The sequence below is a fragment of the Zingiber officinale genome, chromosome 11B (genome assembly GCF_018446385.1).
Source record: "Zingiber officinale cultivar Zhangliang chromosome 11B, Zo_v1.1, whole genome shotgun sequence".
In the NCBI taxonomy this organism is placed as follows: Eukaryota; Viridiplantae; Streptophyta; class Magnoliopsida; order Zingiberales; family Zingiberaceae; genus Zingiber; species Zingiber officinale.
In genome coordinates, this window is record NC_056007.1 from 3,079,597 (window position 1) to 3,151,685 (window position 72,089).

A 72,089-nucleotide genomic window follows, 5' to 3' on the forward strand; every position below is an offset into this window, starting at 1 on the left:
CTGAGCCCCATGATGAAGGGTACAGAGTCTGTAGCAATAAAAGGATGTAGAGCCTGTAACAGTAAGAGGATGCATAACCTCATGGTGAAGGGTGTAGAGCCTATAACACACCTGATCGGGGGACTGGAACCCTAGTCCCTGATCGGAGAGTAAGGCCCCTAGCTTGTAATCAAAGAGCGAGACCCCTAGATCCTGATCGGGAAGTGGTACTGCGAGTCAATGATCGAGGAGTTGTGTCCCTAGTGTATGAGCGGGGAGCTGTGTCCCAAGTGTATGTGCGGGGAGCTGGGCCCCTAGTGTCCGATCAAAAATCGAAGGGCCTAGTCTTTGATCAAGGAACTAGATTTTACTCTTTTATCAGGGAGCTGTATCAGTTCCTATAATCGTAAAAAGGGAGCAGAGCTTGTAGCGTACATGATCGGGAAGTCATGCCAACCGGCTAAGGATTTGTCTCGGTCCCTTAACTCCCAAATACCCGTGGAGTCAGGGAAAAAACACAACGGAAAAACTAACCTGTCAACCAGCTGAAGCTCCACTCGATCCCTCGACTCCCGAATACCGGTGGAGTGAGGATAGAATATAATATATGCGTTGAGATCCTCCGGGATTGTGATAATAGCAGAGAACCTCCCGACGTCGTCCATCTTCACGTTCCAGAACAGGTGAAGGATGTTCCCACAGACGGCGCCAAATTGATCCCGTCCGGAAGCTGAGTCAGACGGACCGTCGGGTGAGGTGGCGAGAATGTTGACCGAGTCGCGGTGTCCGGGAGGGGAGTGTGCTGAGATGCTTCTATGTTGACCAAGTCTTCAAAAGTCCTCTGGTCAACGCTACCTGCAGCCAGTGATCGGGTCCCCCCGGTCCTTCGTACATCGAGGCTCGAGGCAGATCCAACGAACATATAAGTAACCGACTAATATTAAAATAATGAAACGAATAAGGAATGAGTATGAAGAACGTACCCTGACCCAGGGGGGTGCCCTCGAATGGGACGCAACTCGAGTTATCGGAACCCGGAAGAGTAGACGATTCCTGATCAGGATGGAGAGCTAGATTTGACGACACGGAGTTGGACGCGGCACGGAACCGGGAGACGAGCTGCAGGTCGGGATAAAATACCGGCGCACAGGCCGGGAGGTACTAGCGGCACACAGGCCGGGACACGAAATCAACACACAGGCCAGGAAACGAGATCGGCACGTAGGTCGGGAAACGAGATCGACACATAGGCCAGGAAAAAATATCGACACTCAGGCTGGGAAACGAGATCGGCACGCGGGCCGAGAAATGAGATCGGCACGCAGGCCGGGACAAAAATATCAACACGTGGGTCGGGATACAATGGCGGCACGAAGTTTGGAACATAAAAGCATCACACCAATCCGATCAGAACATAATGACGAGGGCTCAAGGCCCGATCGACATCGGAGGCGTACGACACTGCGGGTCAAGCGCAGGAAAACTAGATCGACCGATCTGAGGTGTCGGCAACGGCACCGACGGCCAGTGAAGAGGCGGCCAGTGACGAGGCAGCAGCGAGATGGCGTCAAGCAGTGGTCGATGCGAGGAGGAGGTGGTTGTCGTTCGCGAGGCTATTCGGTAGCTGCGTCACGAGGAGAGGAAAAGAGGTGGTTGCCGACGGTGAGGGAGAAGGCAGCAGCAGTGCCTATCTTGTCCAGCGACGGCGTCACGAGCAGGACGAGGGGAGCAGCGGGCGATCTGTCCTGCGGCAGCATTGAGAGGAGGAGAAGGAGTCCAGCGGCGATGTCGCGGGGAGGACGAGGGAGAGGTACGATGGTCGATGGCGAAAGATGCTCGGAGGCGGCGAGCTCAGTCCGGTGGTGGCAGTGGAGAGGGTATCTGGCAAGGAGGCGCGTGTAAGCAGAGAGAGAGAGAGGAGAAGGTGGTGGCCGGAGGAAAAGGAAGGGCAGAGATTCGCTGGCGACAAAGGAGAAGGCAATAACGATGGCAGCGTCTTCCTCCCGCCGGCGTCAACGATGTGAAAAACGCAGAGGAGAGACTTAGAGAGAGAGATAGAGGAGAGGGAAGAGGGGAGGCGGTGGCCGGCGTCGGCGTCGGTACCGGCGAGGAGCAATAGCAGGAGGAAGAAAAAACCCCCTTCGTTTTTGTTGGAGGCGGCAAACCCAAACCACGAACCAAGTCCTCCCCTGCATGCTAGAGTGTTCTCCTCTTAAAACCCTATCTCCTCCTTTTCCCAAATTGCCCCTCCCTTTGCTCCTATTTCCTCCCCTGCCATACACCATATCCACATCAACCTAGTTTAATATTTTACTATATTACCCTTAGTTACAAAATCAACCATATATTATTATTATTATTATTATTATTATTAAACTCTACATTTTTTTATTTTTTATTTTTCATATTTTTCATATTTTTCTTTATTTTTATGTTTTTTTATTTTTTTTATTTCTTTTCATTTTTTATTTTTTATTTTTTTATTTTTAAAATTTTGTTAAAGTTTCTTTTAATTTTTTTACCTTTTTTATTATTTATTATTTATTATTTATTTATTTTTATGTTTGTTTAATTTTTATTTTTATATGTTTTTTATTTTTTACTTTTTTCCTATTTTTATTATATATATATTTTTTAATTTTTTAATGTTTTTTTTATTTTTTATATATTTTTTAAGTTTTTTACGTTTTTTTCTATAGTTCTATTTTTTATGTTTTTTTTTATTTTTCCCTATTTTTTTTATTATTTTAAACATTTTTTTAATGTTTTTTCTATTTTTTAAATTTTTTAATGTTTTTTTACATTTTTAATTTTTTTTTAAAAAAAATTAATTTATTTTATATATTTTTAGGGTTTTCTTTACATTTTTCTTTTTTTTATTACATTTTTCTCTTATTCGAGGGTATTTTCGGTAAAAAAATTTCGCTAACCCCAGAATCAAGAAAAACCTCGGTTTTCTGATTCTGGGTTGCATGCCCTTTTTGCTGACGTGTCAGACATGACACATTACTCGGGAATCATCGATTACCTAAACCAAACAAGGTTTTCGTTGATAACTTTGGATGGATAACCAAGGTTATCAAGGATAACCCCGAACCAAGCGCGTCCTAAGGGTATTGGTATGGTGATAAATGTAGATCTCTAAAAAGTAGGTCAAAATAGAAAAGATTGGCTAATATAATGGTCAAAGTCAAAAAGAGGTCAAAAATAGTAGCAATAATAGGGGCGGGCCCGAGTTGATTACATGATCAGTCGGACGTGAATGTCTGACCAGGCCTCCAATTTGATCGAATTTAACGTCTCAACTTGGAACCCATAGGTCATCCTCATTGTTTAGCAGTAGTACCCCGACCCACAACCTTAGCCGATCGGGGCCTAGGGCCAATCGAGCACAATGCTCCTTCACTCGGCCAATGGATAGGCCAAGTGAGCGTCAGGCTGAGGGCGACCCATCATAAGGCCGAGTTGAAGATCCCCTGGCTGTGTGGCGACCGACTGACCCACAGCAGAACCCGTACACCTGTTATATCATACTTTTGTTGAAGTTTATACTATAAAAGACAAAGAGCATCCTCATTGCTAAGCATAAGTACCCCGACCCACAACCTCAGCTAATCAGGGCTTAGGGCCGATCGGGCACAATGCTCCTTCACTCGACCAACAAATAGGCCAAGTGAGTGTCAGGTCGAGTGCACCCCATCATAAGGCCGAGCAAACGATCCCTTGGTTGTGTGGCGATCGACTAACCCACAACAAAACCCGTACACTTGTTATATCGTACTATTTTTGAAGTTTGTACTATAAAGGACAAAGAACATCGTCATTGCTAAGCATAAGTACCCCGACCCACATCCTTAGTCGATCGGGGCCTAGGGCCGATCGGGCACAATGCTCCTTCACTTGGCCAACGAATAGGTCGAGGGTGACCCATCATATGCCCGAGTTGACGATCCCTTAGCAGTGTGGCCAACGACTTGCCCACAGTAGAATCCGTACACTTGCTATATCGTTCTTTTTTATAAGTTTGTACTATAAAGGACAAAGAACATCCTGCAAGCAAATCGTATTTATGAAGCTTCCAGCTCGTCAAATTTCAGAGATTTGTTTGCTTGTTTAAGAAAATACGTTAGAAGCACTTTATGACTTGTCTTTTCTTAGGGATACTTTGGAAAACATGTCAATACTTTGAGATATGTGCATAACACAACACTTACACTAGAAAAGAGATTTTCATCTACAGACAAAAGTATGTGATGCTCTATATTTCGATACACAGATTGCTACAATGTTCTTCCTCCATTTTCTTTCCTTCAAACCGTGTGATGACTTGAACGTCGGAGAACCAACGTCAGGGACCCCCTTCCCTAGTCCAACACTAACGCTCCTTGTGTTGCAAGACAACATGAAATCTTCGTCGAGTCAACAGTGGAGCCTCATTTTCAACTCACCGCCTTCACCTCTTTCAGACATGATCAAATTTGAATATTGAATTATCAAATAATAATAATATAAACTAATTTTATCGAATTAAACACAAAATTCATTTATAATCCTAAAAAATAAAAAAATAGTGTAAATAATTCTAACATTTGTTTTTTTAAATGGAACTTTATTAAAAATCTCAAATTTTGTACATAAAGGCTTTCATCAACTCAATCAAAGCCCAATAACAAAGTAATTATCTTCTGTCTCGCCGTGTATTATATAATTCATTCAATGAAGTTCAGGACATCCCTCGGGGATGTAGGCGTCGGGCTCGGTGGGGCATTTAGCGAGGGGACAATAGTCTTCGGTGACGCCTCCCCACCAGTTGACGGAGTAGATGTTATAGTTCCCGAGAGCGAAGAAGGCGACGACGCCCATGAAGCTTGTGCCGGCGTCGAGGGCGGCAGACATGACATAGGTGTAGCGCCCCCACCACTGCTTGTGGTGCTTGAACACCCAGTAGTTGACGACGAAGCCGATGATGAACCAGCAGTTGATAATTTAGATTGGGTGAGATGACTAAGGATCAAAATTAAATTTTTGAATTCAAAATTTAAATTTAAGATTAAAATTAAAATTAAATCTCAAAATTTAAAAACTTTGTTTTTAACTTAAAAATTATTCTAAAAATTATTTGAACTGAAAAATTATTTTAACTTAAAAATTATATTAAAAATTATTTTAACATAAAAAATTATTCTAAAAATTATTTTAACATAAAAATCATTTTAACCTAAAAATTATTTTAACATAAAAATCATTTTAACTTAAAAATTATTTTACAAATTATTTTAATTTAAAAATTATTTTAACAAAAAAATTATTTTGAATTTAAAATTATTTTGATTTTTAAATAATTTTAAAAATTATATTAACTTCAAAATTATTTTAAAAATAATTTTAAAATCTTTTAAAAATCATTTTAAAAAAATTATTTTAAAATTTTAAAAAATCATTTTAAAAACTATTTTTTAAAAAACTTTTAAAACTCTTTTTAAAAATTATTTTAAAAATTATATTAAAAACTTTTGAAACTATTTTTAAAAATTCTTTTAAAATTATTTTAAAAACCTTTAAAATTCAGTTTAAAAATTCTTTTAAAAATTATTTTAAAACCTTTTAAAAACTCTTTTAAAAATTATCTTAAAAATCCTTTTAAAAACTACTTTTTTTAAAAAAAAATTATTTTAAATAATATTTTAAAAATCCTTTTAAAAACTATTTTAAAAATATTTTCAAAAACTATTTTAAAAATTATTTTTAAAAGGAAAATCCTTTTAAAAACTATTTTAAAAATCCTTTTAAAAACCATTTTAAAAATTATTTTAAAAATCCTTTTAGGAACTCTTTTAAAATTTCTTTTACAAATTATTTAAAAATTACTTTTAAAAACTATTTTAAAAAAAATCCTCTTAAAAATTCTTTTAAAAACTATTTTAAAACTCCTTTTAAAAACTATTTTAAAACTCCTTTTAAAAATTATTTTTAAAATCCTTTTAAAAACTATTTTAAAAATTCTTTTGAAAACTATTTTAAAAATCCTTCAAAAAATTATTTTAAAAATTCTTTTAAAAACTATTTTAAAAATTATTTAAAAATTAGTTTACAAATTCTTTAAAAATTATTTTTAAAATCCTTTTAAAATTATTTATAAAAAACCTCAAAAAAATATACATTTTAAAAATTCTTTAAAGTTTTCATTTTTTACTTTAAAAAATTCATTTAAAAAAAATATTTTAAAAATATTTTAAATTATTTAAAAAACTCTATTTTAAAAAAATATAAAAAATAAAAGACATTAAGAGTTATTCTAAAACTAAGACACTTTAGTTAATTAAAACTTTAGAAACTTAAATTATAACTAAAAATTAAAACTTAAATTAACTTAAAATAAAATTTAAAGCTTAAATTAAAAATGAAATTTAAAACTGAAATTTTAACAAGTAAATAATTAGAGTAAAAACATTAACTGTAGTCAATTGTACTTTAAATTAGATATGATCTTATATAAAAAAAAGAAACTAATTAAACCTTAATTTAACTCAATCAATCTTAATGTTGATGTTAGTCAAAATAAACCTAACTTAAGTAATCCTAATTAAACGTAACTTAGGTTTCTTAATCAAAACTTAAAGACTAAGTAAATGAAAAACAAAAGATAAACTATAACTATTATCCATTGATATTAAGATAATTAATATGAAATTTAATCAGATAAGTCAAGTAAAATAAAAGTTAATCAATAAACTATTGATAATGATTAACTATTATTAAGTTTGCAGTAAATTACTTATTACTTATTATTAAAAATAATTGATTATTCATTAATTTCAATAATCTTATTCTTATAAAAAAAAAACTATACCAAGTATATAAAAATACTTATATAAATAATATGCTCGATAAACATAAGTGTTACTAACACTTAGGTACAAAAATGTATTGAGGCTGTAAAATTTAATATAGCCAAACCTTAGTATTAACTTAATGGGGAGATATTAAATTAAGGGGAGTAAGAAATTCAGGGGGAGGCTCAATTTTTTCTTTTTATCAAATTTCTATTTCTCTTTAGAAAATCCTACCTCAATTTAAAAAAAAAATCATACATTAAAAATCTTACTTTGAAAATTTTAACGTCAAGTTCAGGGGGAGAAATTAATTTACTTATTTTTCAATTATTAAAAATATTTTTTTTGAAAAATGCTTTCTTAAACCTATTTTTGAAAACTAACTCATATAAAATTAAGTTTTTTTACTTTTTATTGAAAAGTGATTTTGAAAATTGAATCTAGCTTAAAAGTTGACCTCACTTGTGATGTTGAGACTTTACTTAATTCTGAAATTATAATTTTTCAAACTTAATGTTGAAAATTAAGTTAAGCAAATACAAACTTAGTCTTAATTAGTTTTGAAAAGTAGATTTTTTTTAAACTTAATTTTAAATTCTGGTTTTGAAAACTCAGGTTTGAAAAACGTTTCAAAGTTGAAACTGTTGGTGCAACATCCCTCAGGTCAAGGTTGACCTGGTTGACCAAGCTGAGTCTTGGTTTGGGTTTAGATGTTTGACAATAAGATATTGATTGAAGAAGAGTCAAGTAGGTCAAGGATGACCGGATACTTGACTGGGAAGTCCTAACTGGGATGTTAGGCAGGAGGAAAATCCTGGTGAGTGAAGCCAGGTGAAAGACCTAGTGAGTGAAGCTAGGCAATTGGGAAGTCCTAGTGAGTGAAGCTAGGCAGGAGAAAAATCCTGGTGAGTGAAGCCAGGTGAAAGACCTAGTGAGTGAATCTAGGCAATTGGGAAAGTCCTGGTGAGTGAAGCCAGGCAAGAGAAATCCAGATGGGTCAAGGTTGACCAGACATCTGGTGAGAGTCCAAGTAGGTCAAAGGGATTGACCGGATACTTGGCACGAGGAAGAAAAGTCCAAGTAGGTCTTAGGGAGTGACCGGATACTTGGCAAGAAGAGAAAAGTCCAAGTGGGTCAAAGGGATTGACCAGACACTTGGTGAGAGAGTCCTAGCTGGCCAAGGGTGACCGGATGCTAGGTCTTATGTACCAACAAGTCATGGTTGACTAGATGTTGGTTTAGGGGGCTTTGGGCTTGGTTTTGGGCAAAAACCAAGGTTTGGATTGATCCGTGGATTGATCCAGCAGGTTTGGATTGATCCGTGGATTGATCCAGCAGGTTTGGATTGATCCGTGGATTGATCCAGCAGGTTTGGATCGATCAGTGGATCGATCCAGAAGATCTGGATCGATCCACCGATCGATCCGGTGAGTCCCCACGAACAGAACCTCTCTGGATCGATCCGTGGATCGATCCAGAGGTCCCAATCGATCAGTGGATCGATTGGGACGAGCACAGAGGCGCTCTGGATCGATCCGTGGATCGATCCAGATTCTAGAGCACAGAGGCGCTCTGGATCGATCCGTGGATCGATCCAAAGCCTCCCCGATCGATTGGGAGCAATCCAATCGATTGGGATTCGACCGTTGGCGTCGTTTATAGCTGTTGGCGTGCGATTCCTTCGGCAGAACTTCACCGATTCATTCCAGATTCAACACAGCTCCTCCCCAGCACTCTCTAAGCTCCTCACCGCCAGTTCTTGAAGGTTCTTGGAGGTTCATCCAAGTCAAGAGGCGAGTTGCAATGAGAAGAAGAAGAAGCTAGGGTTTTTACTGCATTTCTTGTAAGCTTTTGCTTATTCTTTACTACCCTTTCTTCTTCTTGTACTGAGAGTCTTGTAGGGCTTCTCCGCCCTCGGTAGTTACCGAAAAGGAGTGTTTTCATAGTGGAGGGTGCGTGCGTGGTGTGGATCCTTGGATTAGTCATCTCCGTTGGAGGTGGATACCAAGTAAACTCCTAGTGTTAGCGTGTTTGTGTTTGTTTATGTATTTTCCGCTGCGCATTCTTGAAGAAACAAGCAACACCGAGCAACGAGCACGCGACGAGCTATTCACCCCCCCTCTAGCTACTTTTGGTCCTAACAAGTGGTATCAGAGCAAGGCCGCTCTTCACCGGAATCATCGCCGGAAGGGTCAAGCATATCAAGAAAAGCTAGAGGGTGAAGAAGTTGGAGCAAATTCTTCAAGTTCAAGACTTTATCAAGCTCAACTTCAAGATGCAATTCCAAGATGGGCTTGGATTTGACACAAGGGTGGCTCCACCATACACTTCTACGAGTTTCGATTCTTGGAAATCAAGAATCGAAAATTTTCTTATGATGGAGATAGAGCAATGGTTTGCTCTAATGGAAGGCTTCAAGGCTCCAAGAAATTCAAAGGGCAAAGTTCTAAAGAAAAGCAAATGGAGCCCGGAGCAAGTCCAAAGGTGCGAGGCAAATGACAAAGTGACCAAGCTTTTGGTCAATTTATTGCCAAGCACCATCCTTTGCAAAATTGGAGAGTTTGAAGATGCAAAGGAGCTATGGAGCAAATTGGCCAAGCTTCATGAAGAGATCCCCTCCACTGTACAAGATCATGAAGAATCCAGAGAGGGTGACTCTTTGGAGCAAGACCAAGAGGAGGACTCCGAGGTTGAGAGATGCTCAACCTCTGAAGAAGAGGAAATCCAAGAAGCTTCATCCTCAAGGGAATGCAACGAAGGGAACAAGGAGGGAGCATACTCCTTGTTTCATGTTCAAGATGATGAAGCCTCCACCTCTAGGATTGAGGGGGAGCAATCCTTGGTGACGCCGGATCAAGAAGAAGGAGAAGCTTCTACATCCGGGTCAAGTGAAGAAGAAGAAGATGGTGCCACCTCCGAAATTCAAGAAATAGCAAATGGAGGAGCAAGTGCCATCCCTACACAAGAAGGTATAAATGTTTCAATTAAAAATAAAAATCATATAATATGTTTTGAGTGTAGGAAAAGTGGGCACTACAAGAGCAAGTGTCCCAACTTGGCCAAGAAGAAGGGTCAAGTGACGCAAAAGGGCAAGGAGAAGCCCGAGGAGACCATTCCCGGAACAAAGAAGAGCAAGGAGCATATCATATGCTTCTCTTGCAATCAAAAGGGGCATTACCGGAGTCAATGCCTCAAGGGGAAGAAGATGGTCAAGGCTCAAGGAGGCATTAGTCAAGGGGGAGCCTCCAAGGTAAAGAAGAAGGTAACATTTATTGAGCCTACTCCTTTACATTATGGTAAAAAGCATGATAATTCTAATTTTTATCATTTTAATGCGATTTACCATAAGAATAGGAAGCATGAGGGCTTTAAGGAAAAGCATGTGGCCCTACATGCCAAAACTACTACACCTAAGGCTAGGAATGTAGGTAAAAGTCTAGGCAAGAACTCTAAGGATTGTAGCTACAAGCCTAGAAATAAAAATGCTCATGGACTTAATGGAAAACCAAAAACTAAGGACTTAGTGATGGAAAATCAAGTCTTGAGGTCAAGACTTGATAAAATGGAAAAGACCCTAAGAAGGATGGAAAATATCTTATTAGGCCAAAATGAGCATAGCCTAGATCTAGGAGCACAAAGGTCATCCAATGGTCATAGAGGTTTGGGATACAAACCCAAAGCTAAAAAGGATGTGCCTAGTTATCATAGGGTTCCATATAACTATGGAACAAACCCTAAGTCTAGAGGTCAAGTCCAAGATACAAGGGAAGATATCCCTAGAAGTATCTTTGCAACCAAAGTGACTAAGACTTCTAAGAAGTCTAAGAAAGTCACTAACAAGGTCACAAGAGAGGCTATCCCTAGAGTTGACCTAGAAAATGTGACCAAGGCTTCTAAGAAGCTCAACAAGGTTACTAGGAAGGTATCTAGGGAAGTTATCCCTAGTGAGTACCTAGAGCATCCAAGGAGTACCAATAGGTGTTGGGTTCCTAGGAGCATCTTCTCTACCCCATAGATGGGTTAGAGAGTGTCAACTCTGATTAGAAGGGTAGTTAACCCAACTTTGAGGAAATTGACACTCAAGGAGCATTTTCAAGGTTTTTGTTAACCTTTGAAAATGAAATGGAATTATTATTTACTCCTTGAAAGAGTAAAATGTGCCTAATGGTGGAAAATTGATTTTATCTTAAAAAGGCATAAATTGGGAAAACCTAGAGAAATCCCAAGTTGGGATTTTGGTATTCTCTTATAAATTTTAAGGCACTCCGGGCCTTGATTTATGTGATTACTCTTGAGGAAAAATGGAATATGCCAACATTTGAGGATAAGCTTAATTTCAATTGGCATAAATTAATCAAGAGAATTAGAAATGCTCATTTAGGTTTTGGCACTCTCTTGAAGCACTTTGGGCAATCTAGGGTTTAAGTTTTAGGATTAGCTAAGATTAACGATACTTAGATAGGTAATCTAGGTATATTTTATTTATGCTAAACCTTGCCATGATTGTTTGCTCATAATATGCCATGACATCATATTTTATCTTATTTGTATTTTGCATTCATGACTTATCATGAAAATACAAAAATACCATGTCATGCCATACATACATCATGTAGTTATAGGAATCTTTCTTTTGAAAGCTATTTTATTTTGATGTATGCCATAACATTATCATGCATTATGTTTATTTCCTTAAAAATTAAGGACATATGGCATTAGTTAAACAAGTGGCATTTGTTTACAACAAGTGGCATTTATAACAAGTAAATCAACAAGTAACATCCTTGTGGATGTCTACCTCTCAAAATGCCTAGATAGATATGCATGATCCCTAGAATAGGGCAAAACCAAAATCTTACATCTCACAAAGACCTATAAGATGACTTGTATGTGTTTCAGTACACATTAGATACAAGTGAGATGTTAGGATGATGAACAAAACTCAAGATGTTGATTTAGTGCATTCTTTTGAGTTTTAAGTTCATCAAAACACATAGTTATGTGTTTTCCCATCATTGGGAAAGCTAATGTACAAGTCATGTGCATTATGCCCAAGGAACATGATGGGATATTGGTTTTGAAAATGTTTTTAAAATGTTTTTGGAAAACCTTGGTGAAGGCTATCTTTTGATAGTAATCACCATTGAATAGTTAGACACAAACTTGAAGAAAACACTAAAGTTTTTGCAAGTTTTCAAGTTTGTATCAATCTTTGAAAATATAAAGTATTTTCATAGAAAACTATTTTTCCATGATTAAGTATGCCCTAAATAATGTCTACACGAAATTTCATGATTTTTGGATTTTTGTAGAATTTTCTAGGGGTTTCTGAAGTTGGCTGAATTTGAAATTCAGCAACTATCAGAACTCCGATCGATCCATGGATCGATTGGAGTTCTGAATCGATCCGTGGATCGATTCGGAAGGTAAATCTCGCGAGCAGAAGCTCGCTGGATCGATCAGTGGATCGATCCACACATACTGAATCGATCAGTGGATCGATTCGGTTGGTTCAATCGATTGGATCCCAACTCCAATCGATCCAAGTTGCTGATTTTGGCTGGGAAGGCCTGACTTCAGCATCTTTGAACCATGGTTAGTCTATGTAACCATTCCAAACCCTTAAAATACATTTGTATACATAAAAAGGGTGTTTTCGTGTTGAAAACAAGGATGGAATGGTTAAGGAAGACTTTATTGAAGTTTAGGTTGAGGTTTGTTTCAAATTTTGAACATTTGAACCTCAAAACTTCTAAATCTGGGTTTCCTAAAGGTTTAGGGATTCCAAGTCATTGTTGGTGCAATGACAGAAGTTACCACCATGTCTTTAGGGGGAGGGACTCTTTAAAGGCATGAAAATTATTTTTCATGAACCTTGGAAGGTGGTTAACCTTCTTTAAAGAAAATGCTCATGGACGAGCTTTTAAACTTGAAATGGGGAGTGGATATCCTCATTATTTCAAGTGGGAACTCAAGATGTTAGAAAATGCTCAAGGTTGGGTATTTGTCTACATTGAGGAAGAAGTTAAGAATAAATGAAGGGTATGGGACCTTCATTATCATGTTGGTTCAACGAGTGAAGTTGTAACCAATGATGAGCAACTCTTCAGGGGGAGAGTTTTCAACAAATGGATTTGTTGAAGTGTGCCCAAAGAGGGGGCATAGGTTGATGTGTGCCAATAGGGGGAGAATGAAAGGACGTGTGAAAGGGAGTAAGTTAGGCTTTCATTATCTAAGAGGGAGTTTTCCCTCTTGGGGGAGAATGAAAAGCTTAACTTATGCTTTCATTACCTAGTGGCATGAAGAATGAGGCTATGAGATTAGCCTAACTTACATGTGGCATTGTAAGTGTTATTGTGGTATTGTCAAACATCAAAAAGGGGGAGATTGTTGGTGCAACATCCCTCAGGTCAAGGTTGACCTGGTTGACCAAGCTGAGTCTTGGTTTGGGTTTAGATGTTTGACAATAAGATATTGATTGAAGAAGAGTCAAGTAGGTCAAGGATGACCGGATACTTGACTGGGAAGTCCTAACTGGGATGTTAGGCAGGAGGAAAATCCTGGTGAGTGAAGCCAGGTGAAAGACCTAGTGAGTAAAGCTAGGCAATTGGGAAGTCCTAGTGAGTGAAGCTAGGCAGGAGAAAAATCCTGGTGAGTGAAGCCAGGTGAAAGACCTAGTGAGTGAATCTAGGCAATTGGGAAAGTCCTGGTGAGTGAAGCCAGGCAAGAGAAATCCAGATGGGTCAAGGTTGACCAGACATCTGGTGAGAGTCCAAGTAGGTCAAAGGGATTGACCGGATACTTGGCACGAGGAAGAAAAGTCCAAGTAGGTCTTAGGGAGTGACCGGATACTTGGCAAGAAGAGAAAAGTCCAAGTGGGTCAAAGGGATTGACCAGACACTTGGTGAGAGAGTCCTAGCTGGCCAAGGGTGACCGGATGCTAGGTCTTATGTACCAACAAGTCATGGTTGACTAGATGTTGGTTTAGGGGGCTTTGGGCAAAAACCAAGGTTTGGATTGATCCGTGGATTGATCCAGCAGGTTTGGATTGATCCGTGGATTGATCCAGCAGGTTTGGATTGATCCGTGGATTGATCCAGCAGGTTTGGATCGATCAGTGGATCGATCCAGAAGATCTGGATCGATCCGTGGATCGATCCGGTGAGTCCCCACGAACAGAACCTCTCTGGATCGATCCGTGGATCGATCCAGAGGTCCCAATCGATCAGTGGATCGATTGGGACGCTGCTAAGCGCTGGATCGATCCGTGGATCGATCCAGAAGTTTTTCCAGAGCACAGAGGCGCTCTGGATCGATCCGTGGATCGATCCAAAGCCTCCCCAATCGATTGGGAGCAATCCAATCGATTGGGATTCGACCGTTGGCGTCGTTTATAGCTGTTGGCGTGCGATTTCTTCAGCAGAACTTCACCGATTCATTCCAGATTCAACACAGCTCCTCCCCAGCACTCTCTAAGCTCCTCACCGCCAGTTCTTGAAGGTTCTTGGAGGTTCATCCAAGTCAAGAGGCGAGTTGCAACGAGAAGAAGAAGAAGCTAGGGTTTTTACTGCATTTCTTGTAAGCTTTTGCTTATTCTTTACTACCCTTTCTTCTTCTTGTACTGAGAGTCTTGTAGGGCTTCTCCGCCCTCAGTAGTTACCGAAAAGGAGTGTTTTCATAGTGGAGGGTGCGTGCGTGGTGTGGATCCTTGGATTAGTCATCTCCGTTGGAGGTGGATACCAAGTAAACTCCTAGTGTTAGCGTGTTTGTGTTTGTTTATGTATTTTCCGCTGCGCATTCTTGAAGAAACAAGCAACACCGAGCAACGAGCACGCGACGAGCTATTCACCCCCCCCTCTAGCTACTTTTGGTCCTAACAGAAACTTATTTTGAAAAATCTACACCTTGATCTTGAAACTTTGATTTTGAAAACTTATGTTTGAAAAATATTTCAAAATTTAACCGTATTTTGAAAATTTAAAACTTAATCTTAAAATTTGAAACTTATACTCAAAATCTACACCTTGGTCTGGTTTTCAAATTTCTGATTAGAAAAATCTCTTTGAGTTTGGAAATTCATTTATGAAAATTATATTAATTTTGCAAAAATTATCTTTAAAAGTTACTCAAAATATACTCATCACTAAGTTATCTTGCTACTTTTTCAAAACTTAGCTATTTTCTAAAAGCTAAAGCTAATGCATTAAACAAATCTTCAAAAGTTTAAACTCCCCCAAGTTAACTTGACATCATTCCTTACATTTTAACTTTGTCTGTATTCTGTATTTTTGAGTGTTTGACTTATGTCCTTGTTTGATGAATGCCAAAGGAGGAGAGATAGTTGGTTAAGTTAGCTAAACCAAAATTGAAAATACAAACTAACTTAAAAACCCTTTAAATACTTATTTTTATTTTTACTTGCATATTTTTCACTAACTTAACCAGGTTGTCATTCCATCAAAAAGGGGGAGATTGTTGGTGTGGTTAGTACTAACGGTCTAACTCAGGTTTTGATGAATGACAAATCAGGTTAAGTTAGGTTTGTCGTGATCTAACACTCTGACCGAGTGTGCAGGCGAAGTCCAGACAGGTCGACGGGCTGACCGGATGTCTGGCACGAAGTCCAAGCGAGTCGACGGGCTGACCGGACGCTTGGCGAGAAGTCCAGCTAGGTCGATGGGCTGACCGGCTAGTTGGCGAGAAGTCCAAGCGGGTCGACGAGCTGACAGGACGCTTGGCGAGAAGTCCAGACGGGCAGGGGCGGATCTAGAATTTTAAATTTAGGGGGGTCGCATGCTAAGTGACAAAAATAATTATCGTCAAAAAATTGTACATCCTTGAACAACCTCCGAATTCTCAATTTATCACTGAAATCGAGGTCAAAATTTATCTAGAAATCATCGTCCTAGGTTACCATGGTTGACAAGACAACAATAACGAACAAGTTCAAATGTAGCTCTGACACGAAACAAGGGCCAACGACCCTTCTCAAGTTGCAATATTACTTCAAGATTTTGGTATCAAACTACCAATAGAAAATTTAGGTTGCGGACTTTCTAAATATGTAATCAATTTTGAATTCTGGCGATCGACGATGCTAGATGTCTAGCCATAGGAGAGAAAATGCCTATATCATAAATTAGAAAAGATTTCTATATAGTAATAAACTAATAATATTATTACTAATAATATTTGTATATAATTAATGATCAGTAGTTTCCTTTTGTTAAATTTTTTTTTTCCAACATAATTCCTATCAGGTAAATTAAAAAACACCCAAGAGAAATATTTTTCTCTAAAATTATATAGCATATTTAATAAGTATATCATGATTATATTAAAATATATTAAAAAGGAAGATTAATTTTATCATCTTGTACTCCTTCACCATTCTAATTATATATGTATACTATATATATATATATATATATAGGGAAGATTTACATGGAGACTTGGGGGGGGGGGGGGCCACTGCAGACGGGTCGAAGGGTTGACAGGACGTCTGGCAGGTGAGTGAAGGTAAGTCTCTGGAAGGGAGTGACTGTGAGGTCGCGTTCCCGGGAAGGGAACATTAGGCGTCGATCCGGCTTAGATCCATTTCAGATATCTAAGTCGAGATCGTGACTAGATTCTGGTCTCGGAAAGACGGAATCTAAGTCATACCTTTTATATTGAACTTATAAACTGTGCTAACACTTTGTTTTGCAGGATATACATTATCTATTTGCCTCGGACTAACCTTGTTTTGCAGGAAAGATGTTCCCTGGAAAAAGGTGGTCCGAGCGCCTAGGAGGCAAGTTTTATCCCATCGCGTCGTCGCCACGTGGAGCTCACTGGTTGGATCTGCCACGTCCCACCAGGGTGCCCGGAAGGGATCCGGGGTGCCCCGAGCCTCATATAAAAGGAGGGTCAGGGGTGGAGCTCAAGACAACAACCGAAAAGAAGATCTTCTACTGCTTGCTCTACTGCTCTGCGGTCCTGCGACGCTAACGAAGTTCCGACAACACAATTCTCCTTTTCTATTTATTCCTTTGTCGGTATTTCTTTTAGTTTCATTAGCATTTCCTGTACATAGTTTGTAATAAATTTCGAATTGCTAGTGATTGCCCACCGAAAGCACTCAAAGAGTGCGGACTTTGGAGTAGGAGTCGACACAGGCTCCGAACCAAGTAAAATTGGTCTGTGTTAGCATTGCTTAATTTTTCCGCTGCGTTTAACTCTTATCGAAGAATTTTTCGTAATCGATATTCATCCCCCCTTATCGAAACATCGCGATCCAACAGAAGCTGCATACAAGACTTCATCAGGCTAGTTAAAGGCTCACTCTTTAACTTTTCAAAATTCAATAAAAACTCAAAAATCTCTTGATATTATTTAAATTGTTCAAATCGAACTTGAAGAGAAGATCGAGCTTGATCAATTATAAACAGAAAATATTCAACTCTAAAAGACTCTTCACCTGATCGTGCCACATCATCATTGTCACTTTCATCAAATTGTTTCTTTCTTCGAATGATACGTTTTCTCGAAATTTAGGTTCAATCCCCATTTCACTTGCGATTTGCACAGCTTCATTCATGGAACTAGCAAACCCCTCTTCTCTAAACTTATCAAGAAATTGATCAAGTCCTTGTAAAAGGTTGATCGCAATATCAATATCCATATCTTCAGATTGAATAAACTTACTCACAGTATTTATTGCTCGTACAAATTATACCAGATTACCATTCCAAGCAAGAACTCAAAACTCTCAAGATCATATAGTGCTAAGGTCTCCGCATCACTCTTTGTTTTAGAATCTTCAGCAACTTCTGCCAAGTCAAGTAAAGCATCTCTTATATTTACAATTTGCTCTTTTATGGCTTTAACACTTTCAACATGACTTTCCCAATGGGTATGTGACAATGGCTTAACAGTCAAACCAGACACCTTATCTTTAAAAATTTTCCATCTCTTTGTAGAGGAAGAAAACAATGTGTAGATGCATTGCACCACTCCAAAGAAGGATTTGGCTTTAGGACAACATTCCACCGTATCAACTAAGGCCAAATTGAGACTATGACAACCACATGGTGTGTAAAAGGCTCTCTGATTTATTTCAAGCAATCTTTTTTGTACACCTTTGTGTCTTCCACTCATGTTAGACCTATTGTCGTACCCCTGTCCTCTTATGTCATCAATGTCAAGCCCAACTCTAGTTAACACATTTAGAAGTTCACTTAATAACCCAAGACCTGATGTGTCATCCACCTTCAAAAAGTCAACCCAATATTCTTCTACTTTTGGTGTGTCCGTTGAATCATCCAAATATCGTAGCACTAGAGACATTTGTTCTTGATGACTTGCATCTGAAGTACAATCAAGTATTATTGAAAAATATTTTGCATGTTTAACTTTTGCAATGATTGCCCTTTTCACTTCATTTGCCAAAGTCTCTATTAGTTTATTTTGAATTTTTGGACTAAAATATGTATATTGAGATTCCTTTGCTTCACAACATCGAACATGCTCCTCCATCACTGGATCAAACTCAGCAACCATTTCTATCATTTGCAAAAATAGCCCATTGTTCCCGACATAAAGTTTCTCATCATCCCCTTGAAATGCCAAAGTATTTTTGGCAAGTGTTTTCACAATGGAAATTATTCTTGTTAACACTTGCTTCCAATGTTGTCTTTCTTTGTTGATTTGAAGTTGCATACTATAATCAATTGTTTGATTGTTTTCCAGCCACTTTTCTAATTCAACCCAAGCAATCATACAATCCATATGGTCTCTACTAGCTTCATGTTGTTTAAGACTTCTATGCATATTACGCCAGTCTTTGTATCCATCATTATCCAAATTCCCCATTCTACTCATCATTTGTTCAGTCTTGAACAACTTGCAACAGAAGCAAAATATTTTATCCAATAAAATAGAATATACAAGCCATCTTCTATCTAATGTTTATCCATTTGCCATTACCCGTGTATAATGTGATAAATCAAAATGCCTATTGCTACTATCCTTAGGAAACAAAAAATCATTCACTCTTTTTGGACCCATTTCAATTAAGTAATCTCTCAATTTTTGATCAATGCTATTCCAATTTCCAGGATCCTCCAAATTCATAATCGAATTTAATTTTCCAAGTTGAGAGTCTTCTTCTAAGTTTTCATTCGACTCAATCAAATTGGCAGCCTCAACCAATTTTTCATTTTCATTGTGGCTTTGTTCTTCAATCACCAAATTATCCCCTAATTCCTCTCTTTCTATTTTGCTACTTCTAATAAAATATTTGTTAATATCACCGGTTTGACTTTGAATTAATGCTTCCTCCTTTTGTTTCATTTTTCTCTTTTGAGCTCCAGATAGATATTTAGGAGGTATTTTCAATATTCTTTTATTATACTTGCAAATTATTAAAAGAGTTCCTAATAATTAGAGAACAATAAAATACTTTTGCAATTTAGGTTCAACCTTTACCAAAAAGAAGACCGAGTTTATTAAATTTAGTATTCGACAAAAAAAATAAAGTGCCTAATATCAATATCAAACTTCACATTACTACCGAAATTAAATAATTAGAGAACAATAAACAAGGCAGAGATAAGAAAAAACAGAATCAAAATCTCGTAAAGTAAAGAAGGATATTCATGAGAAATACCATCCAACACAAAACTACAAAAGTAAAACAGAGATAGGAAGGTTCATAATGTTTAGAAAATGATGCAAAAAGATAAAGCCTAACTAGAGATAGGAAGATTCAACTTAAATGTTTAGAAAATGATGCAAAAAGATAAAGCCTAACCAAATCCTGCACCCAATCTTTTCTTTTTATGCCTTAGTGGGATGAACGCCGGAGAAGAATTAAAGAAATCGTGTGCTCGTGTGTTGCAACGTCGGTGCGTGCCGCCTTCGTGAGAAATTGAGAATCGACGGTGTTTGCCTCCGTGAGAATAGGGTTTATCGGCATGCCCTTATTTTTTATAATTTTTTTTTTAAAATTGGGCCCTTTCCTGTGGTGGGCGCTGAGGCGGTCGCTTCCTTGGCCTCATGGATGGTCCGACCCTCTTCACTAATGCACGATTTTTCCGCCAACGCCATGCCCACGATTGACCACGCTGATGCTGCGCCTTCCGCCCATTGCCTCCATGCAACCGTGATAGACAAAATCGCCGGCCACGAAGGCCAATCTTTAGCCTACTAGGATGGTCGCCGGTCCTCTCCGACACTAAAAAACCTTCTATAGGCCTGACAAGATTGCCGACGATGATTCTGCCCGTCCTAGCCACCAACATATAGTCGACCAGCCAGGATGCCATCAACGGCCACGGACTGTTGTCACCAGCAAATCCCTGCAGCATTATGTAGTCGTCGACGCTTGTTTGGTACGACACATTAGTCGTGCAAAACAACCACAAGAAATGGCAAAGCGAGAAAATATTCGTACGCCGATTTCATAATTCGTCTTAAGCATTTAGATTCTAAATGCATGAAAGATGAATTGATTAAAGCGGTAAAAACTTACAGCGATCTCCCGCAGATCCGCAATCAGTAATGGCGAAACTCGTTGTCGGAAGAGCGATCACAGGATCGGAAAGTCCTCCACGATTCCACGAACCAAATCCCACCGCCTCAGATGTCCTTCTCTAGCTCTCGTTGCCTTCTCGCAATTTTGCACCCCTGATGATCCTTGGATGCACCATTTATAAATGGAAATGGCCCAAGGGTAAAATGGACTTTTCCATTAAAAATAGTGGGGAACGTGGGCATGTTCCCCACTCTCCCCATTTCCTATACCCACTGACTAGCCCACAGCAGAACTCGAGGGCAAATCGTATTTTAGAATCTTCTAGTTCATCAAATTTCAAAGATTTGCTTGCTTGTTTAAGAAAATACGTCAGAAGCACTTTATGACCTATCTTTTCTTAGGGATACTTTGGAAAATGTGTCGATACTTTGAGATATATGTATAACACAATACTTACATTATAAAAGGAGTTTCCATCTACAGGCGGAAGTATTTGATGCTCTACATTTCGATACACTCATTGCTACAATGTTCTTCCTCCATTTTCTTCCTTCAAACCGTGTGATGATTTGAGCGTCGGATGACCAATATCGGGGACCCTTTCCCTGGCCCGACACTAACACTCTTTATGTCGCAAGACAGTGCGGAATCTTCGTCGAGTCAACAGTGGAGCCTCGTTTTCAACTTTAACGCCTTTATCGTTTTCGGACAGGATCAAATATGAATATTGAATTATCAAATAATAATAATAATAATAATAATAATAATATAAACTAATTTTATTGAATTAAACACAAAATTTATTTATAATCCTAAAAAATAAAAAATAGTGAAGATAATTCAAACATTTGTTTTTTTAAATGGAACTTTATTAAAAATCTCAAATTTTGTACAGAAATGTTTTCATCAACTTAATCAAAGCTCAATAACAAAGTAATTATCTTCAGTGGCGTGTATTATATAATTCATTCAATGAAGTTCAGGACATCCCTTGGGGATGTAGGCGCCGGGCTCGGTGGGGCATTTAGCGAGGGGACAATAGTCCTCGGTGACGCCTCCCCACCAGTTGACAGAGTAGATGTTATAGTTCCTGAGGGCGAAGAAGGCGACGACGCCCATGAAACTCGTGCCGGCGTCGAGGGCGGCAGACATGACATAGGCGTAGCGCCCCCACCACTGCTTGTGGTGCTTGAACACCCAGTAGTTGACGACGAAGCCGACGATGAACCAGCAGTTGTAGTTGATGGCCTTGTTAGGCGGCATGCTGCCGGAGGAGCCGAAGATGACGGGGAAGTTGATGAGCGGGATCCACTTCTTCTCCGGGAAGAGGCGGTGGAAGAGGTAGACGACGGCGGGGGCGAGGAGGCCGAGGAGGAAGAAGTAGTTGAGGCCGGCGTAGATGGAGCCGGGGCCGAACATCCGAGCAGGGCCAACGACACCCCAGATAACGGAGGCGCTGAAGAAGACGGAGTCGCTGGGGCACGTCCACGGGGTGTCGTCCGGCAACTGGTTGGTATCGCAAATGTGGGGGACGTCGGTGAGCAACCACCACGCCGTCCAGAAGTAGCTCGCGTTGGCGATCACTGAACCCGCCAACTGAAATAAAAATAAAGTTTAATTAAATAAATAAATAAAAAAGAACATATCACCTTATATATATATATATATATATGTTTACTTACCTGAGCAACGAACATGGACCTAGGAGGAATCTTCATGTAGTAACCGAGCTTGAAATCGCTGAGAAAGGTGATGGCTTGGGACATACTCATATAGCCGTAGGTTTTGAACACCACATTGGCCAATGGCTTTCCCGGCATTATGTAACCGATCACCATCTCTGTTATTATGTTCAGTCCAGGCGTCTGCATATATATATCACCCACATGTAAAATATATAATTCATTAACCATTGATCGATCAATTCATCATCAATATCGGAATTAATATTCCAATTAATAATATATATAATAATGCTTTTGATTAATTAAATACCGTATTGGTGGTGGCGGTGATGATCCCGACGGGAAGGGTGAAGACGAAGGCCATGGCCATAGCGAGGAAGAGGCCCCAGTAAGGCAGCTGCAGGGCGCGGCCGAAGCCCTCGCAGGTGTAGATGGAGAGCGCGGTGACGACGAGGAGGAGGAGGTGGAACCAGAGGAAATTCCTGAAATATACCAATTACGTAAAATGTGGAAAACAATGTGTTTATTTTGAAAGTAGTTACCTTGGTGTGTGTTTCGCATTTGCAATATGCGAAATTTAATAGGTTTCATATTCTGCAAATGCGAAACTAATGAAAATCACAGACATGCTACGATATTTGGTATTTATATCGTGGTAATTACAAAATGTCGTAGCAAATATCGATATTTGCTCTGTAGTTACCTGAACACAAGAATGCTACGATATTTGCTCTGTGGCGAGCTTTCCTATTAAAACTAAGAATTTTTTTGCTTCAAAAGCATTGATTTCGCATTCGTTAAATGCGAAAGCAATAGTTTCGCATTTGCTAAATGTGAAAGCAATAGTTTCGCATTTGCTAAATGCGAAACCAATGCTTTAAAAGACCAAAAAATTCTTAGTGTAGATGTTTTCGCATTTGCTGCTTTCTGCTCCAAAACTAAGGATTTCTTTTTTTTTTATTTGCTAAATGCGAAACCAATGTTGTTGCGATAAACAATAAAATTCTTACTGTAAATGCTTTCGCATTTGTTATTTTATGCTTCAAGAACTAAGGATTTTCTCTTTTTTTGTTTGCGAACTGCGAAACCAATGCTTTTGCAACAAACCAACTTGTTCACCCAAATTCTCAGAGAAAAATACGGGCTATAGCGACATCCGACTTATTCACTTATTTAGTTCAACAAGACAAATAAAATCATTGAATTTTTACCGTGTAACTTCGCAACCATTAGTCAACAATGCATAATAAATCGCTTACCTCAGTTGAACAATATAAGAAACAGAAATCAATACTATTATCCAACTGAAACATCTGACAATCAAGTAAAAGTACAAACCAAAAATACTAAAATCATACCAAAAAAAATAACTTTTTTCTTTTTAAATTTTGTATGGAAATAAAGTGGCCATCCAAAGGATTTCACAACATTTTCACATATCTAGGAGCTCATGCTTGAAGATGGATCCATCATCTCATCTGAATTGTTGCTCATGAACTATCGAGCTCCAACTCACTTGGCCCCTTCCAAAGGTGATGTTTTTAGTTGTTTCTATGCAGTTCATAAACTAACATCTAATTTCATATGATCCAGCTTTGGTGATGTAACGAACCCATTCAACTGTGTTATAACCACTTTTCTCTCATACCTGCCTAAACATAAATGCTAATAATTAGAAAAATAAATAATTCGAGTGTTACAAATTATGGGATTGAAATATTTCAAAGATGTACCTTCAGAAAGCGGACCCGCAGACCTGATGCAGTGAACATTGGTACCTAAGAATAAAGCATAAACACACATGAACACATGATATGATACGCATTTATATGAAACAAAAGACAAATGATAGTGTGAGAAGCTGGACAAAATAAATATATAGAGCCTCTCTATAGTCCTGTAGAGACTTCATCCATAGCCATTCATTTTAATGTTGGGAATTTCAACCTTCCATATATAATACCTTGATTTGATGGAATCCTATATTAAAAAAGCAGATAGTACATTAAGCAAACAAATTCTATTTGGAGCTGGAATGAATTCTATCTATTTGGAGCAGATAGTACATTAAGCTCCTAGAATTCCTCAGCAACTTTCTTACAGAATCAGAACATTAACCACATAAGAACATTTGCACCTCAACAACTTCCAAGAATTCCTCAGCTTCATCAATATTTGAAACCAAATTTCTTACAGAGTAAAACAATCTGCAACTTGCACATAATATTTACAATCAGTAACTGCACATAATATCTACAACAACTGCACATAATATCTACAATCAGCAACTGCACATAATTCATATTCCATCACACCAAAAAGAAATCCATATCCGGCCATCAAAAAATCCTTCAAACACACTACACATGAATTTATCCTTCTAACACATTAATGCAAAATCTGCACAGATAATCCGCTACACTAAGGAATGCTTCATGAAGCCAAAACATGATGCACACAGATTTAATATCCTGAGAAAAATCTAAAGTTAGTCTTATACAACTTAAGAGATACACTACTACTAATTGAAACCATCCAACATAAGTTAGTCTTTTCTCATAATACACTATTGTCCAAATAAAATTTACATTTTGCTAAGTAATAATTAGTGCCCCATCCCTAGCCTCCCATGTGTACCGCAACCAATATGTTTTACTGTTCTTTTTTGTTTGCGTAGAGCTATGGGGAGATCACCATGATGTTCAACGGTAATGTCATTTTGCTCATCCAGCTCATTATCATTTACTTGCAATTGACTAGATCCACCATTGTGTGCATTATCATTGGTTATGCCAGAATCAAGTGTTTGATCAAAAAGGTGAATTGGAGTAATAGGCGATGGACAAACTGTGGGGGTCTGGGTTGGTAATGTAGTATCAGAGTGACTACCATGTTCCAAATTACTTGAAGAACCTCCAAGACCAATATTTGAAAAATGAGATTGAGTAGGTTGAGTTCGGCATCTCCTACCACCTTGTCTTCCCCGCTGAATATTTCTTGGTTCTTTATGAATCTGTTGTGTAAGTGAACTTTGGTGATCAACTTGTTCAAGTACATGCGAATGCCTAATATCCAAACGTTGCTGTCCTCTGGCTTGGTGCATGTAGTGGCTAGCTATATCTCGAATTTGTGCAAAATATCCAGCATGCTTAGCATCACTGATCGCCATCAAGTCTAATGATGTGTAGAACACTCGGCACATGCCATCCATCTAATATATACATAGATGAATTAGTTAGTATGAACATAATAAATGCAAATTAATAGGTACTACTAAAAATTTCATATTGGAAAAAAAAAATACCAAATACTCAGTAGTCTCTCCATCACCCTGAAAGCCATTAGAAGAAAATCGTTGACTCGGATTTGTAATGTATATAACTGTCCGCTGCCAATACCAAGACATATATTCTACAGAGGCATGCATTGGATCATTCACTAACTCGCCATTTTCAACATGGTTAAGTGAATCACGCCAATGATCAATATATTGTTGATGTGTCTCTATCCAATTAGTGTTGGCTCTACCACTGCGTGTCATTTTATGCAATGCAACATGTTTATCTAACAGGCGAGGAATAGGGATCGGTTGATGCATACCAAATTGTCGTAAGACTCTGTTTGGTAAGTGAGCTTCAACAATCTCCCAACATATCAAATAGGTGACAGATCTCCAACATGCTCGACCTCTTGTACAATACGAAGGCAATAATTCAAGAACATGTTCTTCATACGGTAGCCAGATAAACTGAAAAGGATAAGAAACCCATCCAGAAATAGCAAGTTTAAGAATAAACTTAAATTGTTTACACTACCTGATTTAAACAATCTGTAATATAGCAAGTTTAAGAAATAAACTTTGACAAATGTTAATATTAAGAAGTTATTCCTTGGTAATAATATTATCATGTGAGGAATAATATTTTCTTAATATTATTACCAGGAGAGCCAGGTTCTTATGTTAATATTAAAGGAATAGCGTATAATGTGCTGTAAACATAATAACATAATAACCTGGTAATATTATTACCAATTATAGCATATAATATGCTAATAATATTGTTACCTGGTTATAACCAGGTGAGCAGGTGAGCGAGGTTTACAACATATAAGCTATAACCTGGTAATAGGTCCAATAGCTTATTTCTTTAACCAATAGCTTCTTATCCTGCGTGTCATTTTATGTTTACAGCATATTATCTTCGATTCCTTGTAACTTTCGAATATAGCATATTATCGTTTAAGAATAAAAAACATATAGCATATTATCGTTCATTTATACCTGATTAGGTTGTAGACTGGCGAATGCATCTCGATAGGCAGGCAAAACATGCATCGGAACTCTAGTCACTCCAAACTCCACATTCCACCTTAAATATATATGGATGGAAGATTATTAAACTTAACACTGCATATATAAAAAAATATAAATAAATAATTTAATCCATTGTATTGAAGTAAACGAACCTCGATCCATAAGGGCGAGTGAAATCGACTTCATCAGTGCGTCGGATGGGTTGAATGGTGGGTAACCGTTCCCAAGCCCACAACTAAAAGAAAATAATATATTTTAAAAGAATTACAATATAATACAAGATATCATTAAGCTATATTCAATTACCTGCAATAATACTAGCGGACCACATATCTCATTCGCCTTTGAATATGACGCTTTGCACAAACGTCTATATAAACAGGCCAAAATAGCACTCCCCCAACTCATAGAAGCACTAACAGACATATCAACCAAATTGATGAGGTGATGCATGTACACAGTGCTACCAGATAAATCAGATAACAAATTACCACCCAACAAATACAAAATATAGACTCTCGCCCGTTGAATACATGATTCATCTGATGCATTCTCAGGTAGAGGCTTGCAGATGATATCATACAAACACCTTAGTAGTATTCGATTATTTGATATGGCACCATCCGGAGGAGTAAAACCCATCATAGTCTCACATATATCTATCCACTGCTCTAATGATTTGTTCATATCAGCAGCACACACAGGAGATCCTATAACTTGGAGGCCCCACAAAACCTCAACATCCTGTAGGGTAATTGTCGCCTCACCAATAGGGAAATGAAAAGTATGAGTTTCTGGACGCCATCGCTCCACTAGAGCAGTAATAAGACCATGATCGAGTTGGATATATCCACACCGAATGACACCCTCAAACCCAGCTTCTTGTATGTGATGCATTACACGCTGTGGTATATTATCAACATGTCTCCAAAAACTACTATCACATCTTCTTACTTTAAGTGGGTCATCCTTGATTTTCCCATAAAATAGATCCGAAGATCTATGCTCTTTGTGTAAGAATAGCAAGTCTGGTATCAATGGGCCTGGATTTAAATTATAAACTGGAGGTGATGTCATTTTAAACACCCTGCAAAATTTAAAAATTAATTAAATAGTATTTAATTTATTCACTGCAGCATAAAGAACTGACATTAAACAAACAATATTCGTAACAAAAAAAACAAATAAAGACAAAAGTACAAAGTCTTATATCACAGCAACACCGTAAAATAGAGTATAAATAAAGTTGTACAAGGTTTCAAATCCCAAATAACATAAATGTATTTGACTTACTGAGATACAATACAAAATATTAATTCCCATCACATGGTATTCACTTACTGAGATACATTATATTAAAAAAACATCAACTATCGACTTCATTATCAACCCTGGGGTGTGTATTTTGACAATTTCTCCTGTTGTGGCCAGTTTGGTGGCATCTTCCACATCTACGGGGTTCATCAGGGTGCCTCAGATCCATCTCGTTTTGTATTCGACTTTCACGTCTCCGACCCCGTCCATGATTGATCAATCTTGAGTAATCTGCTTGAATCTCCCAACCTGGATTTGTCCAATAATCCTTATGATGAATAGGATAAAACTTGCCAGAATATTGTGCCATGTAAGTCTTTGTGGTGTGAACTTCATCCACAAGGTCAATAGCATTATCCCCTCTATGTCGGCAAACAGCAATTGCATGTGAACATGGAAATCTATGCATCTGCCACTTTCCACATGTGCAATCTTTTTCATAGTAAAGAACCGTGTGTACATGACCACCTTTACCATTCAATTGTCTTCTTGTTACAATCTTGTACACTCCATCTGTATAGTTAAACTCATCAATGTGATGTCCTTGTGCATGTCTTTCAGCCTCCATGAATTTGCTCCAATGATGTGGCGGGAGGGCTGTATTACAATGATGGGCTACCTGTTTATACCTTTGAAAAAGTTGAACAGTTCTATGAAATGACAGATCAATACATGCCTTAATTGGCAACAATCTAGCCCCTCGCAAAACATTGTTCAAACTCTCAGAAGTGTTTGTTGTAAGACATCCCCATCGATGGTTACCATCGTAAGCAAGACTCCACCGCCTTATGCCAATATCTCTCAAATACTGCCATGCCGTTGGATCAAGTGCCCTAATCTGTCTCCTAAATCTGTTGAATTTCCGTCTTTGAGTAGTACTGCCAATAGCCCAACAATAATGTTTCAAAGTGACATTCTTAAACTTTGTCATGAAATTACTTCGAACATGTCGAAGACAAAATCTATGATATGCAATTGGTTCCTTCCATTCCTCTAAATTTGACATAGCATGAATAATTCCATGGTGTCTATCAGAAATAACACATAATTGTCTATCTTGTGCCACATAATACCTGAATTGTTCAAAAAACCAACACCAACTAGCTATAGTCTCCTCATCTACTATAGCATAAGCAACAGGTAATATGCGATTGTTTGCATCCTTAGAAACAGCTATAAGCATCTTTCCCTTATAAGCCCCTCGTAAATGTGTACCATCAACACTGATAACCGGCCTACACATGTGGAATGCATCAATTGCTGGTCCAAATGCCCAAAATATATATTTGAAGACTTTCACATTTTCAGTGCTACTTGGGTGATGATGCCAGTTAACAATAGTATTGGGATTAGAATGCTCTAAGGCTGCAATATACGAAGGTAGCCCAGCAAAATTACTTTCCCAATTTCCATAAACAATCTCTATGGCTTTTCTCCTCCCATGCCATGCCTTCTTGTATGAAATATCAACATGCAATGATTGTTTAATATCAGCTTGGACATTTTTTACAGGATATCCAGGGTTCACCTCAATTTGATGAATAATGTGAGACGCAATGATAGCTGAAGTTAAATTTCTATTATTATTGCCACTGATGGAGCCAAGACAATTGTGCATATTTACCCATTGAGTGATTTGCCACATCTTATGCGTCTTCTTATGAACTGCACGAATACACCAAAGACACGGTGACCTATAATTCTCAGGCCCAGTGTTAGAATCTATGTCTGACGGCGCCACTTTGCATTTTGCAACCCATGTGTTGATTCTGCTTTCAACTACCTTAAACTCCCGATTTTGACTGATAGACCATAATGTCACGGCTTTCCGCAGTTGAGACTTGCTGTCAAATAGCATTCCTAGCCGAATTTGATTTTTTGATTCACTCCAAATATCAATATGAACTGCATCTTCTCGATCTACATTGTCATCATCATTTTCCTCCCCTATATCATTCATGAAGTGCATCACCCTTTCATTATATGGTGGAATCTCACCACAATTAAGATGAGTATCACAATCACCATCATCAGGAGAGTCATCATCCATAGGAATGCTCAAAATGTCCCCACTATCTTCAGAAGATTGAGAATATTCACTACTCCGTGCCTCATCATCCAACTGCACCTCCGGTGGCAATGGAAAAGGAATCATGGTATCATACATTGGAGATTCTACATGAGGAAGCTCAACAAAATCTTGAGATGGTAACGGAGGACCCATATTGATGTTTTCACCTACAGTCATCTGAATTGTAGGTTTAGATATCAAACTTGGTACATAATTCAGTTCAACAAATCCATTAGAAGATCCAACATGAGACATTGATCCCATAAAGTTATTAAGAAGTGCAACCATGCTCGTGTGTTCGGTTGGCAATAATTCTTCCTGTTGGATCGAACTTTGCGGAATTTCTTCCATCTCAACATAGATGTCAGCCCAAAAATCTGTAACTGTCTGGGCCAAATAGAATAAAATTTGTAATGACTTATCATTTGTAATAAGGGTGGATCTGGATTTCCCATTTTGTTCATAATCCAAGATAATATTCAGCTTAAAATGTTTTCTATCCACACCAACTTGTTGACAAATCTCATCTACCAGCTCGTCGTAACTCAATTTATGTTCAATCACTATGGTAGCGTTAGAGATAGACTGTCCATGCTTAATTGAATCATTCTCATATTCAATCTTAGCTCCCCAAAACAAGCTCACAGGAATTGGACGTTCTAAAACCATACTAATAAGCCAAACAACCCTAATTAAATGGTATATGCAATACATCAGTACATTACCATATGAACTATTTTTAAAAAAAAAGGAAGATTTTTTAGACCATAAAACTCACTGTTGTTAAGTTGAAGAACAGTTCGATGCCGACGAATTCGACGAGAATCGGGTCTTTATATTCACAGTTGGGCCTTGCCTTCTAATACTTCGCAACAAGTTAGACTTGCCTTCTAATCCTTCGCAATGAGGTGCTCCGGCATGGCCTGATCAAACAGCTCCAGGGGCGGGCAGCCACGAGATCGCGAGTAGAAGAAGAAGAAGAATAAGGCGGCGATGATTTAAGGTTTAGGTGTTCGGCGTGGCAAGATCGGACAACTAATGGAGCGGGCGGACACTATGAAAAGAAGAAGGACGAGGAGGAGTCGGCGATTTAGGGTTTAGCGTGGCTTGATGTGGGGTGGACGGGCTGTGAGGAAAAAAAAGAGGAAAGGTGTCGGCAGAAACATTTTAGGGAAAGGCTTACAACTTTCGCATTTAAGAAATGCGAAACAGCGAAAGTGGCAAAATGTTAAATAAAACTTTTTTTTACGGAACGCCTATAGTTTCGCATTCCAAGAATGTGAAACTTTATTAAATTTCGCATTTTACAAATGCGAAAGGCATACAAGCGCAGCTTCTCCAAAAAGAAACATACTGTTATCCATATTTTAAAAAAAAGGTATATTTTAAGAATTTTTCCGTGGAACCACCACTGCGGCACTGCGGCGTAGTTGGCCTTCATGATCCGGCCGTGCACGTCCAGGAAGTTCACGTTCGCCTTGGACGTCGCCTGCCGCCACAGCTTGAGCATGTACTGGCCGTCGAAGAGGAAGACGTGGGAGAGGGTGGCGGTGACGGTGGCGGCCGTGCACGTCCAGTTGACAGAGTAGATGTTATAGTTCCCGAGGGCGAAGAAGGCGACGACGCCCATGAAACTCGTGCCGGCGTCGAGGGCGGCAGACATGACATAGGCGTAGCGCCCCCACCACTGCTTGTGGTGCTTGAACACCCAGTAGTTGACGACGAAGCCGACGATGAACCAGCAGTTGTAGTTGATGGCCTTGTTAGGCGGCATGCTGCCGGAGGAGCCGAAGATGACGGGGAAGTTGATGAGCGGGATCCACTTCTTCTCCGGGAAGAGGCGGTGGAAGAGGTAGACGACGGCGGGGGCGAGGAGGCCGAGGAGGAAGAAGTAGTTGAGGCCGGCGTAGATGGAGCCGGGGCCGAACATCCGGGCAGGGCCAACGACACCCCAGATAACGGAGGCGCTGAAGAAGACGGAGTCGCTGGGGCACGTCCACGGGGTGTCGTCCGGCAACTGGTTGGTATCGCAAATGTGGGGGACGTCGGTGAGCAACCACCACGCCGTCCAGAAGTAGCTCGCGTTGGCGATCACTGAACCCGCCAACTGAAATAAAAATAAAGTTTAATTAAATAAATAAATAAAAAAGAACATATCACATTATATATATATATATATATTTACTTACCTGAGCAACGAACATGGACCTAGGAGGAATCTTCATGTAGTAACCGAGCTTGAAATCGCTGAGAAAGGTGATGGCTTGGGACATACTCATATAGCCGTAGGTTTTAAACACCACATTGGCCAATGGCTTTCCCGGCATTATGTAACCGATCACCATCTCTGTTATTATGTTCAGTCCAGGCGTCTGCATATATATATCACCCACATGCAAAATATATAATTCATTAACCATTGATCGATCAATTCATCATCAATATCGGAATTAATATTCCAATTAATAATATATATAATAATGCTTTTGATTAATTAAATACCGTATTGGTGGTGGCGGTGATGATCCCGACGGGAAGGGTGAAGACGAAGGCCATGGCCATAGCGAGGAAGAGGCCCCAGTAAGGCAGCTGCAGGGCGCGGCCGAAGCCCTCGCAGGTGTAGATGGAGAGCGCGGTGACGACGACGAGGAGGAGGTGGAACCACCACTGCGGCACTGCGGCGTAGTTGGCCTTCATGATCCGGCCGTGCACGTCCAGGAAGTTCACGTTCGCCTTGGATGTCGCCTGCCGCCACAGCTTGAGCATGTACTGGCCGTCGAAGAGGAAGACGTGGGAGAGGGTGGCGGTGAGGGTGGCGAAGCCGATGCCGTAGGCCATGGCGAAGAAGGTGCTGATGTAGATGCGGCTGTAGTTCTCGTACTCCTCCACGTTGAGAGTGAAGGTCTTGGTGTCGAGGACGCGGCTGAGGTCGTAGGGCTTGCCGGAGCGCTCGAAGAGGTGCGAGCTGAGCAAGGTGAAGCGGCGACCGTCGTAGAGGTTGTTCCAGTAGCAGAGGGGCATGATGATGTAGACTAGGATGACGTAGCCGGCGAGGACGTTGAAGAGGACGAAGATGGGCGCCGCTATGGGGCTGCCGATCATGGCGGCGGTGGCCCAGTCGAAGGCGATGGCGCCGACGCCGAGGCCGCTCATGCCGGAGCCGATCTGGTGGATGGTGATGGAGTCCTTCCAAATGAAGCAGAGGATCGAGATGCAGGTGATGGTCGGGAAGAAGTAGTTGGGGACGACGTAGTAGCAGAAGCTGCAGGCCATGCAAATGAGGAAGAACTGGAGCCGCGTCACGCCGCCCTTTGGCCGCCGTTCTTCTTCGTTCAGCGCTCTGCATTATTTATATTCCACACAGCAGATTGTATAATTAAATAGGGATGAGCAATTAGTTTAAAATATGAATCAATCAAATCAAAATAGAACTAGTTAATTGGATCACTCTTGACATAAATTCATATACACACCTGAATAGAGAGACCTGAATGAGATTGGCAGGCCACCACATGTAAGGAGAATCCACCAAGAATTTTCTGAACAATCCAGCCCAGCCGAATCCTAACAACTGAACAAAAAAAAATAATACAAAATTTAATCGAAAATAATTCGTTTTAAATTTATAGATTTGGGTGTACTTGAGTGGTTTGTGTGAGGAGGACGGCGGCCATGACGTTGATGCCGCGGTGGTAGAAGGCCTTCACGATGGTGACGATGCCGACGGCGTAATCGCCGCCGGCGCCGGCGCTGGCTATGATGGTGAGGAGGACGTGCTCCTTCATGTTGAAGGGGCCGGGGTTGAGAGAGAAGGACCAGTTGAGTAGAGGGATCCTGATGATCGCCGGCGGGAGGACGCGGGCCATCCAGCGGCCGATGGGCAGCGCCAGGATCTGGACGCAGACGCTGGAGATGGAGAGCTGGTTGGTGCGGTAGCTGAAGAACTGGTTGACGAAGGAGAGGAGGACGCAGCTGAAAACGCCCAGGATCCACGTTCGGATCGTCAGGCACGGCAGCGACGGATCGTCGGTCGTCGGCACCGTCATCCGCACCTGCTCGATCGGGCTGTCGTCCTTGATCTCCACTTCATCTGAGCTCAAACAAGAATCAAATTACGATATCAGTGAAGAAGAAGAAGATCAAATTAAGAGAGGAATTCGATTGAAGAACACAGATATTATACCATTCGATTTCTGAGGATTATTATCAGAAACTGAAGCAGCCATGCTAAGGAGATTGAAGTTGAAGGTTGATTGAATGGAGAAGATTCTGGGGGGAGAAGAATTTATAAAGCCGTGTAGTTTGGATTCTCCAAATAAAGTGATTCAATATTGGTAGCTAATTTACCTGTCCAAAACTACTTTTGATATTTTTGTAATTGTCCAACGATCTTCTTAACCGGACGACTACTTCTGTAATTTTCATATATTCATTAAAAGAAATTATAATTTAGGGATGAATATTTGGAACGAATAATATTTGTTTCAAATTTACAACAGGTTTTTGAACGGAAAAAAATCCGTCGCTAATTAGCAACGAAAATAGCAACGAAATAAATTCGTCAGATATTAGCAACAAATATATTTTTGTCGCAGAATTCGTTGTCAATCGAAGTATAAATTTTGTTAGAAAATTTATGCAATTTTGCGACAAATCTCTAGATTTGTTGCTAATTATCAACGAATATATATTCGCCGTCAATTTTGTCGCAAATTAGGGACGAAATTTCAAATTCGTTCCAAAATTTTGTTTTTTAGGTTAGACTTTTAAAAATTGGAAGATGACCCCAGAGAGCTTGGAATGATACGAAAAAAGTTTTTATGGGTTCGTATCGATCTCCTGATCTTACTAATGAGCTCAAACATAATTTATAACCAATATACTGATGTTTATAAATTTTTGGAACAAGAATCAAATATTTATCAATCGTTCGGGATAAAAAATTTATAATTGTCAATATATTTGTTAAAAATTAGGTTTGCCCCCATGCATTAATAAATCAGGAGAATGATACAAATCCATAGAAACTTGTTTCGTGTGATTCCGAGCTCTCTAGGGTCATCTTCTAATTTTTAAAAGTATAACTAAAAAAAAATTGGGACGAACTTTTAAATTCGTCCCAAATTAGGGACAAACTCCTAAGTTCGTCTCTGATTTGGGACGAATTTCTAAGTTCGTCGCAAAAATAAATTTTTTCAAAAATAAAAAAATACGTATAAAATATGGAAGATGGACCTAGAGAGCTCGGAATAACATGAAGCAAGTTCCTATGGGTTCGTAACGATCTCCTGATCACAATGATGACCTCAAATAACTAATAAAATTTTTTAATCGTAATAATAATTAGATGGAGTCTCTAAACCTTAAGACTTGGTGAAAAAGAGTTAGAGTTTAAAAATGATTAGGTGAGTTTGATATCCAAAAATAACTCACCTAAATATATTGTGTGAAAAAAAATGTTTGAGGCCATCATTTTGATTAGGAGATCGATACAAACCCATAGTAACTTGTTTCATGTGATTCCGAGCTCTGTAGGTCAATATTCCGCATTTTAAATGTATTTTTTTATTTTTGAAAAAATTAATTTTTGCCACGAACTTGGAAATTCATCCCAAATTTGGGACAAACTCAGAAGTTCATCACAAATTAGGGACAAAATTTCAAATTCGTCCCAAAATTTTATTTTTTAGGTTAAACTTTTAAAAATTGGAAGATGACCCTAGAGAGCTTGGAATGACACGAAACAAGTTTATATGGATTCGTATCGATCTCCTGATCTTACTAATGAGCTCAAACATAATTTATAACCAATACACTGACATTTATAAATTTTTGGAACAAGAATAAAATATTTATATGTCGTTCAGGGTAAAAAATTTATAATAGTTAGTATATTTGTTAATAATTAGGTTTGCCCCCATTAATAAGATCAGGAGAACGATATGAACCCATAGAAACTTGTTTTGTGTCATTCCGAGCTCTCTAGGGCCATCTTCCAATTTTTAAAAGTATAATTAAAAAAAAATTTGGGACGAACTTGTAAATTTGTCCCAAATCAGGGACGAACTTCTGAGTTCATCCCTGATTTGGGACTAATTTCCAAGTTCGTTGCAAAAATTATTTTTTTTTCAAAAATAAAAAAATATGTATAAAATACGGAAGATGGACCTAGAGAGCTTGGAATCACATGAAACAACTTCTCATGAGTTCGTATCGATCTCCTGATCATAATGATGGACTCAAATAACTAATAAAATTTTATAATCATAATAATAATTAGATGGAGTCTCTAAACCACATAGACTATTTGAGAGTTTAGTCACATAGACCATATTAGAACATCCAATCTATACTTAGAGAAAATGGTTCGTGCGACAGTAAACATACTGAGCGATAGTTGCTAAGAAGATTGTTATGCCTTACATAACTGCTTGCTGAGCGATCAATGCTAATAAAGTTGTTACACTTTACTTAACCACTCAAATAAATTAGAGGCACACTCTGCATGACACATAGTCTCTTTCCTGGTAGCATATAGCTTTTATCCAGAATTCATCCAATCTCCAGTGGCCCACAACCATTATCTTGGAGATATTCATGTCTTGCTATTTACCCATATTAAATAATTTTCATTTACATCAATATGAATATCTCTAATCCCTTATAATGACCATTATGTCAAGAGCATGTTCCATATCCAATATTCACATTCATTTCTATATATAACATAAATGTGTCGACCAGTGAATAACATCTAATGATGTAAATATATTTAATCTTCCCTTTTAGCTAGAATCTATTCATACTAATCAGTCACTTTCCTAGTTATGTTCCATAGACCGAATCATACATAGCCATAGGATATATGCTAAAGTAGCAGATACTGATTAAAACTTCAAGTAAATAACTAAATAGTTACTAAGGTAAAAAACTGAGATTAACTTATAATCTCAAAGGTCTCACATAGTAGAGAAACAAGAATCCATTCTCTTATTACCTTTATTGTCGCAATAACACATGCGGTATGAATTTCGTGTTACGATGTTATTCTCTTTACTAAAAGGAGTGCATGTTTTTCTCAAATTTAACATCGTACAAATTTTGATCTAGACATACCTAATGTTTAATCCTGAATTCAACATATGAATTCTAATATGACCTTCAACAGGTTCAGTAAATGGTGGGTTCATTTTACTTCGATCATTATTAACATATAAATGATCTCATCTTGACACAATTATTAAGGCGACTACAACTTATAGATCTGTCTCTAATTTCAACTACATAAGTTATTCTATAAGTAACGGTCTTACCTCTATTTGTACTTAACAAACAGAGATGATTGTCTATGTGAGTGGACCAATCTCAACCTGCTGCCAACATGCTCACCGAGATCTTATATGAATGTAATAAATATAACATATATACTGAATAAATTATGACAAATGACATAATCAAATCACAAATTCTGGTTGTTATTTCAATATTGTTACATTTTATGAAATCCCAAAGACTTTACATGTTCTTTAAATGACTTTTTAGTCATTGGCTTAGTAAAAGAATCTGCAAGCATAACACGTGTAGGGACATACTCAAGAATTACATTTATTTTAGCCACAATATCCCTCACAAAATTATATTTAATTTCTATATGCTTGTCTTTGTTGTGATATTTGGGATTCTTGGAAAAAACTATTGCAGCTTGACTGTCACAGTAGATAGTTACTGGACTCCCACTATCCTTAGTACTTTTTAGATACTTCAGGAACCTTCTCAACTAGATTGCTTCTTGCACAGCCGCTGAACATGCCACATATTCAACTTCCATAGTCGATAAAGTTACACAAGCTTGTTTCTTGCTGTTCCAAGAGATGACACCACCATTCTTCAATAATGCATAGCCTGATGTGGATTTTCTATCATCCAGATCTCCAACCCAATTTACATCTGAATAACCTTTCAGACTCATATATGATCATTGAAAATAGAGACAACAATCTATTGTTGCATTCAAATATCTGAATATCATTTTCATCGCCTTCTAGTGTCTCGGTCCTGGGTTTGACTAGAAGCGATTGGCCAAGCCCACAACATAGCTGATATCGGGACGTGTACACAACATAGTGTACATCAAACTACCAATGTATTGGCATATGATTTTGTATTCATCTCAGCTATTTCCTTTGGAGTTTTATGACACATACTCTTGCTCAAAACAATACCTTTCATAATAGGTGTATGCTCTACTTTGCAATTTGACATGCTGCAATGATGTAACATCTTATTTATATAAGACTCTTGTGACAGATCCAAAAGTCTTTTAGGACAATCTCTTATGATCTTCACTCCTAAGATATATTCAGCTTCTCCCATATCCGTTGTATCAAATTGTGATGACAACCACTTCTTAACTTCATTCACATATCCTATGTCATTTCCAGCTATCAACATATCATCAACATATAATGACATACTTTCTTTTTTTTCCTTTTGAGGAAAATACAATGATCCTCATTGATCATCTTGAAACCATAAGATAAAACGACTTCGTTAAATCTTATGTTCCATTGTCTTGATGCTTACTTTAGCCCATATATAAACTTTCTAAGTATACATATTTTCTGCTCTTAGCCTTTAGCAATGAAACCTTCTGGCTGAACTATATAGATTTCTTCATCAAGATCACCGTTAAGAAAAGTGATTTTTACACCCATTTGATATAATTCCAAGTCATAATGTGCCACAAAGGCCACAATAACTCGTATTAACACAAATTTCACTACGGGAGAAAATACTCTTCAAAGTCAATACCCTCCATTTGGGTATATCCTTTTGCAACTAAACGAGCTTTATATCTGTTAATCGACCCATCAATTTTTCTCTTTATTTTAAGAATCCACTTATTCCCAATAGCCCTTTAGCTTAGAGGAAGATCGACTAAGTTCCAAACATGATTCTGAATCATGGACTCCATCTCTTCAACCATTGTAGCTTTCCATTTTTCTCTAACTCTACATCTCAATGCTTCCTCAATGGATTGAGGTTCGTCATCGTCAATTGGAAGTGTAATCAATGCCTCATTCTTAATATCAAACCACTTCTTAGGTTTGATCTTACGAACACTTCTTCGTAAGTTAGGTTATTGAGAAATCAACTCATGACTCGGCATATCACTCCCACTCGGTTGACCAGACTCAGGTATCCCTTTTGACACCTCTCTTATTAATAATATCTCATCCTCCTCAAATTGAGAACTCTGTTTCGAAAGTCGCATCTCTCGAGTCTATTTCGGATATGGTTCCATCTAGTCGTTCATCTATGAAAACATAACCTTTGAAGGTTTCATGATATCTTGTAAAGATACATTTCTTACCCCTAGGTCCTAGTTTTTCATGCTTGTGAGAACTATCATGAACATGAGCAGTTGACCCCCAGGGTCTCAGATTACTTAAATATGATTTTCTGCCTATCCAACGTTCATATGGGATAGATGGAATTGACTTTGAAGGTACTTTATTAAGTATATAGGCTGTAGTTAATAATGCATCCTCCAATAGGAGATTGGCAAATTAGCCTACGCCATCGTAGACCTAACCTTTTCAAGAAGAGTCATATTTCTTCTTTCAGCTACCCCATTTTGTTATGGAGTTTCAGGGATTGTCAGCCATTTTATAATCCCTCTATCATTACATATTGTCTTGAATATATCAGACAAATATTCCCCTTCACGGTCAGTACGTAAAGTCTTAACTTTACATTTCGTTTGATTTTCAACTTCATTCATATAACGAATGAAACAATTCAATGCTTCAGATTTGTGAGAAATCAAATACACATGATTGAACCGAGAGAAATTATTAATAAATATAATGAAATAGGAAGCTCAATGTCTAGCCTTCACATTCATTGGACCACAAATATCTAGATGAATTAAATGCAATGTTGATTCAGATCTAATAGCCTTACCAAATAGTTTCTAGTTGCTTTTCCAACAAGACAATGCTCGCATATGGACAAGTGAATCTTAGCTCGAGTGCCCATTAGACCCTCTCTAGCCAAGCAATTCATACGTTCTTATCCTATGTGTCATAATCCAGCATGCCAAATCTCATTAGTTATATCTGCATCACTAGTTAGAGCAATGTTTGAAAAATAACCATCAATAGCATAATTGACATATGGTTCTACATCAAGAATCATAAAACCATTTGTTAAAAAATCATGTCCGATCTTAAGTTCAACACACCGACTGTAAAATTAATTTAATACCCTAAATCAAGAAGACACATAACGGAAACAAGATTTCAACAAATTTCAGGAGCATACAAGATATCATGTAGAAACAAAACACTACCACCACGAAGGTTGAGTTTCAAGTGTTGACTTCTTTGACTTCAACTCTTGTATTATTTCCTACATAGATCCACTTGTTGTCAGTTGGTACCTGACAGTACTCAATAAATGTAACTCATTCCCGAGCTACATGGTTGGTTGCTCCTGAATCTATAATCCACAAAGAATAAGAATCAGCTAACAACACTAAACTAGCAACAAAATGCTCAGGAAAAGAAGACACACTTGGATTTACCTTTTTCGGCTCAGTGCACTCCCGAGTGAAGTGTCCCTTCTTGCCACAGTTAAAACAAGTCAACTTGTTTTTAGGTTTATTTCCAATCTTCTTTACTATCTTCTTGATTGGGCCCTGCCCCACAGTAGCAGCCTCTTCTTTCCCTTCCCTTTCTTGATCCATTTCTTTTTCATGGATCCAGATGATCCAGTAGAACCTACAACCACATAGGCTTGTCCAGAAATCCTTGCGGATTCAACTCTTTCCGCCTCCAATTCTACATGGCGTGAGACGTCAATGAAAGTCTTGATACTCTCACTGTGAGTTAGGGTCTGCTTCATGGTCTCCCCAGAATCTAGAAGTGAACGAATAAATGCTTGAACCTGTTATTCATCGGTCAACTCATAACCAGTAGTTTTAAGCTCCCGAATCATGTTCGACATCTCCCTAAGGTGTTGAACCATTAATACATTTAGACACTTCTTGTAGCTGTCAAACTTGCTCAGACTTACTCCACTGTATTTTTCTTTAAGGGCTACCCAAACTGCATGAGCCGAAAGATATGACTCATACTCAAAAGCTAGGTCATCTACCATTGAACTAATCAATATGCCCTTTGTAGTGGAGTCCTTTTTCTTCCATGCTTTATAGGCATCAAGATCTCATCTATGTTGTGCAGTAGGACCATCTATAAGCTCTACCATAACCTGATGTACAGCTTTCAGAACTTCTTGTTCCTCAAGTACATATTGCATCCTGAGGTGCCAGATCTTATAGTTATCCCCATTAAGTTTTTCACCCTTGTTGAGTTCAACTATAATATTTTTGGTTTCCATAATCTATCATAAATAAACAGATTATTTAGTATTTAGTGTAATTCATATGCATGTAATTTATGATTGACTCAATATTAATTTGAGTTGGTTTTCAAAATCAAGTGACAACAATGTCGTCACTCATCATTCGTATGACCAATCAAATCAATATTGATCAATTCTATTACATACATCCCAACAAATGAACTAAAGATTTATAATTGTTGGTCCCTTTGGAGGCCGACAAGAGAGGAGGGGTGAATTGCTCTACAAAAACAAATCAACCCTTTCTCGACTTATAGATTGAATAAGATCACTTGTAATTAAAAATAAAGAGACTAATAAAAAAGGAAATAGACATAAGAAATTACTTGGTTTACAATCAGAAGATTGTTAATCCAAGGAGAATGAAGCGTACTATTTTGAAGATCTCCTTCGGGAGGAGTAGCCTCTTACAACGTTCACAGCTCACAAACAAAAGTAGAACAGAAGAAATGGAATTACAAGTTGTTGTTCTAACTGTTGAAATCAGTGCTATATTTATAGCACTGCTCCGGACGCCTGGAAGGGTTCTGGGTGCCTAGGGGAGGGATAGAATTCTATCCCCGACGCGTCAGTCAACGTCGACATCATTGCTGATAAGATTTGAGTTCCGAGCGCCCGGAATGGCTCTGGGCGCCCGGACCACAAAAGTCAACAGAATTGACTTTTTACGGTTCGGTTCCTCTACTCCGGTTGTGCTTGTTTTGGTCTGGGTCTTCCGCTCCAGCTCCACTAGCTTGGGTGATCTAGGCCATTCGGAATAGGGCTCACCCGAACCCAAGTTCCGGCCTTCTCCTTGAGCAGCCTTCTTCCCTGGTTTCTTGTCCCTCGATCATCGTGTACGTTCTTCTCGTGCACCGGTGTACTCTTCCGCGGTACCTCGTCCCTCGAACGCACCAAGCCTGTCGGCTCTCTCCCCGTGCCGTCCTTCTCTCTAGTCATATGTTCCGCTCGACTTCCTGTGCTCCTAAGCTCTTGCACACTTGGACACAAGGGTTAAACAAAATAAGACCTAACTTAACTTGTTTGATCACATCAAAACAACCTTGGGGCTCCAACAATCTCTCCCTTTTTGATGTGAACAACCCAAGTTAATTTAGGGTAAACAAATGAAAAAAAATGCAATGTAAAGACAATTAATTTTACAAATAAGTGCAAAAAGTTTTTTCTGTTCAATACCTCCCCCTAGACTTAATATCCTTCTCCCCTTTTGATCACATAAAAAAATGGGGTTCCTTAATAAGTCTAAGGTTAAAAAAAATATGCAATAAATTAGAAAGTCTTAAGTGTTAAAAAAAATTCTAAGTGAAAAAATTTTAAAGCAGAAAATTTCTAAGTTAAAAATAAATTTGCAAGGGAAAGAAAAGAAAAAAAATTTAATAGAAATAATTTAAATGAAGTCTACTATATAAAATTTGTTGAGTTAAGAAAAAAAAAATTCTAAGTGAAGACCTTTTTTTTTGGACGAAATTTTAACAAATGTTAAACCATTGACAAAGATTGAAGACGATTAATTTTTATGCTTATCAGTTTGTCAATTAAATATTTAATTTAGAAATTGGCTTCCTGGTTATGGTGAGGCACTAGGCCTTTTTGGTTATTGGATCATCAACCATTTCTAGACAAAGCCTTTTAATGAATTCAAATATTCAATTTTCTACCTGAAAGCCCTAAGTCTAATTTCATTTTCAATTTAAACAAGTTTTTAGAACCCAATATAGGTTCCTTCCTACAGGGTTAATAAGATATTTTCTAGGTATATAAGCTTTTGATATTTTTCCGATCTGACTTTATTTGTGAAACCTATAGTACCAATTTAATCCTTTATAATTTCTAAAGGCAGAAATATTTGAACAAGTAGAATTTTTCAAGTTTTCTATTTCTTCTTTTAATTTATCATTTTCAAGTCTTATTTTATCAAAATCTTCTATCAGACATGATTTTGCTAAAATTCTTTTCATTTCTAAGTTTTCATTTATTATTTTTACTTTTTTAATTTGTACATAGATTTTTCCATAGACTTAATTTCAAAATAAAGTTGATCAGGAGGTAAGAGGCATACCTCACTTACCATATCAGACTTGAAGCCTGACTCTCCCCCTGCTTCGCTGCATTCATTTGAAGTCGTTCCCCCTTTATCGATGTTGGCTTCTGATGTACTTTCCTCTTCATGGTTCGCCATCAGTGCTAGATCGACATATTCTTGTATTTCAGACTCAGATGATGAGTTGTTGCCCCAAGTAGCTTTTAGAGTCTTGTACTTCTTGGGTATCTTGACATTATCCTTTTTGAGTTCTGGGCAGTCTTCTTTTAAGTGTCCTTCCTTTTGACACTGGTAGCATCGAACCCTTCTTCTATTTCTTAGATTTTTCTTATTCTGTATTTCTTTAAATTTATTAGATCTAAAGAATTTTTTGAAATTCCTTACCAGATAAGCTTCTTGATCTTCTTTTGAGTCTGACTCGAGTTCATCTTTCTTGGTTGCATTTAGCGCTATGATCTAGCTTAATTCTTTTGTTGTCCCTGCACATATGGTTTCATGCAATTCTAAAGTGGAAAAAAGTTCCTCTAGGGTACTTACCTCCAGGTCTTTTGAGATGTAGTAGGCGTCGATTATTGAGGTCCATTTTGGAGTCCTGGGAAAGGCATTGAGTGCGTAGTGTATCGTGTCCCAGTTGGTTACCGTTTCACCGAGGTTTTCAAATCTGGTGGTTAGTTCTTTTACCTTCACGTGTAGATCGACTACCTTCTCATCTCTTTCGAGATGAATGTTCATCAATTTATTCCAAAGTATGTCTCTTCTTGCGAGCTTGGCTTCGAATGTGCCTTCGTGGAGTTCCAAAGAATTTTTCCCAGAGTTATTTGGTTGACGAGTAACTCCCGATGCGGTTGACTTCTTGAGGTGGCAGCACGCTCAACAAGTGATACTCCGCTCGGTTATTCGCTACAGAATCATTTTTCTCTTTCTTCGTCCAAAAACTCTCTTCTTTTTCCTCTCCATTTTGATTCGTAGGAGTTACAAAACCATATTTTATTATTAAACGAATCTCAAAGTCTATTTTCAGGAATACCTCCATACGACGTTTCCAGTGTACGAAGTCTCCCTCGAATTTTGGTGGAACGATGCTTGGTCCAACCATTGGTTGCTTTGCTTTGGTCGGTGGTTAGTCTTTCTGAAGCGTTCTTGCTCTGATACCACTTGTTGCTCCCTTTGGAGGCCGGCAAGAGGGGAGGGGTGAATTTTCCGAAAAAACAAATCAACCATTTCTCGACTTATAGCTTGAATAAGATCACTTGTAATTAAAAATAAAGAGACTAATAAAAAGGGAAATAGACACAAGAAATTACTTGGTTTGTAATTAGAAGATTGCTAATCCAAGGAGAATGAAGTGCACTATTATGAAGATCTCCTTTGGGTGGAGTAGCCTCTTACAACGTTCACAGCTCACAAACAAAAGTAGAATAGAAGAAATGGAATTACAAGTTGTTGTTCTAACTGTTGAAATCAGTGCTATATTTATAGCACTGTTCCGGGCGCTTGGAAGGGTTCCGGGCACCTGGGGGGTGGGGGATAGAATTCTATCCCCGACGTGTCAGTCAACATCCACATCATCGCTGATAAGATTTGGGTTCCGGGCGCCCGGAATGGCTCTGAGCGCTCAGACCACAAAAGTCAACAAAATTAACTTTTTGCGGTCTGGTTCCTCTACTCCGGTTGTGCTCGTTTCGGTCCGGGTCTTCCGCTCCGGCTCCACTAGCTTGGGTGATCTCGGCCATCCGGAATAGGGCTCACCCGAACTCAAGTTCCGGCCTTCTCCTCGAGCAGCCTTCCTCCCCGATTTCTCATCCCTCGAACGTCGTGTACGTTCTTCTCGTCCACCGGTGTACTCTTCCGCAGCACCTCGTCCCTCGGACGCACTGAGCCCGTTGGCTCTCTCCCCGTGCCATCCTTCTCACTAGCCGCATCTTCCGCTCGACTTCCTGTGCTCCTAAGCTCCTGCACACTTAGACACAAGGGTTAAACCAAACATGACCTAACTTAACTTGTTTGATCACATCAAAATAACCTTGGGGATCCAACAATAATATCATAATTTCTTTAATTAAATGAATTGATCATTTAATAAATCATGAACTAATCATGCATCATGTCGAGTAAACAACATAAATAAATGAACATATCATTAACATAAAATTATGCTATATATTGTTAACATATAACCGACTGACATGAACGAAATGGACTAATATTATTCATACATAATGAAAATAAGAATAACAAAACTCTAATAAACTAGATAGGCTATTACTACTCCCACTAGGACAGACACTAGTGCAGTGGAAAACATTATCCCTTTCAGTCTGGATTCATTTTGGGGTAATTTCAGGCAAGACAGCTTCAGGATTTTCTATGGGATCCTCTTCTGGATCCTCCTCGATCATTTCCAGGTCCTTTTCGAACTCTTCAGGATCCTCTTCAGTCATATGGTGAAGCAATTCCTCACATAATACTGAATATGTGACGCGTCTTTGATGACACCCCCAAATATAGTCTGCTATCATCCTAGGATTTTCTAGCAATGAACGCATCAAAGCCCAGGTCTTATAACTGTCCAGGGCTGGAAACTCTTCTCGCTCAAGTTTCCAAAATAGATTATCAAGCCGTCCAACGTGTCCGTCGACTCCATAAGTAGAGTTATACTCTATCTTCTGAATTTCCTCCCTGAGCTAATTTTGTCGCACTTCGCGATGAGTCAATGTGGTAATCGTCCGTGTCATCTGAAAAATTGAAATTAAATAAGCCAGTATAAAATCCACTAACCAGTATAAAACTGACTTAATTCAATTTATACAGACATAGTACCAACATAATAAATTAAGAAAAATAAATCTTCTCGATTTTCAGGAGTCTAAGTCGACTGACCCATTGAATCAATTGATTAGGAATCTAGATCTTAAGCTAGGTTCATTATCCATAATTAGAACTGATCTAATTGGATAGAGATCTTTGTATCTATGTTTTCTTACTATTTAATCTAAGTCTATTTCAACTAATTTCAGACTTATTGATCAAACTCAGGTCCGTTTGATCAAACCAATGTCCATTGGTTTAAGTCTGACCAATTAAAATAAATATAATCATTTAATCATATTGGGTCCAAACCCAATAAATTAACCCAAATCGATTCAGGTTTGAATCAAATTGGTTCGTTAAATCAACTAAAAGTTTAAATCTAAACCAGGTCTAAGTGGACCAATTGGTCTGGTCTGGTTCAGTGAAATAGATTAAGATCTAAGCCCAATTAACATAAATGATAAATTAATCTTCCAATTAACTACCACATGCACACAAACATTCCCACATGCACAACCATTAATGCTATAGTAAGCATCTGTGGGAAAATTTCAACGGTGCACATCTTTGTTTTTGTTTTTAATTTAAATGAAACTTATCCATTAAAAAAATATCAAAAGAAAAATTATCACGAAGCACTGTGCTTCGTCTTCCGCTGCTTTGGTGGAAAAATATAATACAAATAAAAATTAACAAGTAGAATAAAAGTTATAGAAAAAATAAAAGTATCTTTTACTCTAAATATATTAGAAAAAGGACTAGATTATGCACTGATGAGAATAAACAAGAATACTTATCAAAAGTGTATGATCCTCTTTTAAATGACACATATCATGAAAAAATAAACAAATTTTATTCACATATAATCATGAATCATTTAATTAATTCGAAAGAAAATTCCACGAAAATAATTTTAATAAATAAGTTTCATGGGCTATTTTCGATTTCTAATAATTACCAAGAATTTGAACATGAAAAAAATCGATCCATATGGTTCGATTTCACAATGATGGAATGTATATTCTGTTCATTGATCATACCTTGACTAATCTGTTATTTACAAAAGGAAGAAGAGTTTATTCATTGCATTTTGTTTGTTTGATTACACTCCGTAGTCATTGCGTTTAGTTAAATTGGAGCAAGGTTAGTCAATTCAAGATCCAATATGTATGATATAAAATGTTGGTATAGATTTGTTTTTAAAGAACTATTTTTTTGTAAGTGGGTCTTCATATTTGTATTCCTCTGTGCCACTTGCAAGTTGTGCATATGTTATGCCACTTAATTTTCTTGTGATGATCTCTTTTTGAATATCATCAGCCCTGAAAACATGGATCTGATCATTGGTAACATGATGTTGTGCTGCAACCTTTGGTCGATCTTTGCTTAGCTTTGACAGAGCAATTGTTCTTTTGATGATTGTCAGTCCAGTGCTTTCTTTTGCTTATGTGTTTCATTTAGTAGTATAACATAATCTTATTTATTTCATTCTTTCCTTGATAGCTTGGAGCAACACACGAAAGGACCCCGTGGGTCATCCGAGATGACATGGGGCGGGAGTTGCTGCAATGAGGCCATCGGGTCGAAACTCAGTGGCAGCGGGGGAATAAATCCCCTATCTCTGTATCCCACCCGGTCCGTCCCATGTTAACTTGGGTGCTACGATTTATCTCCCTCACAATGACCATGAGTCCGATCGATGGGGGCCCTAGGAGCGAGGATTTCACCTTTTGCTGCAATTGGAGCAACACACGAAAGGGAGAAGGAACTATTGCAAGAGCTAGCTGACCTGTTACAGGTAGAAAGTGACTGATCTGCCTGATTTAATCTAGTACAATTTAAAAAATATCTTCATTTAATAAAGTCCAGTATTACTAATATTATCCATGAATGGTGATTTAAAATGACATATTGAAATTTTAATTTCTACTAATAATTAATATTACATTTTTACTGAAAGTATTAACTGGCAAAAATTAATAGTCGTGTTATTTATATTATAACTATATATATTTTAGAACAATTTAAATAAGGGAAAAGGATAATAGTTGTGTTATTTATATTATAACAACAGTAATTCTGAAATATTTAATGTCATGAATATTATTAAATCATGACTTATCTACCTAATTTTAGTTGTTGACATAGTTGAATTTGGCAAAAAGAATAATTTAAAATGAATATGCTGGATAAATAAATAAAATGATAACAGCGGCCGAGTAAGCATGCCACTTATTTGAAATTTATTTAAATTCTTACTATTTTATTTTAAGTATTTTGAAAAGGATAACATTAAATTAATTGATGGAACATTAAATGCACCAAATAAATTTGATCAGATCCAATTTTTAGTCGATCGGCCCAGAGCTTTCACTAAAAAAAAAAAAAACAGCATTAGAGAGAGATTTTTTTTTCCATCGTTAAATTAGATTAGCGACTAATTAGCAACTGAATAACTACGTCGATACGAGTTTTGTCGTTGATCATATTTAGAGACGAAATTCTAAATTCCGTTGCTAGTCAGAGACGGAATTTTAAATTCCGTCGCTAGTCAGAGACGGAATATATATTCCATCTCTAAATTTAGTAACGGAATATATATTCCGTCTCTAAAATTTAACGACGTCAATTTAATCATCAGTCGCTAACCATAAAATCAGATCTCTAGTTTTTGTCTCTAATTAGAGACGGAATATTAAAATTTCGTCTCTAATTAGAAACGGAATTTTAATGGTCTGTCTCTAATTAGAGACGGATATTTAATATTCCGTCTCTAATTAGAGACGGATTTTTTATGTTTCGTCTCTAATTAGAGACGGAATTTAAATGTTCCGTCGCAATGTATCGATATTTCAGATAAATTCATGTCATTCAGCGACGGAAAATTATAGTTCCGTCGCAAGGTATCGTTATAACAGTAAATTCTAGGGTGAAATTAGAGACGGAATATTAAAATTCCGTCTCTAATTAGAGACGGAATTTTAATATTCCGTCTCTAATGCCTGGAAATTTCAGCAGCACAATTTGGTTTTTGCAGTTATCCTTGTTTACATTTCATATCAATCTAAACCATCACATACGATGATTTTCAAACAGCACAATACATACACAATTAGACAATGACAATACAAAATAATATATAAATGTAAATATCAAACCAAATATCCAATCCAAGCACACTACATTCCTATAACATCTCCAATAACAATAATCCAAGTACAAAACTAAAACTAAATATCCAATTAAAAAACAAAGATAAATATCCAAACATCTCCAACCATAAACACCTGATTGTATAGTACTACAACATCTGAAATTAAAAAACACAATACAACACCTTCTAGCAAAGAAAATCCAATCCTAAGCTAGCGAGTAGTAATCAATCCTGCAAAAATGTTAATACGATAGATTACTAATAAAACAAAGAATAAACTAATACACAATTATGAGTAACATATTAATTTTAATATTATGAATATATTTTACATACCTGAGTGCTAGTTTGGATATATGATGATGGTGTCGTATAGATATCAACGTTCTTGAAAAGATATAATACAATGTTACACATAGTTTCATTAGTGAACAAAAAAAAAAAAGTTAAACATCAAGATACCTATAGCTATGGATCAGGGGGATTATTAGGGTCTTGAGTCTCCTAAAAGGCAAAACGATGCGGTGTTGCACTCATTTGATCCAAGAAGGCCTGCATATCCCGCCCAATTTTCTCAAGATCCAATCGGGATTGCCGCTCTGCTCGAAAATCTGCCTCCAAGCTCGAGAGTCGAGTCTTCAAATCTGCATTTTCTTGCTCTAAGGCGTCTACTCTAGCAGATGATTCGGATGCACTCGATGATGTGCTGGGATGACCCCTGGCCCTAGGAGCCATCGCCTGATCATATACAACTCTCGCCTAGGCCCCAAGACCATAGAGGGTGGAGGTCTTTTTCCTTCCACCAATCACATCATAATAAATTTCATTTATCTGGTCAGTGTATAAAATATGCTCCTCACCTCCCTCTAAACTAGGCTGAGACGCATGTGCCACCCTAGCAGCAATTTCTTCCTATTTACATTAAAAAAAGTATTATCAGATATTTACTAAAATGATAGATAATCATTGTTAATAGTTAAATATATTCAAGTGTAGATTCTTACGTCTAATGTCGACGATCGACGATCTATAAAGTTATCATCTTTTGACTTGTGTGTCTTGGTAAATATCTCCGAACAAGTAGGAGGTCACTGTAGATCATGTTCCTGAATATTAAAGAATGTAAATATTTCCAGTGGTATGTTCTAGGTACAAAACTCTTATAGAATTTTAAAATTAATAACTCACCAAGTCTAAGGCATGCTCGACGATCGATCAGGATCCAGCGGTATGCTTTGTCGCTCTAGTACTAGGGCCAGCCAGCTCACTCTTTCTATTGGCTCGAGCTATCATTGCATTTTCCTGCCATCTGTCTGTAGCCCAGATGGCTCGCCATGCATCCCAAATGATCTCAGGTACATAGGATGGTTTTATTCCCTTTTGTCTTGCTTTGTATAACATGTCTTTGTATATTTTGGCCCAAACTGTGTTCCAGGTAGCATAAAATTCTGCCTCGTGCCCTGTCTCCCAAGTATATATTTTCTGCAATAATATATTCACAAATTATTATAAAAACATAATAAAATCATGATAATTAAAATGGCTTACCAAAAACTCATCGTAATAAAATTGATTCATATCAGGGTGTACCCGCTTCCATGTAGTACCAGCGGGGCTAAATCGCTCTTTAAATTTCAAGGTGATGTATGCAACTACTCTATGACCATCTGGGGTAAAACTGCATTTAACAAATAAAATTAAATAAATATGTTAAAAAAAAATAGATGCAGTGAATAAGACTAATAACACTAATACTTACCAACCCCTGATAATTCGTAGAACAATCTGGTCACCAGCGTCAGACATGCCTATATTTGTATAATTACATTATAACACATATGCATGCACACTATTTTTTATCAAAAAAATAATAATGACTAATAGAGTAAGACAAGTGATATAACCATGAATATTTAGATCTAAAATTTAGCTTAACAATGCTTAACATAAAGATATAACAATTTTAATCGTTAACATTTTGTAGTTCCTCCTCACTACTCACTAGACTCTGTTAGTTCAATAAGCTCCTCGCTGCTGGATATTTCTCCATCATCTATTTCTTCATAAGGTACATTAACATCTACAAGTAATTGAGATGTTGATTGAATCTGAGAATCTACTGAATATATCTCCACTGTATCATCTTGAAATGCATCATGGTTTTGGTTCACGATAGATTTGGGCATTTCTACGGTAGAGTGTGGCTTTGTTCGGCAAACTGCTAACCATTCACTAGCTCTTCTCCTCTTCGTGGGATATTTAAGATAGAAAACCTGCCCCGCTTGTACGGCAAAAATTGTTGGTGCAATATTCCCTAGGTCAAGGTTGACCTGGTTGACTAAGCATGAGTTGGCTCAAGCTTGAGTCTTGATGTTTGAGTTTCGATGTTTGACAATACATTGAGACAATACATGGAGACTGACAGGTCGTGGAGATTGCAGGTGCAATCGTCCATGTGGGAAGTCCTGGTGAGTGAAGTCAGGCAGATGAAAATCCTAGTGAGTGAAGCTAGGTGAAAGTTCTGGTGAGTGAAGCCGGGCAGTTGAGAAGTCCTAGTGAGTGAAGCTAGGTGAAAGTCCCGATGAGTAAAGCCGGGCAGTTGGGAAAGTCCTAGTGAGTGAAGCCAGGCAGGTATAAGTCCTGGTGAGTGAAGCCAGGCAAGTGAAAGTCCTGGTGAGTGAAGCCAGGCAGGGGAAAGTCCCGGTGAGTGAAGCCAGGCAATGGAAAGACCTGGTGAGTGAAGCTAGGCACGAGGAAATCCAGATGGATCAAGGGTGACCGGACATCTGGTAGAAGGAAGTCCAAGTGGGTCATGGAGGACCGGACACTTGGCACGAGATGATAAGTCCAAGTGGTTCAAGGATGACCGAACATTTGGCATAAGGAGAAAGTCTAGATGGGTCAAAAGTTGACCGAACTCTTAGTGGTCGTAAGTCCAATAGGGAGTTGGCATGGAACTAGGAAGTTCGGACGTAGTGAGCTTCCGAAGGCCATAACTTTTGACTCGGATATCGGAATGAGGTGATCTCAGATGCGAAATGAAGCTAATTTCAATCTCTATCCAGTTTTCTACTTTACAATCGATTGGCCAATCGATTGGGGGGTTCAATCGATTGGTCAATCGCTTGGGTGACGCAAATTCGTGCAGAAATGGGTTGAATCGATTGGTTAATTGATTGAAACTTCCTCAATCGATTGGTCAATCGATTGGGAGAATTTTTAAGCGAACAATGAGCTTCTGAATCGATCCGTTGATCGATTGAAACCTCCAATCGATCGGGCAATCGATTGAGAGGCTGGGAATGTGCGCGACAGCGCTGGAAAACACGTGAGACATGCTGGATCGATTGGGCAATCGATCCAGGCAATTCCCAGGAGCACAGAGGCACTCTGGATCGATCGGCCGATCGATCCAAAGCCTCTCCAATGATTGGGAGCAATCCAATCGATTGGGATTCTACCGTTGGCGTCGTTTTTAGTTGTTGGTGTGCGTTCGTCTTCGAGAGTTCTTCCTTGATGCTTCTCCAGTGACACAGCAGCTCTCCATGGTTTCTTCTCCACTCTACTGCCAGTTCTTGAGGGGTTCTTAGAGCAAGGTTTGCTGGTGATCCAAGATCAAGAGGCGGGCTACAACAAGAAGTTAGGGTTAGAGTTTTCAGTGCATATCTTGTAAGCTTTTGCTTGTATTTTGTTTTCCCTTTCCTTACTTCTTGTATTGAGAGTGTTGTATGGCTTCTCCACCTTCGGTAGTTACCGTAAAGGAGTGTTTTTATAGTGGAGGGTGCGTGAGTGTGTGGATCCTTGGATTAGTCACCTCTTGTTGAGGTGGATACCAAGTAAATCCTAGAGTTAGCGTTGTGTGTTTGTTTCTTTGTATTTTTCCGCTGCATATCTTTGAAGAAACAAGCAACGATGAGCACGAGATCGCGCCGAGCTATTCACCCCCCCCCCCCCTCTAGCTCCATTTTCGGTCCCAACAAGTGGTATTAGAGGGAGGTCGCTCTTCACCAGAATCATCACCGGAAGTGGCAAAAAGCTAGAGGGTGAAGAGGTTGGAGCAATTCTACAAGTCGAAGACTTCATCAAAAAGGCTCAACTTCAAGATGGAATTCCGAGATGGACTCGGATTTGACACAAGGTTGTCTCCACCATATGTATCCACGAGTTTCGATTCTTGGAAATCAAGAATTGAAAATTTTCTTATGATGGAGATAGAGCAATGGTTTGCTCTAATGGAAAGCTTCGAAGCTCCAAAGAATTCAAAGGGCAAAATTCTCAAGAGGAACAAGTGGAGCCAAGAACAAATCCAAAGGTGTGAGACTAATGACAAAGTGACCAAGCTTTTGGTCAATCTATTACCGAGCAACATCTTGGATAAAATTGGAGAATTTGAAGATGCCAAAGAGCTATGGAGCAAATTGGCAAAACTTCATGAAGAACCCTCCACTGTACCAATCCAAGAAAAATCAAATGAGGGTGATTCATTGAATCAAGACCAAAAAGAAGAAGAAGAGGACTCCGAGGTTAAGAGGTGCTCAACACCGGAGGAAGAAGAAGAAAGTCCATCCTCAATAGAGCATGAAGGTAAAGCCAAAGGAGTTTACTCCTTATTTCGTGTGCATGACGATTTGGAAGTTGAGAGATGTTCAACATCCGAGGATGAAGAGGAAGAAGCCTCCACCTCTAAGATTGAGGGGGAGCGTGGATCATTATTGCCGGATCAAGAAGAAGCATCTACATCCGGATCAAAAGGAGAAGATGTCATCCCTACACATGAAGGTATAAATGTTTCAATTAAGAATAAAATCCATATTATATGTTTTGAGTGTAGAGAACATGGGGACTACAAGAGCAAGTGCCCCAAATTGGCCAAGAAGAAGGGCCAAGTGGCACTAAAGGGCAAGGTGAAGCCCAAGGAGACTGTCCCCACAACAAAGAAGAGCAAGGAGCACATTGTGTGCTTCTCTTACAATCAAAAAGGACATTACCAGAGCCAATGTCCTAAGGGGAAGAAAGCGGTCAAAGCTAAAGGAGGAAGCATGGATCAAGGGGGAGCCTCCAAGGTAAAACGAAAGGTATCATTTATTGAGTCTATCCCCTTAAATAATGGTAAAAAGCATGCTAATTCCAATTTTTATCATTTTAATGCTATTTACCATTAAAATAGGAAGTATGATAGCATTAAGGAAAAACATGTAGCTCTTCATGCTAAAACTACCACACCTAGGTTTAGGAAGGTAGATAAAAATTTAGACAAGAATTCTAAAGATTTTAGTTACAAGCCTAAAAATAAAAATGCTCAAGGATTAAATGAAAAACTAAAAACTAAGGATTTAATGAGAGAAAATCAAGTCTTGAGGGCAAGACTTGATAAATTAGAAAAGACCCTAAAAAGGATGAAAAATATCCTAAAAGGGTAAAATGAGCAAAATCTAGGTTTAGGACAACAAGGGTCATCCAAGGGTAATAGAGGTTTGGGATACAAACCTAAAATCAAAAAGGATGTGCCTTCTTACCATAGGGTTCCATATAGCTATGGAACTAACCATACGCCTAGAGGTCAAGTAAAAAATACAAGGAAAGTTATCCCTAAAAGTATTTTTGCAACAAATGTGACTAAGACTTCTAAGAAGTCTAAGAAAGTCACTAAGAAGGTCACAAGGGAAGAAATCCCTAGAGTTGACCTAGAAAAGGTGACCAAGGCTTCTAAGAAGCCAAACAAGGTCACTAGGAAGTCTAGAGAAGTTATCCCTAGTGAGTACCTAGAGCATCCAAGGAGTGCCAATAGATTTTGGGTTCCTAGGAGTATTTTCTCTACCCCTTAGATGGGTTAGAGAGTGTCAACTCAAATTGGGAGGTAGTTAACCCAACTTTGATGAACTTGACACTCGAAGAGCATTTTCAAGGTTATTATCAATCTTTGAAAATGAAGTGGAGTTTCATTTACTCTTTAGAAGAGTAAAATGTTTCATAATTTGAAAGTTCAATTTTAAATTAAATCGGCACAATTGGGAAAATCATAAAGAACTACCAAGTTGGGATTTTGGTATGTTCTTAAGGAGTAAGGGCAAAAATTTAGAACTTGATCTCGATGATTACTCCTTGAAGGAGAAAATTATGCCAAAATTTGAGGAATATGCTTAATTTAAATTGGCACAAATTAAGAAAAGCAAAAGAAATGTCAAAATTAGACTTTGGCATTCTCTTGGGAAATAGTAGGCAATCTAGGGTTCAAATTTGTTAAAGTTAGCTAAGGTTAAGGATACTTAGATAGGTAATCTAGGTATTGTATGTGTGCTAATTTGTCATGTCTTGTTTGCCCATCATATGTCATGACATCATAGTTATTTATTTATTTTTGCATTCATGTTTTATTATGAAAAATATAAAAATACCATGTCATATCATACATACATAATGTAGTTATAGGAAATTTTCTTTTGAAAATTATTTATCTTTTATGTATGCCATAACATTTTCATGCATCAGTTTATTTCTTGCAATTAAGGACTAATGACATTCACTAACAAGTAACATCCTGGGTGGATGTTCATAGTTTCAAAAATGCCTAGGTAGATATGCATGATCCCTAGTTTAGGGCAAAATCAAGATTTTACATCTCACCAAAGAACTATAAGGTGACTTATATGTGGTTTCGTACACATTAAATACAAGTGAGATGTTAGGATGATGAACAAAACTCAAGATGTTGATTTAGTGCATTCTTTTGAGTTTTAAGTTCATCAAAACACATAGTTATGTGTTTTCCAATCATTGGGAAAGCTAATGTACAAGTCATGTGCATTAAGCCCAAGGAACATGGTTGGATATTGGTTTTGAAAATGATTTTAAAATACTTTCGGAAAACCTTGGTGAAGGCTATCTTTTGATAGTAATCATCATTGAATAGTTAGGCACAAACTTGAAAGAAAACACTAAAGTTTTTACAAGTTTTCAAGTCTGTGTCAATCTTTGAAAATATGAAGTATTTTCTTAGGAAACTATTTTTCCATGATAATATATTCCCTAAATAATGTCTACAACGATTTTCATGATTTTTAGAATTTTGTAGAATTTTCTAGGGATTTCTGAAGTTGACTGAAATGAACTTTCAGCAACTTTAGACCTTCAATCGATCGCCCGATCGATTGAAGGGTCTCAATCGATCGGGCGATCGATTGAGGGTGTGTTTCTCGCAAGCAGAAGCTTGCTGGATCGATCCACCGATCGATCCACATGGTTTGAATCGATCCATTGATCGATTGAATCACTAATTTCAGCTGGGAAAGCTTGTTTTCAATGATTTAACCCATTTGTGTTCTAGGTAACCATTCCTAACCCCTTGGAACATATTTGCACTCATTTAGGGGGAGTTTTTATGATGAAAACTAGGATGGATTGGTTGAGGAAGACTAAGTAGAGGTTTAGGTTGAGGTTTGGTTTCAATATTGAATTTTTGAACCTCAAAACTTCTAAATTTGGGTTTCCTAAAGATTTAGGAGTTCCAAGTCATTGTTGGTGCAATGACAGAAGTTACGGTCATGTCTTTAGGGGGAGTTACTCTTTAAGGACATGAAAATTTATTTTTCATATACCTTGGAAGGTGGTTAACCTTCTTTCACGAAAATGCTCAAGGTTGGTCATTTGAATACAATGGAGAGTGGATATCTTCATTGTTCAAGTGGTATATGCTCAAGGATGAGCATTTGATGAAAATGAAGGGTATGAGACCTTTATTTGAATCGTGTGTGAACATACCAAGTGGTATATGCTCAAGGATGAGCATTAAGAATAATGAAGGGTATGGGACCTTTGTTATTGAGTTGTAAACAACGTTGGGTAACTCTTCTGGGGGAGAGTTTTTGATGTATGCTAATAGGGGGAGAATGTGTGGTTAAGTTAGACCTTCATTACCTAAAGAGGAAGTTTGTGCCCTCTAGGAAAGGGGAAGAATGAAGGGAACCATCAATGTGTGGTTAAGTTAGGCCTTTATTACCTAAAGAGGAAGTTTGTGCCCTCTAGGAAAGGGGAAGAATGAAGGGAACCCTCATTCATACATTGGCATGGGATTAGCCTAACTTAAAGGTATTGTCAAACATAAAAAAGGGGGAGATTATTGGTGCAATATTCCCTAGGTCAAGGTTGACCTGGTTGACTAAGCTTGAGTTGGCTCAAGCTTGAGTCTTGATGTTTGGGTTTCGATGTTTGACAATACATTGAGACAATACATGGAGACTGATAGGTCGTGGAGATTGCAGGTGCAATCGTCCGTGTGGGAAGTCCTGGTGAGTGAAGCCAAGCAGATGAAAATCCTAGTGAGTGAAGCTAGGTGAAAGTCCCGGTGAGTGAAGCCGGGCAGTTGAGAAGTTCTAGTGAGTGAAGCTAGGTGAAAGTCCCGATGAGTAAAGCCGGGCAGTTGGGAAAGTCCTGGTGAGTGAAACCATGCAGGTAGAAGTCCTGGTGAGTGAAGCCAGGCAAGTGAAAGTCCTGGTGAGTGAAGCCAGGCAGGGGAAAGTCCCGGTGAGTGAAGCCGGACAATGGAAAGACCTGGTGAGTGAAGCCAGGCACGAGGAAATCCAGATGTGTCAAGGGTGACCAAACATCTAGTAGAAGGAAGTCCAAGTGGGTCATGGAGGACCAGACACTTGGCACGAGATGATAAGTCCAAGTGGGTCAAGGTTGACCGAACACTTGGCACAAGGAGAAAGTCTAGATGGGTCAAAAGTTGACCAAACTCTTAGCGGTCGTAAGTCCAATAGGGAGTTGGCATGGAACTAGGAAGTTCGGACGTAGTGAGCTTCCAAAGGCCATAACTTTTGACTCGGATATCGGAATAAGGTGATCTCAGATGCGAAACGAAGCTAATTTCAATCTATATTCAGTTTTCTACTTTCCAATTGATTGTCAAATCGATTGGGGGGTTCAATTGATTGGTCAATCGATTGGGTGATGCGAATTCATGCAGAAATGGGTTGAATCGATTGGTTAATCGATTGAAACTTCCCCAATCGATTGGGAGAGTTTTTGAGTGAACAGTGAGCTTCTGAATCGATCTGTTGATCGATTGAAACCTCCAATCGATCGACCAATCGATTGAGAGGCTAGGAATGTGTGCGACAGCGCTGGAAAACACGCGAGACGTGTTGGATCGATTGGGCAATCAATCCAGGCAATTCCCAAAAGCACAGAGGCACTCTGGATCGATCGGCCGATCAATCCAAAGCCTCCCCAATCGATTGGGAGCAATCCAATCGATTGGGATTCTATCGTTAGCGTTGTTTTTAGCTGTTGGCGTGCGTTCATCTTCAAGAGTTCTTCCTTGATTCTTCTCCAGCGACACAACAACTCTCCAAAGTTTCTTCTCCACTCTACCGCCAATTCTTGAGGGGTTCTTGGAGCAAGGTTTGCTGGTGATCAAAGATCAAGAGGCGGGCTACAACAAGAAGTTAGGGTTAGGGCTTTCAGTGCATATCTTGTAAGCTTTTGCTTGTATTTTGTTTTCCCTTTCCTTGCTTCTTGTATTGAGAGTGTTGTAAGGCTTCTCCGCCTTCGGTAGTTATCGTAAAGGAGTCTTTTCATAGTGGAGGGTGCGTGAGTGTGTGAATCCTTAGATTAGTCACCTCTTGTTGAGGTGGATACCAAGTAAATCCTAGAGTTAGCGTTGTGTGTTTGTTTCTTTGTATTTTCCGCTGCATATCTTTGAAGAAACAAGCAACGACGAGCACGAGATCGCGCCGAGCTATTCACCCCCCCCCCCTCTAGCTCCATTTTCGGTCCCAACAAAAATGAAAGGTTCATACTTGTTGAAGCTTTTGTTTGCATTACCTCAACTAAATTGTAGTTTGGATGTATTCTGGTACCTATTCTTGGAGTCGGATCATACCAAGAACATTTAAATAACACACATTTTTTGATCGGTAAAGCAGGATATTAAACTTCTATGATTTCTTCAAGTCTCCCATAATAATCAAACTCAGAAATATTGTTGTTGATAGATCCTTTCACACAAACACCCGAATTGAAAGTTAGTCTGCGTGAATCCTGTTGTGTCACGTGAAATTTAAAACCATTAACATAGTAGCTAGAGTACACTATTATCTTACGGAGAGGTCCAGATGCAAGATTGATTATCCTGGAATCTTGCACATTAGATATTCTCTGATCGGACACCTATAACAATAGTAGAATATAAAATAAGCCTCTGATAATTTAATATGGATGTAAGAAATTAAAATTATGCTCTAACTTACATAGATTTGAAACCATAATGCAAATTCCGTCTCTAACTTTTCAGCTATCTCACTTGCACGAATTGATGGATTTTGTACTTGTAGTTGTTGTTGTTCATACAAGCTGAAAAATAAGGTAATTTTAAGAAAAATACACTATCGGGAAACAACTTATTTTTTGATAAATGTTTGATTCAAGAAGTCAACTTACTTTATGTAGGGTTTGACTTCATCACAGTTTAAGAGTATGTATGTCCTCGCAGCATGATATTCTTGTGGAGTTAACCATCTAGAAACAGATGCTCCCATTGACTTGCCAGGAAACTTGAAAATAGAAAGCATAGATGGGTCTATAGGCTGTGCATCATCTGAATTTCTAGGACACTTGCAATGTCTGATTTTTACATTATCAGCAAAATAATAAGAGCAGAATGAGGATGCTTCTTCAACTAGATAAGCATTACAGATTGACCCCTCAACTCTAGCTTTGTTACGAACGTTATTCTTTAATTTCCTTAAAACCCGTTCAAATGGATACATCCATCTGTATTGGACAAGACCAGCTATTCATGCCTCGTACGCTAAATGTACTGGTAGATGTTCCATTGAATAAAAAAAACTGGGTGGAAAAATACGTTCAAGCTTGCATAGTATGAGAGAAATGTCTATTTCTAGTTGAAGCATATCATTCATCATAATACACCTCGCAGTCAAATCTTTAAAATAGAGACTCAATTCTGTGAGTGCTTGCCAAACATTTTGAGGAAGTAAGTCATGAAAAGCTACTGGAATAAGTCTTTGCATGAATACATAACAGTCATGACTCTTCATTCCAAACATCTTTAACCTGTTCATATCCACGCATCGAGCCATATTCGAGGCATACCCATATGAGAATTTGATTTCTTTCAACCAATTACATAAAACTTGTTTACCGTCTTTGTCCAATGTATAACAAGCCTTTGAGAATTTATTGGTTGTTTCATCCTGATGCAACTCTGGTCTGCTAAATAGTTCTTTTAATTCCTCACGTGATTTTGCAGTGTCTTTAGTTTTTCCATGCACATTCATCACGGTGTTAAAAATATTATCAAAGAAAATTTTCTCAACATGCATTACATCTAAATTATGCCGAATAAGTAGATACTTCCAATATGGTAGCTCCCAAAAAATACTCCTTTTCTTCCAACTACACTTGCACTGCCTAACGATGTATTTATTTATCTCATCACAATTAGTCTCAGCTACTGGTAGAAAACATAACTGTCTATTTGGTCAAGGATTTCTTCACCTGACTTGATTGTTGAAGGAAGTTTTCTGACTATAACATTCCTAATGAAAATTTTCTTATTTTGCTTGAAAGGGTGGTCAATTGGTAAAAATTTACGATGATTATCAAACCAAGATACCTTCCCACTGTAGGGTAATGAAAATGCATCAGACTCTGTCATGCAGTGTCGGCATGCTAATTTACCAGACGTGCTCCATCCTGACAACATTGAGTATGTTAAAAAATCACTGATTGTCCATAATAATACAGCATGCAATCTAAAATTAGTTTTACTTGCAACATCATAAGTCACTGACCCTACATTCCATAATTCATTCAACTCAGCAATCAGAGGTTGCAAGAAAATATCAATCTTCTCTTTTGGATTAGTTGGCCCTGGAATAAGTACAGTAAAGAACATGAATTCATCTTTCATACACATCCATGGCGGTAAGTTGTAAGGTGTTATTATAACTGGCCAAGATGAATATTGCTATCCAGACTGACCAAAAGGTTAAAATCCATCTGCAGAAAGTCCGAGTCTCACATTACATGACTCCATTGCAAATAAGGAAAATGTTGTATCAAGATGTTTTCATGCAGGCGAGTCACAAGGATGACACATTATACCTTCTTTGTGCACATGCTCATGATGCCACCTCAAGTAGCTTGCTGTTGCAGTAGATGCGTACAAGCGTTGGAGTCTAGCATTTAGCGGGAAATAATACATAACTTTCCATGAAATATTTTTATTTTTCTTCCCTTCTATTCGACTACTATGCTTATAACGAGGGTGAGTACAGATTCTGCATTCAATCAGTTCACTGTCTTCTTTCCAAAATATCATGCAGTTATTAATGCAACAATCAATCTTCTCTACCGGCAAACATAAACCTCTCACCAATTTTTTTGTAGTGTAGAAGCTATCAGGCATTATATTATCAGTAGGAAGTAACTCAGACATCAATTGACAGATGTCATCGTAACATCTTTCTGAAAAATGATGCTCTGCCTTTATGTTCAATAATCTTGCAGTAGCTAATAATTGGGAATGATCAGACGGAATCTCTTCCCACACTTCTCTTTCACTAGCCTTTAACATGTCATACATTTGCTGAACTTCAAGTGTTAGTAAATCATCTATATTTGAATGATCAACAGCATTTATAGCGTCATAAACCATTAATTACATTGCATTCTCATTAGATGATGATTCCCCTACAGGAGTTGTGCCTAATGAAGAAGCAACCGAAGTTCCAAAACGGTGAGACAAATAAGGCTCTCCATGACAATACCAGTTGTAGTAATTTGGAACAAATCCTTTTTTACATAGATGTACTTTGATAGTATCCTCATCATGGAAAGCTTTATTTCAACATTTGGAATGATTACACAGACAACGTAACATGACACCATCCATACATTCTGGATTAATCTTCGCAAAGTTCACAAACTCTTCAACTCCAGCAAAATATTCATCTCGGATAAATTCATTTTCTAATCTATTGTACATCCAATCTTTGTTCAAGTATATTATATCCTAATAAACATAAGATTGATTACTTAGTAAGTATGAAATTAATATAATAGAGGTACTACACATATGATTCAATGTATTCAAAAACCATACCATGAATACAAAATATTAAGTATATAATTAAGAAGTTGACATTTAAATAAAAAAATACACATTTAGACAATTTTAAATCAATTTCATAGGTGTTATCAAAATATCATATCATAATAGGTGGCAGTCATATGGTGTTTTATTTTTTGGTCTCTAAATCATCATCAATCCTTTCTCTTTCTTGTTTTCTTAGTTATTCAAATGTATTCATATTTCCTCTTGGTCCTTACCTTTTGATTTTTATCCATGGATTATTAGATTTGTTTGTATGCCTAGTTTTAATCTATCTTTAATATATTATTTTGGCTTTAGCTATTGGAAGCTTTAGAAGTTACTACAATATGAAATGTAAATCCTTCCATTGACTTTCTATATTCATATCCCTATACCAAGACCATTTTGATCATCTTTGGTTAGGTTAAGGCTATATCTATGTCTCAGTCAATGATATTCTCATATGTATTTTGATTATCTTTTTTTAAATTTCAGTCTAACTTTACAAGAATGAAAATCAAATATACCCATGTTCTAATTTTCAAACAACTGAATATCTATAAATGAATGACTGCACAGGCAATAGATAATTACATGTATTTAACCATTTTCATTGAGGGATAACTTCTCCATTAGTCAAAATCATGACAAATCACTATCGATGATAAGGTGGAATTATTTTAGGATATTTGTGCATCGTTGATGAGAACTAATTATAAACCTACACATGCACTCCTCTACTAAAATGCACAGGTTTCTTTCATTTTGGCTGACAATCAAAAGGACAGCCAAATTCAAAGCAACAAGCAACCTTCTCAAAAGAAACATGAATTTCACAATTAGATTTTTTTTTCTATAAAAGAGAAGCTATACAAGAGTTTGCAAGCAGAAAAATCAGCAAAATGAAGCATGTATTTGAGGGAATGTGTTCATATATTTGTACCAGAGACTGAATTAAAAGTTTGGCTCTCATACAACTTGATGCAGTATGAACAAATTGTGCCACCAAAACAACTCAACTCTCGACAAATGGGGAAGCAAATAATATTATTAACTCAAGATGTACAAGGGATCCTAGCCCCTTTATGTTTTGAGGAGAAACAAGAATAGAAAAGAGAGATTGAGGAGAAAAAAGAAATCACCAGCGACGTGATGCTGCTGGGATGCTGCTTTGTGAAAGGGATGCTGCTGAGCTTCGATGACCGGACGGGGAAATCTTGGCGCTTCCTCTACTCCTATTGGAACAGCAGCCAGAGATTCAATGAGCGGACGGGGAAGTCAAGAAAGGAAAAGTGAGATTGAGGAGAAAAGAGAAATCACCAACGACGGAGCACACTCTGCAAGGAAGAAGCTCGTTGGCGAGGATGACGAAAAGACTGCGTTGAGTCGAGTCGGTGTCCAGCGGCAGTAACTGTTCGAGCGTCGGAGGAGAGGACGCCGGAGTAGAGGACACCGGAGGAGACGGAGAGAAATGTAGGAGACGGAGCTCGAGTTGGAGTCCAGCGCTGACAACTATTCGAGCGTCGGAGGAGAGGAAATGCAGGAGGCGGAGATGCCGAAGTGTAAGAACCTCTGTGCACTAAATCCCAACCCTAGCGACGGAATTAATAGTTCCGTCACTAGTTAGAGACGGAATTAATTGTTCTGTCGCTAGTTAGAGACGGAAATAATAGTTCCGTCTCTAATTCGCCTGGTGGGGCTTAATTCCCTTTTTAAATAGTGAAAGAATAAATATTTCGTCCCTAATTAGAGACGGAATCAAAATATCCGTCTCGATTTAGAGACGGATAATTTATTCCTGTCGTTAATCTTTACGGATTCACTCATTTTAAAATTTAAAACGGCGAAAATAGAGACGGAAGTATATTTCCGTCTCTAAGTCCGTCGCTAAATGACAATTTTCTTGTTGTGTTTCTTCTCTATAAATTGCTCACTAGTTCAACTCACGAATCAAATTCCTCTTCCCTTTGCCTTTTGGGACAATCATCCATTATCCATTGTCATGGATGATCCTTACCGAAAGCATAGTAGATGGTTGGCCTGGAAGGATGGTTATGATGTTGACCAAACGAAAACTCCTTGTTGTCCTGTGTGTCAAAGGAATCGTTAGCAACCGGGCCAAGAAAGAGATCTCGGCATAGGTCTTCCAATGCTCAAGTCAGTGATCAGTTTGAAAATAAATAGTTGAATGAACAGTAGCTACGAGCGTATGAAATTATGTAGCATCGTATATATGTACCTGTAGATGGAGACCCCTTTTTATAATGTCACTGTTTGTGTGTGCACGAATGTCAAAGCATGTTCTGAAAAGGACAGACCATAAAAATGCTCTGACATTTTTGCTAAAATGGATCCGCAATATCTGCGTTTGTTAGAGAGGAAGCTTCTAATGTACAGCTTGGATGCAGAATATTCTCTATCATCCATAGCACAAAACGTTAAAAGAGGAATATTGAGTCGATGGACCATTAATGCACAATGAGGATGAGTCGAATGAGTCCCCTCCAGTGTCCGGTCAAACCTCGCTCTTGGATGGGATTGACTCGGCTAAGAAATGTTAACCATTCTGAGGACTTGGCCTCTATTAGGACTCAGCTCTACCAGGAAGAGTGGTTCATCGGTCGATCAACGTTGGAAAAGTGGCAGATCGGTCGGTCGGTCAGTTGGTCGGCCTTGGAAGAGTGGCAGATCGATCGGTCGGTCGGTCGGCCTTGGAAGAGTGGTGGATCAGTCAGTTGGTTGGTCGGCCTTGGAAGAGTGGTCAGGTCGGTCAATCAATCGACCTTGGAAGAGTGGTCGTGTCGATCAATCAATCGACCTTGGAAGAGTGGCGGATCAGCTGGTCGGTCGATCAACCTTGGAAGAGTGGCTAGGTCTGTCTGTCGGAAGAGTGGAGGGTGTTGGGGTTTAATTAAAGTCCCACATTGAAAAAATTTGGTAAAGATCATGAGTTTAAAAGGATATAGGATATCTCCATTGGCATGAGGCCTTTTGGGGAGAGCTCAAGAGCAAAGCCATGAGAGCTTAGGCTCAAAGTGGACAATATCATGCCATTGTGGAGACATTCTTTGGGCATAACACTGGGTCAACCGTTCGGTCAGCTTTAGAAGAGTGGCCGAGTCGATCGGTTGGTAGTCTAGTCAGCCTTGGAAGAGTGGTGGATCGGCCGGTCGATTGGTCAGCCTTGGAAGAGTGGTCGGGCCGGTCGATCGATCGGCCTTGGAAGAGTGGTCGGGTCTGTTGGTCGATCAATCAGCCTTAGAAGAGTGGCCGGGTCTGTTGGTCAGTCGGTCGATCTTATCGGCCAATCAATTTAGTCAAGGAAAGATGATTATTAACCTCTCTTAACTTTATCACAACTCCACCTGTCGATTTGATCTTCTTCTTCCTATTCTCCATATCAATAAAGATAAATTGCAAGGAGAAGGCTGTCATACATGGCTCCATGAACTCATTGCGATTTTCTATTATGTCCATGAGGATTTCCTCATCATCCCTGAACCAATTGTTGCAACACAATTTCCCTACATGGAGAAGTACAATGCCCATACAGCCAAAGAACATATATATAAGTAATTATAGAAAATGAGGTAATTAACTTCTACCTTAATTTCTACAAACCACTTGGATGTAGAATGTGAATGGCTAGCGCATGAGGTGTTATCATCATGAGATCTGGGGTTCGAATCTCGGCAAAGTCGAGATAAATGTCTCCCTTATGTGCTAGTCATTATTTCAAAGGCTAGTAGCCGCCCGCGATTTACCTCCTCCGTGTTGACCCTAGGACGGGTTGGCGGGGGCACTGGGAGTGAGCGTATTCATCTTTTATCACCGTAAATGTGAATGGAGCAAGCGCAATCCATATGCTCAAGTGTTCTTCCCCATGTAGGCATATTGTGTTGGTTTATGGATGATAAGAAAATCCTCATGGACATATGGAAAATCACAACGAGTTCATGGGAGCCATGTATGACCGCCTCCGGCCTCCTTGCAATTTATCTCCATGCCAATGGATGATTCAGTCCCAAAAGCCAAAATGGGAAGAGGAATACGATTCGTGAGTTGAATCTGTATTGAGCAATTTATAGAGAAGAAAACTTTTATAGTCATGACCTTTCAAAATACTAACAATTTAAATAAATTTTAAATAACCGTCGCATGCTCACTTGGCAGCTGTTATCATTTTATTTATTTATCCATCATATTCATTTTATTTTTTATTTTTTACCAAATTCAACTATGTCAACAACTAAAATTATGTAGATATCATGATTATTATTAAAATATTAAATATAAAACTTTATTTGTCAATAGTAGGACATGTGTTATCTAAACTTAAATATTTATGGTATTTATAATATTTTTATTACATAAATCATATTAAATTTAGGGCTTTCCATTAAAAATAACTAATATATTTTATATTTATGACATTAAATATTTCAGAATTAAAATTATGTTCGGAATTATTATAATATAAATAACACAACTATTATCCTTTTCCCTTATTTAAATTGTTTTTAAATATTAATAGTTATAATATAAATAACACGACTATTGATTTTTGTCATTTAATAATTTTAGTAAAATGTAATATTAATTATTAATGGAAATTAAAATTTCAATATGTCATTTTAAATCATGCACTATTCATGGCTAATATTAGTAATATGATATTTAAAAAATATCATTTAAAAATGACTTTACTAATGTGACTTTATTAAATGAATATATTTTCAAAAACATGAAGTTATTAATTTGACATTAAGAAAACGTCAATTGAAAAATGAGATTTTTAATTGTTCATTTAAACTTGTCTATCACTAACCTTTACACATCATCAACGGAATCATTAGGGCACCCATAGTTGTGAGAACTCTATAAGAGCATCCAAACTCCTATGTAATATGAATATTTAAACTTGTCTATCACTAACCTTTACACATCATCAACGGAATCATTAGGGCATCCATAGTTGTGAGAACTCTATAAGAGCATCCAAACTCCTATGTAATATGAATATTTTGAAGGAGCTCCTTTCGGTACTAGAAGGACCATTAAGATACCAAATCTACTTTCTCTTCTTTTTTTTTTTGTTTTGAAGGAGCTCCTTTCCATAGTGGGAGGGAGCTCTTTCGTTGATTTTGACGTTCTAAGAGTCACTTCTTCCTTCGTATTTGTAGTTTTTGTACGTGTGCACACTACTGGATAGTGCAAAGATTGCACAACCATTACATGTAGCAAGTATTGTGATTAGGAAAACTACACTCGCACCAATATATGTGCGTGTGTACAAGTGAAGCGGGGAGGGGAACGAAGTTGCTGAGAGACTGAACGTGAAGATTTCTATAAGAGAAGAACATCCAGTACCAAGAGGAATTTAATTTGTGAACTATGAAGGATTGTTCTATCTCGTAATTGCTCTTCTGACGATAAGCACAAAGAACAAGAATAAGATCAACAAAGAATCACTATAAGTATTTATATTTTTTTTTCATGCATTTGATTTACAATGGTATCAGAACAGTAGTTTTAAATGCATGAAATTCCCTCTTCATTGAAATTCTTCTGCTTAGGATTTTGCTGTCGAAATTCGATAAAGAACCAGATGCCTTAAGGCAACTATTCAAGGTAGGAGTATCACTGACGGAGTTTCCTATGTTGCGTTCTACAGTTGCTGATCGAAATCACGACCGTGTCGCAATCTGCCGTCGTCACCGGGCCCCTAATGCAGCAGCCAATGCCACAGAGATTTCATTTGATTCTAGCTGACATGCAACAAGGGGGGTCGCATGGGGGTGATGAGATCGCGGGTGCTAGCGGAGAAGACGAAGGGTTTTTTTAATGAATCCACGATGAAATCATTTTAGGTGGCGTTTGGTTTAGAGGTTTGGTAATAAGAGAATGAATTCATTCCCAAATCTTGTGTTTGGTTGATAGGAACGGAATCAAGATTTTGAAATGAAATCAAAAAATTTGGGTATGGATGAAACTCACCCCTTCCCTTGGATTTTTATGGAATGGGAATAAGAATTAAGTTTTGGACGAAAATATCCTTAGTATATTTGTTCAATTTTTCTTTCATTTCACTCTCTCTCCTAGTTCTCTCTCATCATACTTTCTCTCTCCTCATTTTATCATCACATTTTCTCTTTCAATATACTTTCTCTCTCCTTATTCTCTCTCATCACACATTCTCTACCATTTTCTCTCTATATTCTCTCTCATCACACACTCTCTCATTTTTTTCTCTCTCTTCATTCTTTCCTATTTTTTCATCATACTTTCTCTCTCCTCAATCTCTCTTACCATACTCTCTATATTTTATCTTATCACACTTTCTCTCTCTCTCTTCATTCTCTTCCATCACACTCTCTCTGCTCATTCTCTCTCATCACACATTCTTTATCATTTGCTCTCTGTATTCTCTCTCATCACACACTCTCTCTCATTATTTTCTCTCTCTTCATTCTCTCCTCATTTTTTCATCATACTTTCTCTCTCATCGTATTTTCTCTCTCCTCAATCTCTCTTACCATACTCTTTCTCTCCATATTTTCTCTCATCACACTTTCTCTCTCTTCATTCTCTTCCATCACACTCTCTCTGTCCTCATTTTCTCTCATCTCACTTTTCCTCTTTTCATTTTTTCCCATCACACTTTCTCTCTCATCACATTTTCTCATCATACTTTCTCTCCTCAATCTCTCATTTTCTCTCATCACACTTTCTCTCTCTTTATTTTTTCCCATCACTCTTTCTCTCTCAACATACTTTCTCTCTCATCATACTTTTTCTCTTCTCAATCTCTCCTATCACGCCGTCTCTCCTCATTTTCTCTCATCACACTTTCTCTCTCTTCATTTTTCCCATCATACTTTCTCTTTCAACATTCCCTCTCATCATATGTTTCTCTCACATTCAACTTTATCTTCCATCAATTTTTTCTCTTATTTTCCTCTAAGGAAAAAAAAAAGAAAATTTAGGTTCATTCAGATTGAAAATATTCAACTAACAAAATATTATTTTAAGAACGATACCCAAACTCATACCCATTCTCATTCCACAATACTATGATACTCATTCTCATTCCAATTCCTAGGAGAGAACCAAACGTCACCTTAGTTTCATGCTTCAGTAAGGGTTTCAATTAATTGGAAAACTGGGTTTGGACAAAGGTCCAGATTTGATTAGATGTCCTCTGAGTGAGGGGGATATCATTTGTTTGAAAACTTCTTTTTCCATCTTCATAAAATCGAATCAAAGTATATTAGCAGCAGAATAAAAGTTAAGATGAAAAAACGTAATCAATATTACATGGTTCATAGTCCAGCCGACTATTATATATTCCAAAGCCCGCAATCTTTGACTGCTTCGATAGGCAATCCACTATAGTTCTTCTATTCAAAACTTTTAGAGACAAATTAAAGCAAATTCGTACAATGAATGAAGGTGGATAGTAATAAACTACTATCACCTTAAATAAATGCAAGTAATAAAACAAATATAACGACAGACAATCGAAGAAGTAGAAGATTAAGTGTAGATTGTCAAAGATCCTCTCAGTGTCGTAGAAGTAGCACTTGCATGATTTGAATAACAAAAATAGTATGAGATGAGGAAAGAATTGATGCTGAGCCTCAGACCCGAGTCTCTTTTATAACCTTTTTATTTGGTCGACTAATCCTTTTTCAATCAACCGACCTCCAGAATGTTCCCAGCTTCACGTGCAAGTTCACGATCTTCCCAGATCGTATCTTCCATGAAATCTGCTTTTATCGATTGATCGACTCCCTGTTCAGTCGAATAAACCTCTGAATTTCCTTTTGCTTCTCAATCCGATCTTTTCTAATCTGCTCTTACCAAATGTGTTCAGTCGACCGATTCCTTTGTTACTTCTTTTGTCGTTCGATCTGAACTTATTTGATCTTTGGTTACCAAAATAGGATCAGTCGACGGATCATACTATCGGTCAATCGAGCCAACATTTCCTTCTTTGGCTCAATTTGAATATGATCTCATTGCATTACTAGGATCAGTCAACTAAAATACTTGGTTCTGTCCACAGAACCTTTGAATCATGTCGAACTTCATTTTTCTATAACACTAAGTTAGCACGATATAATAATAATAATTATGATCCTGCAAAATAGAGTATATGCATGTATAAGAAAGAGAGGCAGACGAGACCATCAATCTTGATTAATGTTTGTCCAACTGGGACATAACCTTACTGCACTCCACTCAGAAGTTTACCTTAACTTACCCGTTAAAGATCTAGTTCTCCAAACCCGTTTGGACTTTTTTGGTCTTGCTTATTGTCTGATCGACTAAGATTTTTCTGTAACATTGAGTTAGCACAATAGATATAAAATCATAAAATCAAGTAGTATTAGCAACATTGAAGATTCGTTAGTCCGGTCGACTATGCATGGTCGATATAAAACCATTCAATCACACTGGCTTAGAGTTTATTCCTCCAAGAATCCTCTGTTGGTGCAGCGGGGCTGGCAAGAGGGAGTGAATTGCCTACAAAACAAACGAGTATACCCTCCTCATTCTTTCAACTCGAAATAGTAGCAACAATTATAAAATGAAACAGAACTAAAATGAAAACAGAGAAAAGAAGACTCAGTAATTTACTTGGTTACAACCAAGAAGGTTGTTAATCCAAGGCAGTAGAAAAAGCTCTGAAAGATCTCCTTCACTGAAGGCGGAGAAGCCTTTTACACACTAGAAGCTCAGAACTATTGCTAGATATGAATACAGAGTTGATTGCTTGATTGATTTCTATTTTCTAGCTCCAGGGGCCATTTTATAGCTCCTGGAAATCTTATCACGAAGGTCCAAGGTGCCTCCAACAGAGGTCCAAGGCGCCTGCAATGAGTGGATGGATAAAACTTTATCCATTGCGCAAACGGTCATCTTTGACCTATCTGAGGCGCCTCCATTGAGCAATGAGGGCACCTTTAAGGTGAAGGCGCCTCCATTGATCAATGAAGGCGCCTCGGGCTTGACTTCCAGCTCACTTTCACCTTTGCTTTGACTTGCGAAGCTCCATGCATTTGGGTGATTCTGGCCAACCGAAATAGGGCTCACCCGAACCTAATTTCCGGCCTTCTCCTTGAGCAGGCTTTCGTCCCGGCTTTACGTCCCTCAAACGTCGCGTACGTTCTTCTCGCCCACCGGTGTACTCTTCCGCAGCTCTCTCGTCCTTCGGACACACCGAGCCCGTCGACTCCCTTCCCGTGTCGTCCTTCTCGCTAGCTGCGTCTTCCGCTCGACTTCCTGCGATCCTAAGTTTCTGCACAGTTAGACACAAGAATCAAATAACAAGCAGGACCTAACTAACTTTGTTGATCACATCAAAACAACCACGGGGTCCAATAATCTCCCTCTTTTTGATGTGCATCAACCCAAGTTTAAGTTAGGGTAAAACAGACAAGTAGTAATTTTAAGGAAATTATTAAATTAACATTTTTAAGCACAAAAATTGCAATAATATGATTCGCAACATAAGTTAGAAAAAAAAACAAATTAAAAATTTTAATTTTCTTAACTCCCCCTAAACTTGTACCTAACTCTCCCCCTTTGATCACAACAAAAAGAACAAGGTAAGAAGCATAAAGTAAAAGTTTTTAAGTTTGAAAAATTTTAAGTGAAGTTTAAAATCATTTTCAAGAGGATTTCAAAAAAAAAATGTAAGAAACATTTTTCTAAGTATAAAGAAAAAAAATGTTTTAAAAAACTTTTCAAAGCATTAGTTAATTCTAATTTTAATGCTTTTATCAGAAAGTTAATTAAATATTTTATTTTGATATGT

General features: G+C 38.1%; 2 protein-coding genes across 2 annotated transcripts; both read right to left on the reverse strand.

Annotated features, from left to right (window-relative positions):
- Window positions 1-4,692: 4,692 nt before the first annotated feature.
- LOC122035304 (zinc finger MYM-type protein 1-like) lies at window positions 4,693-18,926 on the reverse strand. Its single transcript, XM_042594718.1, has 3 exons — window positions 18,780-18,926; window positions 17,538-18,695; window positions 4,693-4,911 (listed from the first exon to the last, which is right to left on the reverse strand). Exons 1-3 carry the CDS (start codon window positions 18,924-18,926, stop codon window positions 4,693-4,695), a joined length of 1,524 nt encoding a protein of 507 aa, XP_042450652.1.
- A 2,371-nt stretch (window positions 18,927-21,297) lies between these two features.
- LOC122035306 (oligopeptide transporter 5-like) lies at window positions 21,298-33,939 on the reverse strand. Its single transcript, XM_042594720.1, has 6 exons — window positions 33,897-33,939; window positions 33,355-33,803; window positions 33,187-33,284; window positions 32,216-33,053; window positions 31,903-32,085; window positions 21,298-21,924 (listed from the first exon to the last, which is right to left on the reverse strand). Exons 1-6 carry the CDS (start codon window positions 33,937-33,939, stop codon window positions 21,298-21,300), a joined length of 2,238 nt encoding a protein of 745 aa, XP_042450654.1.
- Window positions 33,940-72,089: the final 38,150 nt, after the last annotated feature.

What these genes read in the sequence shown, in the direction of transcription:
- LOC122035306 (XM_042594720.1), bottom strand. Translation starts at nt 33,939, where the DNA reads ATGGCTGCTTCAGTTTCTGATAATAATCCTCAGAAATCGAATG. An exon ending in TAATCCTCAGAAATCGAATG is followed by an intron (nt 33,804 to 33,896) that starts GTATAATATCTG and finishes GTTTGAGCTCAG; the next exon opens with ATGAAGTGGAGATCAAGGAC. An exon ending in TCACCGCCACCACCAATACG is followed by an intron (nt 32,086 to 32,215) that starts GTATTTAATTAA and finishes ATATATATGCAG; the next exon opens with ACGCCTGGACTGAACATAAT.
- LOC122035304 (XM_042594718.1), bottom strand. Translation starts at nt 18,926, where the DNA reads ATGAATTTGGAGGATCCTGGAAATTGGAATAGCATTGATCAAAAATTG. An exon ending in ATTTATCACATTATACACGG is followed by an intron (nt 18,696 to 18,779) that starts GTAATGGCAAAT and finishes TTCTGTTGCAAG; the next exon opens with TTGTTCAAGACTGAACAAAT. An exon ending in TTGAGTTCTTGCTTGGAATG is followed by an intron (nt 4,912 to 17,537) that starts GTAATCTGGTAT and finishes TGGGTGTTCAAG; the next exon opens with CACCACAAGCAGTGGTGGGG.